We start from the raw sequence: 72,089 nt of genomic DNA on the forward strand, positions 1-72,089 counted from the left end.
TTTGGCATTTCAAATAATTGGCAACCTATAACTACTATCTCTTTTTCCTCAAGCTCATTAAAACTCGAACTTTCTGAAGAAAACTCTTCTTTTTAGTTGCATTCATAAGTCATTAGTCCCACTCACCCCCTAAAAAAATATAAAGAATAGAAAAGAAAACACTCATACGTACATAGCTTAGAAGGTCCTCGCCATTCTCCATATCACGGAAACAAAAGATCTTCTGACCGCTTAAAATTTCCAATAGAATCACACCAAAACTGAAGACATCTGACTTAATCGAGAATTGTCCACGTTGAAAATATTCAGGAGGCATATATCCACTGGCATGTTATTGTCCATCATATTATTTTCAATGATATGATCTATTTGCATGATATAATCAATTTTTTCAACTTGTTCATAGAGTATCTTCGTTTTTTTGTTTAGTATTCGGATTCGTGAATCAAGATAAATTCTTAGTTTGTGAAGGAAATACTTACATGGTACCCATGATTCTACTTGTTGTGTAATGGGATTGATCTAATGCGATTAGTCTTCCTGTGCCAAAATTTGAAATTTTAGGATTCATTTCTGCATCTAACAAAATGTTGCTAGCTTTGAGATCGCGATGAATAATCCGATGTTGTGAATCTTCATGAAGATATAGAAGTCCTCGAGCGAAGCCTTGTATAATGTTGAAACATTTTTTCCAATCCAAATGTGCACGTTTGACATGATCTTCGTAATCATGCAAAGTATGTGTTCAAATATACTTTTATCATATAAGCATCACAAGCCAAAAAATTATATATACTTGAAAAAGTAAAAGAAGTAGTACACTGTACCAAATATGAAATGATCAAGGCTTTTGTTAGGCATAAACTCATAAATGAGAAGTAATTCTTTCTCTTCCAAGCAGAAACCTAAAAGACTGACCAAATTCTTGTGACGAAGCTTAGTCAGTAACAAAACCTCATTCTTGAATTCTTCTTGACCTTGTCTGGAATTACCAGAGAGCCTTTTCACAGCTATTTCTTGCCCATTTAAAAGCACACCCTATGTTTTTGTGAGAATAATTTAAGAAACATGGTCATATTCAACATTTCATATCACACCACAATTTTGCCAATTCATTTTATTTATTGTAACTGCATGAGTATGCATCTAGTTACCTTGTAAACAGGGCCAAATCCACCTTCTCCAAGCTTATTAGCATGTGAGAAATTATCCGTTGCATCTCTAATTGTTCCGAAGTCAAATTGCAAGGATTCGACAAATGGCATTGAATTGTCATCTTGAGAGGAAGTATACACTACAAAAAATTAAGATTTTAGGGACTAAAATTTAGGAATAAAATTATTTTTTAAAGACCAAATATTTTTGTTGCGAAAAGTGGTGTTATTATATTTTTAGAAATGAAAATTGAACATTAGTGATGAATTATTATCATTTTGGGATCAAATTTTTTGTCTCAAAAATTAAACCATTTTTAAACCAAATTATTTTTTCCTCAAAAGTCTATTTATTAGTGATATTTTCAAAATTGTCGCTAAAAGTCTTATTTTTTACTTTTCAAGACGATTTTATGGCGACTATTCTCACGACGATAGAAATTAGTCCCTAAATGTCTTTTGTAACAAAATTTTCATTTTTAGAGATTAAAAAATTTGATCTCTAAAATTCTTATATATTGTAGTGATAGGAAATAAATAACTAAATTGAACTATGTAAAGGAAATACATCACGATATTAAGAAAGAGAGGACACTTCCCACTATATGTTACTCAAATTCTCCTATAATATTTTCTTCATAAAAATAATTTCCAAAATAACATAGTGATAATATTAGCTCTAAAAACAAGTATAAATGGTGAAGATTTAACTTACTTTCTGTAGCCTCCCCTGAAGACTTGACTTTCCTCGTTATCAAATAGTTGCCAATGAAGATGACAAGAATCACCAAAATGGCTGCCAAAGTAATAGTGGTGATGAATGTTACTGATGTTTTTCTCTTCTTCCCTACGAGAACCAAAAACATTTTCTGACTAAGATGGTGAAAAAAACTGAATTTGAAATTGCTCTTATGTGGAGATAAAGCTAGTATTCCTAAAGATTGGCCAGATTTTGACATCACTGCTAATATAGCTACTAGTACATTTTTTTTTTTACCAAAAACCTTTTTTTTTTTCCTTTTTGAAACCAAACATAGAAGAACTTTTTCTACCAAAAACCTTTTTTTTTTCCTTTTTGAAAAAATCAAATGAAGCGTAAATAAAAATCAAATGAGCAATTCTCATGTGGTACCGTACCTGAAGATGGTTGTAAGGGAGCAGGAGGCCCGGTTGTGTTGATAGTTGTGTTTTCTGTGGTAGCAGAAGGTGGCAGGGAGGGAGGAGGGACTACTTCATAAAAAGCTACCAACTGATACCTTGCCTGACAATTTGGGATATAATCCAGTCCCCACTCTTTGCCGTGAGTATAATATTGAAGTCTATCAAGTGCATATACTAAACAGTCCCTGCAAGCGTTTTCAGTTATGTCAGGAGTGCATTGCATAAAGCAATATAACTGCTGAGCACCAGTGATCTTGGCTTCTCCTGTTGCAAATTTTGTTTTTGTTTTTGTTGTTGAAGAACCAAAAGCAGCCTTAGTAATAAGGCCATCCATTGTATTTGCCAATACTTGATCCAACCTATCAGGATTGTAGAAAGATATTGAACTGTTCCAATAAAGGCCAGGATCATATTCTTCTTTGGAGAAGAAAGAATAGTTTGCATATCGTGCAACACATTCCACATAGTATATAATAGCTTTTTTCTGATTTGGGCAGTGTTGTGTGATGGAATGTGAAGCGTCTTGGACACAGGCTTGGCAATTTTGGGCGGCAATGTACGCTGGGCAAAAGCTAAGTGCATACACTGTGTTTTCGTCTCTACCAAAGGTGGAGTTGTAGAAGTTGGTCAGGGGGGTTTGAGAGGAGAGATTAGTGAGGAGGTGGTAGAGATTGTTTTGAAACACACTACTGTTATTTGTGTAATTAAATTGGTAATCACAAAAATGTAGGACGTAGGTTACAGAGGTAGCTGAACTAACAAATTGTGGAAAGAAGAGAATGAATGGAATAGTTGCTGAGAAATGGAGAAGAGAGACCATCATATCTCTCTATTACTCCAATAGTATGAGAATTGTGTTCGAGAGATGATGCAAATCTATCCATGCCATGAAGACTTTAAATAGCCAATCTTACTTGTTTGGTAAAGCTTATGGTTAAATAAGAACTTGTGAATTAAAAAGGTAAATTACCAATAGGTCCTAATAGTTGGACTTAATTCCCATCAAGTCTTATTGAAAATAAGTCTTGGTAAAATTATCGTTATTTGTGACAATTTTTTATATGTCGCTAAAAATTAACAATTAGTGACTTTTTTTTGTCATGATTTTTATAAATTGTCGCTAAAACTTACAATTAGTGACTTTTTTTATGGCAAATTTTTTTCATAAAACCTATTAGACAGTAAGTTCACTTATTAAGACCTACACAAAGGATAAAAATAAAAATAAAAATAAAACTCTGTTGGTTTAATTTTTGAAAAGACTTTTGCGCTTTGAATTGTATTTTAAAATATAAGTTGTTGAAAAGAGTTTTAAAAATTGAAAATTTGTTTGTTATGAGTCTTGAAAATAATTTTTAAATAATTTGTAATTTTTTTTTTTTTTTTGGAGTTGAATAGATGGTTGTGTAAGAGAAAATTTGATTAATTGATATGTATAGTGTAAGAAAATGAGAAAGAAGAGAGGAGGGAGGAGAGAAAAAAAAGTAATTCATTATTATTTTTATTTATGTTTATGTTTTCAATGAATTTGTAATCTATAAAACCGAAACACGTTTGTGACTAACTGAAACACGTTTGTGACTTTTTTGTTTTAAAAAAAAAAACAAAAAATGATATATAAATTTATTTTTATATTTAATGATGTGTAAGTGATATGATTGATTGATAATTAGAAAATATATGAGAAAGTATTATCTTTAATATCATAATTGATTATCATATTATTGAGTTTAAAAATTAAATCAAACTTTTTATCTTAAATAACCTTGCTAAAAAAATGTAAATAATTTTAAAAAGTTCTAAAACTGTAAGAAATAAAATAATAATAATAAATTGTGTGAAACCCACCCCTCCTACCACTTTTGGGCTCGGCAGCTCACTAATTCTTTTTTTCTTTTTTTCTTTTTTTCTTTTTTATATTGAAAACTTAATTAAAATAAATAAAAATAAAATAATTTTTTCATTATCTATAGTATGTTATATAATTGGTAAGAATTTTGTTTATTAAACTTAAGGGTAGAGATGATCACCGGACAAATTTGAAACAAGTTTAAAGTCCAATGTATGAGTCTTATTCTGCATCACTATTTATTTATTTTTTATTTTAAATAAGAAAATAAGGATACGTGACATAAAGAGAAGTGATCAACATTTAGGCAGTAAGTGAATTATTTATTTTTAATAATAGTATTAATATAGATATCATACATGTTTTCTATTTTATTTTTGAAAAATAAAAAATAAAAAATAAACACAGTAAATTAAGTGGGAGAGGCACCCGTCATTATCAAGAAGTCATCATCCAGTCACTCTTTATGCGTTTAAAATGGGTAAGGTTACCATTCTTTGCGCGATTTTTGGGTGGATTATTCTTTGCCGCGTTAAAAAAATAATTGAACTCATTTATGATGTGACGTGTGTTTATTTTGTATATTTTTTTTTAGCAATAATATATATTTCTAATTTTAAAATTTTAATTGAATTCTTACAATGTAGCAGGGAAGAAAAAAAAAATAATTAAAAAAAAAAGGTCAAAATATCACATGAATGGATGGGGCCTATCCCTTAAAGCTCTTTTAAAACTCTTCTTTTAGAATTTTAAAACATTTTTTTTTTCCACTGCCACATCAGTAAAGCTCTACTTTTAGAGTTCTCTATCATTATCCTAATAATAAGCCATAAAGTTTTAAGTTAATAAGTAAAAATTACAAATCAGTAGTATTTTTATAAAATATATATAAATTTTAAAAAATAATTATAATTATAATTATTAAAGTTGATTACTTTATCATTAATTTATAACTTTTTTTGAAAATTTACACTAAAGTGTAATTTTTTTAAGATTTAATTTCCCTTTGACTATCAATTTCATAGTTTTTTTTTTTTTTTTTTTTTTTTTTTGAATTGGTCACTATGAAATTGAGTGTGATGAAGAAAGCAGAGAACAAATGATTTGCACAAGTAAAAGTAAGAATGCACCCCTACGGGTGTAAATCTGGCCCGACTCGACTCATTTAGGTTCGGGTTGGGTTCGGCCCATGTCGGGCTTCGTTGGCTCCCATGAAAATTCCGGCTGTGTCACTGGTCAAAAAAAATTAGGCTCAAGTCCACGAGTAATCGGGTCTTGGGCGGGCTGAGGCCCGACCTAGTGGGCCTGGGCTTAGCCTCGGGCTTGGGCCAGGCCTAACTATTTTTTTTTTGCTTTTTTAATTTTTTTTTACCAAACTTTTATTATTTTTCATTAAAAAAAACACTGGACCTTGGGCGGACCGAGTGGGCCTTAAGGGGGCCGATAAGCTAGGCCACGAGTCGGGTCGGGCTTCAAAATGATAGCCCAGACCTAGGCCTAAGGGGGTCAAGATGGGCTTGGGCCCGGGCCCAAATGGACCTAAACGGACCGGGCCCACCTTGAGCCGCAGGTAGGTTTCGGGCCGCCCACAGGCCACGGGCCATTTTTACACTCCTACCCAAGTCTCAAATTTTGGGATGGAAAGAAAATGAAAATAAATAAAAAGAAGTTAAATTTAATTACTTTTTTTGTTAGAAGATTGACTAATAAGTCTCATATTTTGAGCTTATAATCCATATAGTCCCATATTTTTTTTCTTATAATCCATTTAGTCCTTTTGGATGTGTAATGACTCATTTGCCTGTCATATTAGAATGTCACATTTGGAAAAAATACACTAAAGAGTTTTTTAGTGTCACATCATACCCACCACGTTAGAGTGTCACATTTGGAAAAAGTACACTAAGAGTTTTTTTAAATTGTCACATCATACCCGCCATGTTGGAGTGTCACATGTCACGTTTGGAAAAAGTACACTAAGGAGTTTTAAATTTTTTTAGAGTGACACATCATACTCGCCACGTTGTCACTTTTTTTTTTTTTTTGAAGTGTCATATCATACCTAGTACGTTGTCACTTTAGGAATAGTATACTAAGGAGTTTTTTTTTTTTTAGTAAAAGTTTTAGAGTGTCACATCATACCCACCACGTTATCACATTTAGAAAAAATACACTAAGGAGTTTTTAATTTTTTTAGACTGTCACATCGTTGAGAAAAGTACACTAAAGAGTTTTCAGATAGTGTTTGGTAGAGTTTTCTAAATATGATTTGAGAATAGAGTTATATTTTGAGTTTGTGAGTTTTAGAATTATGATTTGAGTATAGAAAATTTATTTGGTTATGAGTGGTGAAAAGAGTTTTGAATTGAGTTTTGGAGGGAGTTTTAAGTTTTTGAAAGTAGAAAAGCTATTTGATTCAAAAACTTAGAACTCACAACCAAACACACAACCCAAAATTCTATTCAAAACTCATAAAAAAATATAAAAAATTCTGAAAATATTTTTTATTTACAATATAAAAATAACAGGTACGAAAAAAAAAAAACACTGTTCTGATCAACCGGCCGATCAACCAATCAGGCGCCCCCCGACATTCGGGAGAACGATCGGGTTAGCCAAATTTTTTCGCCTGGAAAGATGTTTCCAAAAGTGGGTGTAGAATTATAATTTGAAAGCTTAAAACAAACACTACACTCAAATCAGTGGGTAAAAATATGTTTGGAACACCTAACCAAACATAGCCTTAATTTTTTTGGAGTGTCACATCGTTAGAAGAGTACATTAAGGAGTTTTTAATTTTTTTAGAATAAAATTTTTGAAGTGTTACATCATATCCGCTACGTTGTCACATTTAAGAAAAGTATACTAATGAGTTTTTAATTTTTTTTGGAGTGTCACATTGTTGAAATGTCATATTAATACCTGTCATATTGAAGTATCACATCATACCTGCCACATTAATAAAAAGATATAGCTGTCCACCAAAACACTATCAAAATAAAAAATAGGACCACACGGAAATAAACTCTCCATTAATAGGATTTAACAGATCAATAAAAAAAATTTGGGACTATTTGGAGTATTTATTTGTGAGATGAGATTTATTGATAAATATCTCTTTTTTTGTTTGGGGTACGAAAACAACAACGCTAGGTAGCTCAAAATTTTGTGGCTCAAATGACTCAAATGGCTGAAAACGATGTCGTTTTGACAGATCTTTAGTGTAAAACGACGTCATTTTGATAGATTTGAGCCATTTAAGCCACAAAATTTTGAGCTACCAAACATTTTCCGTACGAAAATGAGAATGAAATAAATAGATATTTATAGAAAATATTTAATGTTTTTATTCAGCTACCAATAAAAAAAAATTATTTTAAACAAATTTATTTATGTTTCATTTTTTCTTCCCCTTAAGTAATGTTGATCTAAACACATTATAGTTTCGTTCCATTATAGTTTCTTTTCATTTTTATCTTTCCACTTCCTCTCTTCTCTGTCATTTAAACTCTTGCATCCATTCCCAATTCAGCTCTCTTCTGTGTCGTGATGTCATTTGAACACTAGCTATTGCCAATACAAGATTATTGACAAACAGATTGATTTTTCCTAGTATCAATGTAAAAAAATAAAAAATAAAAAAATAAATTCTCAGCTCTTTAAGTACTTCATCATATCGTTTTGAGGAAATTTCATTTTACCTCTTAAACTATCACGCAAAAATCAATTCAATCATATCCTTTTAATTATATTAATTTTACACATAAATTATTCGATTTAGATCAATTTGACCCCATCATCAGTTATCGTCTATAATCAAATGAAACTTGCTGACGTGACACCAAATATCATTTCACCCTCCAAACTATCCTTCAAAAATCAACTACATCCCTAAATATAGCAAAAATTAAATTTAAATATTAATAATAAATTTTCATCTCAGAAAGTGAGAAAAATAAATTTTAAACAAAAAATATTTGAGTGTTGGTGATGTTGAATATTCTCTAGAGAGTAGTTGCTAACTTTTTGTTTAAAGTGTCATTTAGATGATGATATGACCGAGTAGATACTAATTTCGATTTTGTGGGCAAAGATCTCGACATTCTCATTTTCATTGTTCAATATAGTTTCCCAAATGCCAAAAAATGTTTCTTGTGTGGTCTAAATTTTTATCCACCCAATTTTGAAACTACTACTAGTCGATCAATCCTATTAAAATTAATCTGGCGAATAAGCTAGCTACAATTACAAAATTGCACACACACAATAACCAACGAATTTTGGGCTCAATTAGTTTCTCTAGGATCGACTCAAGGTAATTTGAGGCGTAATGAGACTTTTTATATCTTTTCAATTATTATTTTGCAAAGTATATTATTTAAAAGGGTAAAATCCAATTTACCTCCCTGTGGTATGGTTTGATAGCACTTTATCCCCATGTGTTTTAAAAATAGTCATATGCCTCTCGTGTAGTTTTAGACTAAAATACAACCGTTAATACCGTTAACTATAGATGTAAAATGACTATAATACCCTCAAATTTTATATTTTTTGTTATTTTATTTCTCTCTCATTTCTCATTCACATAATTTATAATGCCTAGTCATTGATTCAATTAAATCATAATTGTACGAGGGGCAAATATTCGTCGCTTTTCGTACTCCTTGTGTCCAAGTTTCGCTTCTTTCCAAATGACCTGAGAACACAAAGACGATGAGCTACCCAGCGGTGTGCAACCAAAAAACCCCTCCGATGGTCAAGTTAGCACACTTAGAGAGAGAGAGAGAAAAAAGAAGAAGGAGAGGGAGGAGACAAAGGGGTAGGTAGCTCTGATAACCAGAAGTGCCAAACCTGTGCATAGAAGCGCAACACCGTTTATATAGTTTCTGTGAGCTCCTCTCTGTCCGTCCTCCTCCTGACACGTGAATATGTTCCCCTCTTACCTTCTTCCACGTATAAGCGCAAATACCGCCAAAGACCACTTGGCGAAACCGCCTAGCGGTATTGACGCGTACAAGTAGCGGAATCTCCTTCATGCAATTCAAACATGCCACGTGGCACACCTTACCGAACTGTGCCAAGCACGGCGCCATAGTCTTCTCTCAAGGTCGTGCTATTTGCCCGGTTGTAGACATCCCCCGAACGCCCCGGGAGGGTGAGCTCCCGTTCTGTTCATTTTGGGGTCACTACAGCTCAGGACTCTCAAATTTGTCACGGTTCTAAGTCTGAACCAAAGAGTCCAAATCCGGCAAATCGTTTTGAGAAAAACAAATTTTTGAAAGAAGTGCCAAACATGGACTGCTTTGCCAGATACAGAGTCGCCACCTAAATATTTTATTTTGGGAAATTTAGGAAACCCTGACTCGTTGCCAAAGGCCACGTGTCCGTCATCACCAAAGTTGCCTCGGCTCAGGAACTTGGGTACGATTGGGGAAGGTCACTTCGTGAGCACCCCCGCTCGCCCGGTCATAGACCGGCCTCTACTAACCATGATATCTATTTTTGAAAATATTGTATGTTCTTATTCCGGTCATTAGCCTAGGTTACTATGTGATGCGCACAGTATACAAGTATAGACCAGGTCGCCTGGATTGGAACAAAACATCTCATGTTTGCTTGTTTGAAAGGTGGTTTGCTACTCGCAAGTAGGCTAAAAATGCAGATTTTGCCACCCTCGGGTGGGCTTAGAAAAGATGGTTTTGCCACTATCTAGTGGGCTTAAAACAAATAGTTGATGATTTATTCCAATTCAAGTAACCCAACCTTCACCCACAGGCATTCAGGCAGTTATATCATATAAGCACATAGCCTCATGGTAAGCATGCTATTCATGGCAGTCACTCACACGCATGTAAGGATGCTAAAGCATAAAACTCACCGAGTACTCCAAGCCAAAACAAAAACTCATTAGAAATCATGCATGACCCTAAGTATACAGAAATGCCTAATGCAACACACGCAAAAATGCAAACTATAGCAAGCTCGGCTATTCTAAACATGGCATATGAAATGCTACAGCTAACAAGTATTCAACTTTAAAATTGAAATACAATGCAGTTAGTATGATGCGCCGAGCTCGGTGCATGCAATACAGATGAATGATGCAAACATGCTGTCATACTGTATGCTAATTGAAATATGCCCTAATCTAACCATCAAAAGCGGATAAATAAAAGGGAAGAAAGACGTGGGGTTGGAAGACATACAACACACACACGCACACTTATTACAATTATGCCCTCGCACAGAGGGTCCGAATAAATAATACAGTCCCGAATAAAAGAATATTACAGTCCCAATATTACAGTCCAAATAATATACAAATTCCTAATTAATTAACGAATTAACTAAGAAAGCTGTAAAACTGGCATGCAAGCCAGGGACTGCCTTGCTCCTGATGAATGATGCATGTCCGGGTTGTCTTGCGCGGAAATCCACCGGGATGCCCCAATTAGCCTCTGTTTAGCAGTTATTCTTGAAACGCGTGCCAAGTCCCGAAAAGTTACTGATTCTTCATTTTGCTGCAACAGAGAGCAGGAAAGGGGCATAGCAATGTATTTTCACAAATATATGCATGCCTCGATCCTCGTGCCACCAATCACGCATATCGATGCATGATGGCAGAGGAGTCGAAATGTGCAACTCAATATAGAATGAATGCACGTATAAACACAATAAGAACCTAACTCCATCATGGATGATCCGGAGTGTCGGTGACTGGGGAATTGAGACACGTTCCGTCACTCAGAGTACGAAACGCACCTCGTTTCCCGTGCCCGGGCTAACTCCTATCCCGAACACGATGCAATATGCATGATATGCATGAATGCAACTAAGGCATAGCCTAGCATGCACAATGCTATGAAAATGAGATGTCTCGAAATGCGTGCACACAGACACGCAAACCGAGAAAATGACATACGCAATGCAAATGACATGGAAATATATATGGGCTTACACTAACATGAGAGAGCCTCAGCCACATTCACATAAGAAGCTGGTGGGTGAAAATGAAGTGCCTCGAAATGCGTGCACACGGGCACGCAAACCGAGGCAATGGCATACGCAATGCAATATGGCTAAAATGGCATATAAAATGCAACATGGACTTATACTAACATGAGAGAGCCACAGCCACACTCACATAAGAGGCCGATAGATGAAAATGAAGTGCCTCGAAACGCGTGCACACGGGCACGCAAACCGAGGCAATGGCATACGCAATGCAATGGCATGGAAATGACATATAGAATGCAACATGGACTTATACTAACATGAGAGAGCCTCAGCCACACTCACATAAGAGGCCGATGGATGAAAATGAAGTGCCTCGAAATGCGTGCACACGGGCACGCAAACCGAGGCAATGGCATATGCAATGCAATGGCATAGAAATGACATATAGAATGCAACATGGACTTATACTAACATGAGAGAGCCTCAGCCACACTCACATAAGAGGCCGATGGATGAAAATGAAGTGCCTCGAAATGCGTGCATACGGGCACGCAAACCAAGGCAATGGCATATGCAATGCAATGGCATAGAAATGATATGCAAACATGCTAATGAGATTTCAGCACTGAAATGTGGGGGAAAACAGCCCCGAAACGAGGCGAAAGTACACCCGATGCACGGAATGGTCCCGAAACATGAATTTTGGCACCCGAAATGGCCTATAGCTATACCAAACATACAAAATTGGCACATGCAATGAATAGACAGAAGCAAGGAAGCCCCTAAATAAGCACTTTTCCAGTTTATAGCATGGCCAAACAGCAAACCAAAACAGGGCAAAACTAGCATGCAAGAAATGGCCCTAAACATGAGATTAAGAAGCAACTCACATCTGCTGTCCTCAAACAGGTTAGGGCCCTTCAACAAAGTTGAAGAGAGGCCCAAAATATGATGTTTTTCAGAACTGTAAAAACCCTAAAAACAAACACAGGCATGGCTGCACTCTTATGCAAGAGAAGGGGCCAAAAGATGGCCAAAGAAGGAAGTGGTATATGCAAAGCCCAAACAGAAAAATACCCTTCTACAACACTGAAGAGGGACCAAAAATATGCACATTTACAGAACTGTAAAAACCCCAAAACAGTATACAAGTATGTCAAAAATGCTATGCAAAATAGGGTCCAAAAGGGGTTAAAACACAAAGTGTATAAAATATGCCTCAAATCATGAAAGGCCCTTAATGAAACATGAAGAATGGGCCACAATAAGACCTTTTATAGCTCTGTAAAATGACCAAAAACAAAAGCATCATAGGCTTCCAAGTCATGCAAAAATGGGGATTAAAAGGGAGATATAACATGAAGTACATGAAATATGCCTCAAATCATGAAAAGCCCTTAATGAAACATGAAGAATGGGCCAAAATAAGACCTTTTCTAGACCTGTAAATCGACCAAGAATGGAGGCATCATAGGTTGCCAAGTCATGCAAGAAATGGGGACCAAAGATGGATATAACATGAAGTAGCACATGGAGGTCCCAAACAAGGATGAGCCCTTCTTCAATGTTGAAGAGGGGCTCAAAATAAGCCTAATATCAGTTCATGAGAAGCTCCAAAATAGATCATACATAGGCTAGAAAAAGCATGCAAAATATTGACATACAAAGAGGGTATTGAAGCAAGTGCAAGATGGAGGGCTCAAACAGGGTTGAGCCCTTAATGAGACATGAAAATGAGCTCAAAAAAATAACCTTTTCAGTTTTGGTCGGAGCTCAAAACAGTAAGCATGATGGCTAGAGGAATGGTGCAAAAATGAACTAGAAAATAGGGAAAATGGACTCACCCTTGAAGATCAATACTTTTGTTGCTTCTTGGACCAAATTTGTTGCCTCTTAGCTGCTGGAATTCCTCCCCTTGCTGCTGGAATGGAGTGGTGGTGGTAGAGCTTGGTGGTGATGAAGAAAATGAGGTGTAGCTTAGGAATTTTCAAGGAAAATGAGAGAGATGGAGTGAGATAAGTGTATCAAGGCTTGAAGCAATTTTTTTCTCACCCCTAAATGTGATATCACCTGCTGGTTATAAGGACAAAAAAGAGGGAGTAAATGAGGGGCAAAGGTGGGGGAAAATTAGGCAAGTTTTCCCCCACAAAATATCCCCCGGATTGGGATATTTTCTGGGGGAAACAGCTATACAGCTGTAAAGTGGATATTGAGAGGAACATGGTCGGCCCCTTTTTGGAGCTCCAGGTGGCCGGCCGGCCACCTCCCCTAGCCGGCCGGCTAGGGGTCAAAAGGGTCAAGTTGAAATAGTGGCCGGCCACCACTTTTTAGGGTCCTCCCCTATGGTTCAAAATTCAAGAAAAAGGGCCTAGGCTGTTCAACATTAGCCCGGAAGAAGGGGTTCAAAAGGGGAAAGCAACATTACTGGCTGGCCACTAATTTTTAGGATCCTCCCAAGTGTGTACATCACAAATATGTGGTCCAAAGTTCAAGAAAGTGGCCCCAAGGTGTTCAACATTAGCCCGGAAGTGTGAAAAACGGGCATCGGAGGGCGTCGGAGGATATATAACTGGTTGCTGCAACAATTACTGGCCTCCCACCCTTCTACGGCCTTCCCAGTGATAAAACAGAGGTACCTGCCAAAAATGAACGAAAACCGTTGCAAAACGAATGTTCGGGGGCCAAAACGCGCAGTTTAGGGTCCCGAAAATGGGCTGTTAAGCACCGAAAATGGCGTTCAGCCACGAAGTGGGTTTCTCAGACCCCAGTGTACCTCAAAAGGGAGTAAACAGGAGGTATGCCAAAAATCGGGGCAAACGAAGATGGTTAGGCGGTCCCGAACCGAGGCACACGGCCAACGATTCCGAAAAACCGGAAACCGGACTCCGAAATGGGCAAAATGGCCTACGGCCACGAAATGTAGCCTACGGACATTGAGAGATGGTCTACGGGACCTCTCCCTTCCCTCAGGAAAAGAAACCGAGAAAACCGAGTCTGGTTCGCAAACCGAGGCAAGGCACAGAAGAGGGTTCGGAAGTCCGGAGGCAGGGCTCGCAGCCGCGACTCTGAGACTTCTGAACAAGCACAACATGCAATATCACCAAGTGCTCAACTGGCGACGTCTGAGTCTTAAGGTTGGTCAAAAATGAGGTGTCTACACCGGTTTCATCGGACTAACCTGTACGCGGGCTGAATCGAGCTCTGCCGCCCGCAATGAGCTCTTGCTCGGTCAAACCTGGTCTTTTGAGGACAAATTCGTCCAACTTAGTGAAATGTACATCTCTAGGTCGGGCTAGCGCCTAAAACCATTGGCCTTAACCTGACAGCGTTAATATCCCAGTCCGAAGCGTATCCAACGTTTGACCGTGCCAAGACTCCGGTCGAGCATGCAGCCTCGTTTTGCCCTAGTTAAAACCTCGGTCGAAGCCCAAACTAGCTTGACCCATGTCTAGTCACAAATTTTCCTCTCCATTGCCCCTTAATTCCTTCCGCGCTGGCGTGATCGGGATTACATTCATTTGTTGAGCTCATTCCTTGCTTGGTCATTATTTGCTCAGCTTAGTACGGCCACCCACGTTTCCAAACCAATTCACTATCTTCAACAGTGCTAACCTTCATGCTCGGTCCTTTACTTGCCCGATTGGCGTTTGGTCTGCTTAGCCTATCTTTTCAATACTAACACCGGTCTTATCACAGACACATGTCGTACGTTCATTGACTCCATATAGCCAACCCAGCTGTCCTACATCGTCCTTTCATATTCAAATTTCGGCACCCCTTCCTTTCTCACGCATATAACACACCTCTTCGTATCTCTACTTTCACTATTCATTCTCTTCTCCAACAGGAATCCGACGAGCCAGAGTATCCTAGATCTATTTACTGTGTCCGATATCTGGATCAAAGCTTCTGTTTCACAATCTCTCTGTCACTGTTGCCTCGAGGATGCCTTCCACCGATTGAAACGTCGACTTCAGCTTTGATTTGGTAAGTTATGCACATTTTCTTGTGTTGTCCGTCTATTCTTCATGTTTTTCTTGTGTTTGTGAGCTTCCACCTCCACATCCGTGTTTAGAACATGATAATAGTAGCCAAACATCACTGAAAACTTGATTAGGTTAGGGTTTTGCCTCGTTTTTGGTGTTAAAGAGCCTCTTTGCCCCTGGTTCCAAACACTGTTCATCATCTCCTGCGATGAACAGGTGAGGATCTAGGCCAGACCGGGCTACAAACCCCAATTTGATCCAAAATCATGTTTTAGCCGAGCAAGTTTCTTGTTCATAGAACTTAGGGGAAAACTGAGCTACTAGGCCGCACAAGTAACGTGACTGAGTCAACTTTTGGCTCGCTTGTGCGACCGGGCTAAATTTCGCCAAACCTTGCGACCGAGTTGTCAAAACACATTAAGGTTGTGAGACCGGGCCAAGATCTGGCTCGCTTCCACAGCTAAGCTATTAGAATTCATAAGCTATGCAACTAAACTAAAATCTGGCTTACATGCATGACCAAGCTAGAAACTAGTAACTTGGTTGACCGAGCCACCATCTAGCTGTAATGCGCGGCCGTGCTGTCACTTGACACTTTGATTTTTAAATACAGAGTCTTAGGAGACCATACACACCAACCCAAGGGCTTTCAAAGACGAGCAACCACCGTGCACAACTTTGCTAACTCAATTTTGTCGAGCAACCTAAACCAGTTTCACATGGGGTGCTATCGCTTCCTTATAAACACCCCGGGTGCACTGGTCACGGTTCAAGAGGAGTATGGCGTCCCCGCCGATGTATACTTTGAGCTCGATGTAAAGAACACTACTCCTTGGGACAGGTTAGACTCTTCCCCTTCACCGTGCTATCCATAGTTAAGGGAGGGCTACGTTTTCTCGTGCAGCCCTTGATCTGTGAGTTCTTGAGGCAGACCGGGCTAGCATCGAATCAAGTCTTAACAAACACTTACAAGATAATAAATGGAGTAGTCGAGCTAAATCGCCGGCTTGGTTTGAATCTAGGACTGGCCGAGATCCTTCGTCAGTACACGCTTGACCACACATTTGACGGATTTAATTATTACTTGAAAATAAGATCGGGCCGAGAACGCTTAGTAACCAGCACACCAGACAAAGACATGCACAATGATGACTTCTTCTTGGTATCCGAAAATTATGAAACTGCTAATGTACCCGGCTGGTATATTAATAAAAATTTCGGTTCATCATGTAAGCCGCGGTCCTTAACCGATTAACTTATTTATCTTTGTGATTTTGTGCTAACTAGTTTCCTCTTACAGCTATTGAAGAGTTGCTAGCAAATTATTCCAACCCAAACGAGTCTACGATCAGAACCGTGCTGAGGTACCGGTACCGAGATTGTCACGACCTTCTCGGTTACGTACCGAGCTACCGGTATTCGGCCAAGCGTAAAAATAAGGTCACAGATTTCTTTCGAGAGCCTTTCCCGCCACCAAATCCAACACTTCCAGACGTCCCTCTAATTTGGTTGACCGAGAAACAATAGATGGCTAAGAGAAGCCAAATTAAAAATCTTATCACTCCTACCTCTACCGAGCTCCTGCACAATCCTACTCTTGCCCCACTGTCGGTCAAACATCTGGGATTGTGATCACTTTGGCCTCAACTGCCACCACCCAGGTCAATACGAAGTTACGTCGAGCTAGCAAAAGGACTCGTTCCACTGACCCATTTGTCGAGCTCGTGGCTAAGCTGAGCACCGAGCAGCTGGTGTCGGATGTTGAGCCAACATCCCTATGGAAACTAGAGTTGAAGCACTATGGCAAAGCGATCCTGGTTAATGCCTCTATTTCTGGGGACAAGGAGCACCTTTTAGCTTTTGACTTGTCGAAAGCATTGCTTCTACCAGGTGACATAACCAGGAGCGATCATGTTCCTGATACCCATCTCGTGAAGTCCGTGGTCAAGTCTATGACGAAGGTAAGGAACTTAAAAAAAAAATTTCAAACTGTCAGCTTGATTTGATTGCTCGCTTGGTCTAACTCTCTAGTGTTTATTTGTAGGCAATCTAGAAGACCCACCTTGTCATGGACCATGTTCATAGGCTACGATAGAAGGCGACTGACCTCTCCAACATGGAAAAGCACCTTGAGACCGAGCTAGGGCGGTCTAAGTCCTCTACGGAGATTGCCAACACCAATAACGCCAAGCTGCTCGGCTTGCTCGGTAACGCCGAGCAAGAAAGACACGCTCTCCGCGCCGAGCTAGAGGAGTTGAAGAAGGTGACGGACAAAGCTGTGGACGAAGCTGAAGACCACGGTTTCAAAGAGGCTAAGGAGAACAACACAAAACAAGTCAAAGCGATCAAGGACATCTTTTTCAAGTCCGGTTGGAAGGCAGCTTATGAGAATCTCAGTCAAAGACCTGAAATCGAGGTGTTCACCTCTCCTTCCCCCGTCTTTCTACCGGACTACATGGTGTCATATGCTAACAACGTCTTCAACTCTCTACAAGATGATGAAGCTGAGGAAGGGGTCGAGGAGGTGGGAGGCTAGAATGGGGCCGACCAAAAAAAGCGCGGTGATGAAACCATTATGGCCGATTTAGAGAGCACCAAGGCCGGAGCTAGAGACAAATTCACTGATCTCTCCCCCCCCTAGTTTAGCTTTGTAGTTTCTTTGTCTTTTTTATTTTGAACTTTTTGTAAAAGGGCTACTTGCCCCAACTTTGTACTTGTAGTTTCAATGAATGAGAATGTTTACAGTTTTTTGCACTTGCAATTCTGTAATGCATTTTTCTATCTCGCAACCGTGCAATATTATTGAACAAACTTGCAACTTGTTAAGCTGGGCAAAAGGGAGTTGAACAGAGCATCAACTCCTTTAGCTGGGCAAAACCATCTTGGCTAAAAATTGGGAGTTGAACAATTCATCAACTTTTTTAGCCGGGCAAAATCACCTCGGTTAAAAGCTGGGAATTGGACAATTCGTCAACTCTTTTAGCTGGGGAAAAATCATCTTGGCTAAAAGTTGGGATTCATCAATTCTTTTAACTGGGCAAAATCATCTCGACTAAAAGTTAAGAGTTAAACAATTCATCAACTCTTTTAGCCGGACGAAATCATCTTGGCTAAAGGTTGGGAGTTGAACAATTCAATAACTCTTTTCGCTGGGCAAAGTCACCTCGGCTGAAAGTTGGGATTCATAAACTCTTTTAGCCGGACAAAATCATCTCGGGTAAAAGTTGGGAGTTGAACAATTTATCAACTCTTTTAACCGGACAAAATCATCTCCGCTAAAAGTTGGGAGTTGAACAATTCATCAACTCATTCGCCAAGCAAAGTCACCTTTGTTGAGAGCTAATTGCCCCTTGTGCATTGCAATCCATTAATACAATAAATTTTCTAAGTACAATAATTCATTTCCATATACAAATTTCATAAATTCATTTCCACCATATATAGATTTCGCAAATTTTTAATGTGACTCAAAGAATTGCATCGGAGAATGGAGGGGTATGTCTTCCCCTCACAAAAATTACACAGAAAGTTTAAACTAAAAGTAAACTAAAAGTAATGCAACTTCAAGTTGGCTATGTTCCATGAGCGAGGTATAGCTTGGTCATCCAAGTCTTCTAGATAGTATGCTTCCTGCCCAGCTAAGCCGATTATCTTGTAGGGTCCCTCCTAATTTGCCCCTAGTTTCCCTTCGCTTGGCACCAGTATATTACCCATCATTTTCCGCATGACTGAATCTCCAATTGTAAACTGTTTGGATGAACTGTCTTGTTGTATTTCCTGGACAGTTCTTGTTGGTATGCCATGACGTGGATTAGAGCCTTTTCTCTACGTTCTTCAACAAGGTCCAACTCTAGGGCGATGGCTTCGGCGTTCAAGTCTGGCTCAAAATTTTTGGTTCGGATGGTGGGCATGCCAACAAAATTTTTGGTTCGAATGATCTCCAGTGGGATGACAGCTTCCATGCTGTATGCCAAGGCAAAAGGCGTCTCCCCTGTTGAGCGTCTTGGCATAGTTCGGTAGGCCCAGAGGACGTATGGGAACTCCTTGGTCCACCTCCCTTTGGCTTTCTCTAGCATTTTCTTCGACCCGTCCAAAATAGTCTTGCTTGACACTTCGGTCTGGCCGTTAGACTGAGGATAGGCCAACGTTGAGTTGTAGAATTCGATTTTCAGCTCTTCACAGAATCCTCTAAATAGCTTTCCATCAAATTGGATGCCATTGTCAGAGATCAAAGCCTTAGGGATTCCGAACCGCGTTATCACATTCTACCAGACAAACTTCTTTACATCCTTTTCTTTGATGGTTACTAGGGGTTCGGTTTCTACCCATTTGGTGAAGTAGTCTGTCATAGAGATGAAGAACTTACAGTTGCCTAGTGCGGTTGAGAGTGGTCCCACAATGTCCAGTCCCTATAGTGCAAACGGCCAAGGGTTTATAAGAGGAAAAAGTTCTCTAGCCGGCTTATGAATTTGGTAAGCGAACTTTTGGCACTTTTCGCACTTCCTCGCATGCTTCTATGCGTCGACCTACATGCACGGCCACCAGTATCCTTGAGAGATAGCGTGATAGGCAAGAGATCTTCCGCCGATGCGACTTCCACACATCCTTTCGTGGATCTGAAAAAGAAAAGCATCGACTCTGCTTGGATAGACGCACTTCAAGTATGGGCCTGTGAAGGACTTCTTATACAGGGCACTAGATAGAGAGAGCCAAAATCGCTCAGACTTTACTTAGACTTTGTATGCCTCTTTTTTGTCGGTCAGCAGGATTCTGTCTTTCAGGAAAAGAATGATGGGGTCTATCCAGGAAGGACCTAGGTCGGCGCAACAGACTTTCAACTGCTCCGATTGTTTAATACTAGGTCTTAGGAGGAATTCGATCAGGAGAGGGCTGGGGGTTGATTGTCAGCTATGGAAGCTAAATTGGCTAATTCATCTGCCCAATCGTTCCATTCTCGGCCGATTTGTTCAACTCTTATGGCTTGAAATTTCTTGAGTTACTCTCTCACCAGACTCTGGTAGTTGGCCATTTTGTTATCTTTGGCTTCATATCCTCCAAATACTTGGTTTACAACGAGTTGGGAGTTGTTGTAGACCATTAGCTCAAATGCTTACAGTTGGAGCGCACTTTTTAGTACGACTAGCAGTGCTTCGTACTTAGCTTCATTGTTGGACATAGGGAACCCAAGTGTGATGGAATGTTCAATGGTGAGTCTGTCTGGTGAGATCAAAATAACCCCCAATCTGGCACCATGTCTATTTGAAGCGCCATCGACGAAACATTTCCACATCTCGCCAATAAAAAAACTTCTAACATTCTGCAGGGTCTTAAGACTTTTGAAGGATCGAGTGTTCTAAGTTGCTTAGCTGCTCGGCTATTACCGCGTCGAGCTCTGTTGTTGGTTGCAACTTGCATGACTTCATCCCCCTTGGCGATGCGATATTGCATCCAACAGGTTGTCCTGTTATTCCCAAATCCATTAGTGCATTACCAAGTTGTAGTTGACCTTCGGGTGATGGGGCTGTGCTCCAGCGCGCAATTTTTGCGTCGCCTTCTATGTTTGGCTCGTTATGAGGGTTGAAGTGGACCGGAGTGGGAGTTGGCTGTGCAATTTTTGCGACGCCTACCTCCCTTAGCTCGCTTACATCGGTAAGGTCTACCGGGCAAACCAGGTGAGTCCCAGGTAAAAATTCTACGAATGCTTGGGCCAATGCTTGGGCCTTGATGGCGATTTTAGGTTAAAAATTGACGTCGAATTGCTCCAGCTCAATGGCCCACTTCAAGATTTAACCGGTGAAATCCGCCCGTTCAAACAAACATTTAGTGGAAATTTAGTCAGCACGACGATCGTGTGCGCATGAAAGTAATGTACCAACTTCCTGGAAGCCATCATTAGCGCCAAGGCAAGCTTCTCGAGTGGCAAGTATCTCGATTCTACTGGGAGTAAGGTCTTGCTCACATAAAAGATCAACAGATGGTGTATGCCTTCTGGCCTAACAAGTACCGTGCTGACGGTATGTTAAGAAATAACCAGGTAGAGGTAGAGTTCTTTGCCCTGCTTTGGCGTGACAAGGAGTGGGGCAGAGGATAGATATGACTTTAGTTTGACTAACAACCAGTCGCATTCGTTGTCTCATGAAAGCTTTGATTTTAGGGCTTGAAAGAAAGGATGGCAACGATCTGATGATCGATTTATAAATCTGTTAAGCATGGTTGCCATCCTGGCAAGATGTTGCACGTCCTTTACTGAGTTCGGCTATTTCAGCTCTTGTATGGCTTTGATTTGGGAGGGATCCACCTCAATTCCCCGGTTTGTCATTAAGAAACCCAAGAATTTCCCCAATCCCACGCCAAAGGCACACTTCGATACGTTGAGGCGTAGCTGGTGTCGATCAAGGATCGTGAACATTGTCGCTAGATCGGTCAAGTGGTCGGCCTCGTTCTTGTTCTTGATCACCATGTCTTCAATATATGCCTCCACTGTCCGATCGAGAAGCGGGGCGAACATCTTGGTTACCATCCTCTAAAAAGTCACTATGGCGTTCTTTAGCTCGAGCGGCATAACTCTGTAGCAAAATAACCCCCTCGATGTCATGAAAGAAGTAATCTCCCGGTCAGACTCATACAAGGCGATCTGGTGATAGACGCAGTATGTGTCTAAAAAATTGAGTCTGTTGTATCTGGCGGTAAGGTCCACCAGTTGATCAATCCAGGGCAATGGGAAGCTATCCTAGGGGCAAGCTCTATTCATAATCTTGTAATCAACACATACTCACAATTTTCTATTCTTCTTTGGTACGACAACGGTGTTCGAAACCCGCCTAGGTTAGTGTACCTCCTAGATAGCTCCTGCTTCAAGCAAGTTTTTTACCTCTTCCGCCACCACCTCGACGTGATGAAGCGCTGATCTCCGTGTTCTTTGAATGATCGATCGGGCATTAGGGAAAACATTGAGTTGGTAGAAAATGAAGTTTGGATCGATGCCAAACATTTCGTAAGGTGTCCATGCAAACACTTCGATGTTTGCCACCAAGAAATTTACCATCTCCAGTCATTCTTGGGCGGTCAAGGTGGATCCCAACAGAAAGAACTTCTCTGGATCATTGTCGTTGATCCTTACCTCCACCAAGTCTTTGACAGCCTTCTTTTTGGCTTTGGTACCCACATCGTCCAAGACACTTTGATCTTCCGGTCCTTCCTTCATCTATACGAAGCCTTTAGTAGCCCGGTTTCCGTTTACGGCCACGAAACACTGCTTGGCCATGACTTGATCACCCCACACTGCTTTTACCATCTCGGTAGTAGAAGAGAACCTCATGACTTTGGTGGTAAGTCGATGCCACCGCTTGTATGGCATGAAGCCATCCTCTGCTTAGGATCAAGTTGTACATAGAGGGCACCTTCAACACCCAAAATTCTACTTGCTTGACAACGGACACTGTTTTGACCGATAAGATGATCTTTCTTACTAGCCACTCTGGCTGTGAGTTGAAGCCAACCAGTGGTGAGGTCACTGGAGCCAAGTCTCTATCATTTAGCTTGCGCTGCTTGAAGGCGTCATAAGATATTATTTTAACTGAGCTACCCTGGTCGATTAAAATGCGTCTAATGTCAAAGTCCTTCACGCGAAACGCGACCACCAGCGCATCATTGTGTGGCATTTGAATGCACTCAAGATCTCTGCTTGAAAGGCTGAGAGCATCTTTCACCTCGGTTTTTCCTTTTTTGACGACAGGTTCGACCAACAAAACTTCTCTCACATGCTACACTTTCTTGATCATCCCTTGGAGCTCGCATACCCACGCTGGCTTAACGATCCTGTGGATCACATTAATTATGCCTTGGGGAGGTGCTTCTAAAGCGGTAAAGCCGTTTAGCTTGGCTTGAGCGTGGGGCATGGCCTTGACGCCTCCATCAATGTAACGGTCCAGGTGGCTAACTGCCACCAACTCCTCTAAATACTGCTTCAAAAGGACACGATCTTTTGTGCGGTGCCCACGCTCATGATGGTAGGTACAACGATATCTCGAGTTAAAGCCTCGTTGCGCATCGTCTAACGTAGCTGGCCATCGGACGTTTTCCTTGTCATAGATCTCACTAAGTATGTGGTAGATTGGGATTTTGAAAATGGTGGTGATGCCTGTTTGGGTGTTCAACTTTCTCTTTGCATCTTTCGTGACATCACGGGGTTAGTCAGCCCGGTCGTTGTAACGACCCTTACCCCGATTATTGCGGTTAGCGCCGTGGCCTTGTTCTCTTTATCGGTTGTGCGGAATATTTGCCTATTGTCCGACTGCGTGAACCTTCCCAGATACCATTTTGTTTGCTACTATCGGATTCACTTTCGCGGTAGTGGCGGTCGCATCATCCTCAACTCGAATGTGCTCGTCGATACGTTGCATTAGTAGCTCCATGGTTATTGATTGACTCATGGTGAGCGAGTCACTTAGTTTATGTCCGACTAGGAGACCGCACTTATACTAGATTATTGCTAGGTTGGTCGGGTAATCAAGAATTTCATTGAATGTTTCCCAATACCTAGCGTTGTATGGCTTGAGTGAGTTGCCTGGTTCCACCTTAATGCCTAGAAGATGGTTGACTTCTTTGGGCGTTTTGGTATTAGTTTTGAAACGGGTCACAAATACCTCCGCCAGTTGCTACCACTGCTCGATACTTTCCTCTGACAATCTCTCGAACCACTGTAAGCCCAACTCACCTAAACTCGAAGGGAAAATAAAGCACATCAATGCATCGTTGCGGCGGTGGCCAGCTATCACCTGCCAGAAATGGCTCACACGCATGTACAGATCATTTTTTTTCTGTCATAGTGCGTGAACTTAGGCTAGTGGAAGCCAGCGGGGAGCAGCATGTTCTCTATCTCGAGGGAGAAAGGGGTGGCACTCAACCTTGCCAAATCTCTATCTAACGGCACGTGTATAGCTTGTCTTGGCGGCGACATGACGACCTCTTCACTAGCGCGACCTCCATGGGTCAGCCGTTCCAATGCTGGCACCCTTTGCATCTCCCTCTGTGGCGCTCGCTCCTCCAAGAAATCTCTCATGTCCTCCAAACGGGCGGAGTAAGAGTATCTCGATGTCACCGACGGACGTGAGGGACGATAGTTGCTGTCTTGTGTACATGGCTTCTCCGCCGGCGAGTCAGAATCACCTACTCTGTAGCTTCTGGTGATGGAGAGGGAGGGCATCCCTTGCTGGTTCTGGCTACTTGAATAACGAGATTGGGTGCCTTCACTATGGTTTCCCACTCCAGCAACACCCTTTCCTTTGATCTGCAGCTTCAGCGCCTCCATATCAATGGCCATTCTCCAAATAATGGCATCCTGGTCTCTCAACTTATGCTTCAGGCATTGAGTGTGTAACTCTCTTCGCCATCGGTGCTCGTCAGGGCTCTGTGAGTGGTCAATGCTCCTTGGGCGTTTATCTCGCACATCTCTGGGGAGCTCTTTAGAGGAAGTCTTAAGGCCCGCCATGGTTGGAATGGCGGGAAGACAATCTCTTTTCCGGACAGACTCTAGAATGATACCATCAACGACTGACAGCGGGGTTTCATCATTGTGCGCCATGAAAAAGTGATCGGAAAAACTTGGAGGACAAGGTTTTGTCTATCAAAGTTTCCCATAGACGGCGCCAATTGTACAGGGAGCAAATATTCATCGCTTTCCGTACTCCTCGTGTCCAAGCTTCGTTTGTTTCCAAATGACTTGAGAACACAAACACGGTGAGCTACCCAACGGTGTGTAGTCGGAAAACCCCTCTGACGATCAAGTTAGCACACTTAGAGAGAGAGAGAGGGGAGGGTGAGAGAGAGAGGGGGGAGAAGAAGAAGGAGAAGGAGAGAGAAAAGATAAAGGAATAGGTAGCTCTAATAACCAAAAGTTCCAGACAAGTGCATGGAAGCACAACATTGTTTATATAGCTTATGTGCGCTTCTTTTTGTCCATCATTCTCCTAAAGTGTGGACATATTCCCCTCTTACCTTTTTCCACGTGTAAGCATAAGTACCGCCAAACACCAAATGGCGAAACCGCCTAAAGGTATTGACGTGTACGGACGACGAAATCTCTTTCCTATAATCTAAACATGCTACGTAGCACACCTTACCGAATTGTGCCAACCACGATGCCACAGTCTTCTCTCGGGGTTGCGCTATTTGCCTGGTCCCTTCGGACTAACCTGCGCGGGGTCAACCAAGGTCTACAGCCCGTAACGAGCTCTTGCTCGATCAAACCTGGCCTTCTGAGAACAAATTTCATCTAACTTAGCGAAATGCACATCTCTAGGCCGGGCTAGCACCTAAAACTAGTGGCCTTAACCTAACCGGGTTAATATCCTGGTCCGAAGTGTATCCAACATTTGACCGCGCCAAGACTCCGGTCGAGCGTGCAACCTCGTTTTGCCCAAGTTAAAACCTCGACCGAAGCCGAAACTAGCTCGGCCCATGTCTGGTCACAAATCTCCCTCTCAATAATTAATTATAAATTCTTAATTATTAATTGTAATTTTTAAGTTTTTATTCTAATTTTAATTTAAATATATTTTATATCACAATTAATCCTAAATATTTAACTATTTATTGTAATTACAAACTTTTTAGGAAAATTTACCCATAAGTCCTAGTTTTTGAAACGTTGAACTATTTAGTCCTAAAAGTTTTCTTATGCTCCATTTAGTCCCATTTTTACATCAACATGATGTGAATGATGTAAATAATCTGATGTTTCATTCTATAATTTCAAAATTTATTGAAATCTGATGAACATTAGATGTTTTTCATCCTATATTTTCAAACATTATTGAAATTTGATGAACATTAGATGTTTGAAATCCAATGTTTGTAACATGACTCTGATGTTATTAACATTGTATCTGATGTTATTAACATTGTAATGGGACCTTTCAGTCTATAAGAAAACTTTTAGGACTAAACAGTGCATAAGTTATTAATTTGGGATTTATTGGTGCATCCCCCAACTTTTTATACTAATTTTAATTTATTATATTTTAGATCACAATTAATTATAAGTTCTTAATTATTTATTATAATTTCTAACGTTTGAATTTAATTACATTTTATATCAATTGTTAATTATATTATATTATATTTTATTTTAATTTAACATATTAATCTAATTTTAGATTTGAAGAAAATGGGGATAAAATTGTTATTTTTATTTACTAATTTCATTATATTTTTTCAGAATATAAAACCCACTCTAAAAAATGGTGTGTTTAATACACTTTCCGTTAGTTTAGATGGAAAAACTAACGGTAGCACTTTAGTCCAAAATCACATAGGGGATTTCTGATTATATTTGAACGATAGGGAGGTAAAAAGAACTCCAACCCCAAACTACAAGGTGGTAAAATGAATTTAACCCTATTTAAAATTTACTTTCCTTATATTTGAGATAAAGTTTTTAAATATTTCAATTTAATTTTTTTATATTTGGGGTCAAATTGATATTTTAGGGATAGTTTAGGAGGTAAAATGAAATTTGGTATCACATCAACAAATTCTATCTGATTTTATACAACAACTGAGGGTGGGGAAAAATTGATCAAAAATTAAAGGAAAAATTAGTCGAAGGTCACTCACCCATTTTTAATAATGGAAGAGGTCCATAATATTATTTTATGATGTCTAAGATCCCTCAACCCCCGATACCCATATATCACAAAGAAATTTGATCCCCTCAAATCATCTCTCTCTCTCTCTCTCTCTCATATATGTTGAAAACATCAAGAGCTATTGGAGGAAAAGGAGCTACCAACTACTCGACGAAGGAACTCATAACAAAAAGGGTATGAATAATAAAAGGCTTGGCAACAAAACTTGTCGAGCTTGGAAGATCCGCCGGAAAGTCCCAAAACTCTAATTGAAGATTGTTTCACTGATAAAGCTTTTGGCAAAATTTCACGACGCTTATCTCTATATGATAATTTGTTTTGTTTGGGATCATTACACATCCTCAAATGCAAACAAAAGCACTCTCTCTTTCTCTCTCTCTCTCTCTCACTCTCTCTCTCTCTCTCTCTCTCCATCACACACACACACACGCACACACAACTCATACACATACCAACATCTATATATATAGTATGAAGTTAAACTGTTTGACAAAATGCTTCTTAGAACTCCAAAACATATAGCTGTGAGATTTGATTTGACAAAACTTTTCTTAGAACTGTAAAACATATAGCTGTGAGCGTTGAAGCTAACCTGTTTGATAAAATGCTTCTTGGAAAAACAATCACAATTTTCTCTAGTTTGTTCAAAAAAAAAAAAAAAAAAAATATTGTGACTGTTTTTGGTTTCTAAGTAGCTCAATTTTCTCTAATTGTTCAGAACACAGAGAAAATTATGATTTTTTTGGGGGTTTTTAAGTAGCCCAATTTTCTCTGGTTTGCTAAAAACACAAAGAAAATTGTGATTTTTGTTTATTTCTTAGTGGCCAATTTTCTCTAGTTTGTTCAAAACATAAAGAAAATTGTGATTGTTTTTGGTTTCTAAGTAGCCCAATTTTCTCTGGTTTGTTCAAAACACAGAGAAAATTTCTCTGATTTAGAGAGAATTTCTCTGGGAAGTTCAGAGAAATTTTGGAAATTTCTCTAGTTTGGAGAGAATTTCTCTGGAAAGTCCAGAGAAAACTAAAGAAATTTGCAAACCAGAGAAATTTGTAGAGAATTTCTCTAGATTGAAATTTCTCTAGATCAATGTGTGAGGGACCTTAGACATTATGAAAATATTAAATGTCTTTTATGCTATAAAATCTTAATATCAGGGACTGTAAAAAATATCCCCAAAATTAAATAATTTAACTATAAAATTAATATAATTTAAAAAATAAGCTAAATTAATTTTTGAATAATAATTTGAAGAGCAAAAGGAATTTTCATACACAATGATATAATTTGGATTTGGAAAATGTTGCGTAGCTCCTACGATTATTCAGGCTAGTCAAAAGAAAGTTTCCACCCTCCTACGTGGAGCGTCTTTTTGAATGGTGTTTTCAAAAATTGATTCCAACCTCATATTTTAAAACAATTTTCACAACATGTTTGGTAGAGCTCCACTTAGTCAGTTTTTGAATTTTCGGGTCTACCTGATCAACCTCTCGGATGTCCGACCGGTTGACCGGAACAATGCTCTCTTTTTTTTTTAATATTTTTTAAATATATAAATTATTTTTTTTAGATCAAAATGACAAATTATTTGGACATTTATTTAAAATTAGCAAACAAAATTTTAAATAAAAATTAATTTGTCACAGTAATTTTTAAAAAATAAAAAACATTTTAAAAAAAACGATTAAAAAAAATTTACAACCAAATATATAATCAAAAGTAATTTTAAAGCATTAGCTAAATATTTTTTTTAACAAATAATAATTTATATTTTTTTATATTTTAAATAAAAATATTTTCAAAAATTTTTAAATAAAAATTATTTTTTCAATAATTATTTTTTTGAATTGAATTTTAAAAAGAGTTTGGTTATGAGTTCTGAATAACATTTTCAATAGAGTTTGAGTTGTGTGTTTAGTTATGAATTATAATTTTTTAAATTAAGTTTAAAAAACTCTTTTCAAAACTCATAACCAAACAACTTTGCACAAACTCAACACTTGATTCAAAATTCAATTCAAAACTTTTTCAAAACTCATAATCAAACAAATTTTCTTTTTTCAAATCATAATTCCAAAACTCACAAATTCAAAATACAACTCAACACTCAATTCATAATTTTAAAATCAAACCAAATGCTACCAAATTGATTCTATCTCTCCAATTGGAGAAGTTATTGGTTGGTCAAGAATAATATCCGTGATGCTTCGTATGCATTATGATTAATGTATATAATATAATTTTTAATTTTATATTAAATAATTAAAAAATATGAAAAGATATAAGAATTTATGATTGACTTAAATCATCACTACGTAATACCCCAGAACCAATGAATAATTTTTCCTCCTATTGAGGCTAGGAAGTCTCCTATCAATTTTTTGGTGTGTCCCCGGGGAAGAAAAAATGATTATATCTCACCCAAAAACTGAGAAAGATGGATGACATTGATTGTTGAAATACACACCTCTTTGAAAAGATGGACCATATATACTTAATTATATTATTATTTTAGTTATTTTTAATTATAATATTTTCTTAATTATGACTCATAAATTTTTTAATTATACTTTATATTATATTTAGTTATGACATATTTTTTTAATTATAACTCAAAAAGTTTAAAATCATATCATTTTATTTTTTAATTATAAAATATATATAAAAACACACCTTTTGAAGAGTATATACCATATTGTTTTCCTTGGTTTAGAAACTTAGTATGAGACTTTGTTTGATAATGTCCCTAAGATCTTTCAAAAACAAAAAACAAAAAAAAAGTTCTATTTGCTAAACCCTTTAATATATAGTTTTTAAAAAAGAAAATTATTTTCAATCACTTTAAAGACCGAAATGTGGCCGATCTCAATTTATTACATTTTTCTACGAGTCATATAGTTACATTTTTACTAGGGATGTAAAGTGATATATTTGAACAAGGCCACTTATTTCATCAAGAAAATTATCCACACTGGTGTTAGCTCTCCCCCCAATCAAGATCCCCTCCTTACATTTCCTCTTTACATTTCTTACTTGCAAGCCCATTGGACCCACTTTTAGGCCCAATTTTGATAATCTAAACCGTTCATATTTTAAGATTTGTTCAATATATCATACCTGTAAAAACTCAAGTTGATCGGATATCAGAAAGCATGTATTCGGAAAACTCGAACTAAAAACTATTTTTTTAAAGAATTTAGTAAACAGTTTTCCGAACACAGGCTTTCGGATATCCGATCAACTTAATTTTTTACAAGTATGATATACTGAACAAATCTAAAAATATGAACAGTTCGGATTATCAAAATTGGGCTTAAAACTGGTCCCAATGGGCTTGCAAGTAGGAAATGTAAGGAGGAAATATAAGGAGGGGATCTTGATCCCCGCGGCGAGATTTGCGGTAGGTTGTTTGGAAAGTGTTGTCACATTTTTTTTTGTTTTAGTGTCTTTTTTTTTTTTAAATTATGTTAAAATTTAAAAAAAAAATTCAGCTTGTCATGTGTAGACAAATTTTAAAAAATTGAAATATTCAAAAAAAAAATTAAAAACCAAAAAAGTCCACTATTTTTAACTTTTTTTTTTATTTTTGAATTTTAAATTTTTTTTTTTTTTGTTCTCATAGAGTCGAATTTAGAATTCTAAAATGTAATCAAAATTTTAAAAAAAGACTTACAAAAATAAGCCAAGAAAGAAATCATAAAAAATATATATAAAAAAAAAAATCAAATCTCAAACACCACTTATGTGAACCCACGTACTTAGACAATTCAACTTACTTATTCAAAGAAAAATCAACTACTCCAATACTAATGACATGTGTGAACTGACGTACTTGACCCAATTTATTTGTTCACATAAAATCACCCATGTTAATAGCTTTCTAAGATTTTAAGGTCATATTAAATTTAATGAATTTAATTTTAAATGAATGTGAAAATTCAAAATACAAGGGCATATGTGAGAAAATCTGGCGATATGTGAAGTGAAGGGAAATTCTATTTCTATACACCATATTATCTCTGTGCACATCATTTCTTACTCTGCTCACTAGTAGTTTGATTTGTAGGCCTTTATCTCAATTCACACACCCCGCATTCCAAATATACTCATTTAATAAAAAATGTGTGCACGCCCTCATATTAGCCTATACAAATATTCGTGGTCGTCGTGCTGCATTGGCACGGCCTGCCATGATTGATGACCTTGTACTTGATTTGTTGTAAATTGACTAGTGTAGTCCAATACACAATCAGATTGAACTTCACTTGCTTGAGTGAATACTTTTTGCAAAAAAAAAAAGAAGAAAGAAACTCGAAACTTTAGAGCCGAATATTTTAACATATTTGGAAAGTTGTAATTCGAATGATTTAATATATTTCGAAAGTTAAGTTCCGAATGGTTTAATATATTTCGAGAGTTGAGTTTCGAATTATATTTTGGAAGTTGAGTTCCAAAGAAATTAATTTTGTTCGATTGTTGTTTTTCGTATACTGTCTATGTATTCGGCACTGGTTTGCCGAATGGTGATCGCGAACAGAAATTATGTAAAACAATTTCTTAGCGAAAAAAGTCACATTTCCATTGCTACATTGGTTGTTTTGCATATCCTCTTGGTTTTCTAAATTGTTTGGCAAATCTTCCATCAAGTTTTGTTTGACAAACAATGGTAACCTAATGAGTGAACAATGGAAGAATGTTAGCAATGGAGTTTGGTGTGTGAGAAATAATGGAGGAAGAAGATAGGCAATGGAGTGTGTGAGAAAGAATGAAGGAAGAAGGTAGGTAATGAAATGTGAGAAAGAGCGGAGAAAGAAGGTAGCAATTGAGAGTTTGAAAAAGAGTGAAGTGTGTAAGAATGAGTGTCAATAATGTAGGCAATGGATAGTGGATGTGCTCAGAAAGCTTTTACAAAAAAAAAAGATGTGCACAGAGATCTCTATTTTGGATGTTTAAGTGTGTGGATGAATATCTATTTTGGTCATTTTATTTAAAGGTAAATTTGTAATAAACATAAAGTTCATTAAGTGTGTGGACAGAGACAATGAGGTGTGTGGAAATAGAATTTCCTTGAAGTGAATGATGAATTGGTTGGACTTTTCAACTGGGTTTTTGACATAGTGAAAAGTATGAAGATTAGGTATCGTTAAATAATAAAATAAATAGATTTTTTGAAAAATAAATAAATAATATTGATTAAAAGTTGTTTTATCTTAAGACATATATCATAATTTATATGTCATAATAGGTTTGGGTTCAACTCGTTTAAATTTATAATTTTAACAAGGGATTGAAAGTTACATTATTAAAATTGTGACAAATTAAAAATTGATATATAAATTGTGATAAAATTATAAAACTTAAATTGTAAGTTTCAATATATATATATATATATTAATAATTTACATACAAAAATCTAACTATTTATAGTATTTCATATAAACATATTTTATTAATTTTTTCACATCTCGTGCATAGCGCAGGTTTTCACTAGGATATATTAATTCGAATTGATCATCTTATAAAACTCACTAAAACATCATCCATTCAAAAAAAATAAGATGGCTTAAAAATCGATAACTATATCATTAGATTGCATTTGTCATAAAAAAATAAATAATAATTTGACAAGCCCTATAAGATGTTTTAAAAAATAACTGATATTCAATCATTTTATTTTTATTTTTTTGACATAAATGTTCTGCTAAATAAATTTTATAAAATTAACGGTTCAAATTAATAAAATGAGCTCATTAAATCTAACAACACTTCTCCAATTGGATGTCCACTCGAAAAAAATTGATTTCCAAGAAAATAATACTAGTTGATTTGACTTAAATATAAAATGCCAGAAGCCACAATGTGCCCACCTCTTTGCTTCATTCTGAACAACACATCTCTTTTAATCAAGATGAGTTGACTTTGGACATTCAACAAGAAATGTGAAGTTTCAAGTGGTTTAAAAGAAATGGGCAAATATTTTCATTGACTTTTTCTTTTTCTTTTTTTCATTATAAATTTATGAAAGCAAGCAGAGATTCAAAAGAAATGAAGACATCTCAGTCCAAATGATTAAAATTCCTCTTTTAGCAGTATCAATTTTCATGTTGTCATGTACTCATTGTAATGGTGGTAATAATAAGAGCAAAGTTTACTAGTTCTCAGACAACAAAGCTCTCAGTGACAAATTCAAGTCCAATCTCTTCAATTCACTGTCATCAAATGCGGCTGCCAGTGGCTTCTACAAATCCACATTCGGCAGAAACTCTGACAAGGTCTACGGCCTAGCACAATGCCGAGCCGACATCTCACCCGCCAATTGCACCAATTGTATCAATGAGTCCATCAATGCGGCATTGCAAAACATTTCAAACAACAATTCTGTTGAGGTTTGGTTTATGATGATGCAGTTCGTCTTGGGTGGATGGGTCGGGCTGGTCTAAGCTCTTTAAGTTTCGATTCAGGCGGATGATTCCACCAGATGACCTGCAAGCAAGTCCAAAGAGGAATGGGGTAGTCCCCCAGTGAACCCTCCGGCGAGCAAATCAGTAGAGGAAGAAGGAAATATATAGAGAGAGAGAAGGAGATAGAAAAGCTTTACCTTCCTTTTGTCTTCGATTCTTGTTTATATCCTTTGGTAATCATTTCACTGTCCCTTGCGACGTGCTCCCTTCCGCCGAAAGCCTGTGCCGTAGCTTACCTTGTTCAGGGTGAGGGGGCTCTGTTCCGACGGGGAGGTATTGTCGTAATAAATGTTGTGATGGGCTACATTAATGGTGATGTGTTGTGGCAATAACTCTGCAGATCTTTGTCTGTTGATGTGGCCTGTGTTTCACCTGCCATGTGCCCGAATGTCATTGGCCCTCCATGCCCAGATGGCCTCCAGCTGTCCTGGGCTTTGCCAACCGGGTTATGCTATGGGTCCCAAGCGATGGGTTTGGGGTTGTTTGCTGTGGGCTGTAAGCCTTATGGGCCTATCCATGTCAGTAGTCCCCCATTTCCGAGTGCAGCTTTAGTCCAACGAAGGGAATAGTAATAAGGAAGAGAAGTGCGAACCGAGTGGAGAGGCCGACCGTTAGGCGTGCCGACCGCGAGGCGTGCCGACCGCAAGGGTGGCCGAGCGGGGGGAGCTGACCGTGAAGGTGGCCGAGCGGGAGGGGTCGACCGTTAGGCGTGCCGACCGCAAGGGTGGCCGAGCGGGAGGGGTCGACCGTGAGGCGTGCCGACCGCAAGGGTGGCCGAGCGGGGGGAGCTGACCACGAGGGTGGCCGAGCGGGAGGGGTCGACCGTTAGGCGTGCCGACCGCAAGGGTAGCCGAGGGAGAGGGGTCGACCGTGAGGCGTGCCGACCGCAAGGGTGGCCGAGCGGGGGAGCTGACCGTGAGGGTGGCCGAGCGGGAGGGGACGACCGTTAGGCGTGCCGACCGCAAGGGTGGCCGAGCGGGAGGGGTCGACCGTAAGGCGTGCCGACCAGGACGGCGCGGGGCTCAAAAAAAAAAAAAAAAAAAAAAAAAGGAGGGGCGTGCCATGTGATGATGTGAAATGGAAAGGACAGGGTAAGGGGAGGAGACAGTGCATCGTGGCCATACACGTGGCAATATCGTGGGAGAAGTGAAGCGTTGGAGCAGAAATGAAACGATAGGTCACGAGGGGGGTTTTGAAAAGGCGGTTTTGGCGGTTGATTTGAAAGGTTTTTAAACGGGCGAAAATTAATGTGGATCCATGGAATACGGGTAAACCGTGGGTTTTTGGCATAATTTGTTTCACTTACCTTTTTACAAAAACTCAAAATACCCAAGTGTTAATTCCTTCATTGCGCACAACACACCTGTGCAACATTTTCTCAACTTCCTTGCTCCTGCGTCAGAAGTGGTTCGTAAGCAAACCCTAGAAATAGCACAAGAAGAAGTGGTGAATGTGAGGGTGGACCCTCTGGGAGACGATGATGCAGAGGAGCTTGCAGCGCGATATAGGACGGAGACACGAATAGTGGGGGTGGGGGAACCGGTGGGACAATCGCAGGCGTCGGCCCTGATATTGGCTCCAAGGCCAATAAGCCAGGTAGAGCCGGATCAATGGCACACTAAGGCTAACAAATCCACAATTACTGCGGCGGATTTGGAGGCTATCAGGGAAAAGTACCAGATTCCGGCTGAGGTGGAGTTATTGCTGCCAACATCAAAGGAAAGGCCGTCTGATGCCAAGCCAGGGGAGTTTTCCCTTTACGAGGAGGCGCTAAAAGGTGGGCTGAGGTTGCCACTGCCCCAAGTGGTGGTTGACGTACTGAACCGTCTAGAGGTAGCGCTGGGGCAATTGATGCCCAATGCATGGAAGATTCTGCTGGCCTGTGCTAGCACGTGGCCCAAGGCGAATGGAGGGGAAGCCATGGCGGTAGACGAGTTCTTGTCCTATTTTAAGGCTTCGGGGCAGCAAGAGACGTGGGTCACCCTATATGCAGTGATGGGGAGGGGATTGGTGGCGGGGCTGCCGACATCGATCAAGGGGTGGCGGCCACGGTGGTTCTACGTGACTGCCAATGGGGGATTGGGAGTGCGCACCATCTGGAAAGTGCCCATTAGGTCGATGGAGTCAAGACTGGGGGTAGCGGCGGAAGAGAGGGTGAAGAGGGTGAAGGAGTGGAGGGAGACAGAGAAGGCCAAATGGGACGAGCTTGTTCAACCGTCCGCATTGTTTGAGGCAGGTTTGGGACCGCAGCCGAGGGGTGGGGACCTCGACTGAGCAGAATTGGAGGCAAGAAGAGAAGTTCAGGAAGCAGAGGATCAGGCCATACTTGCCAAAGCCACGAAGTTGAAGGAAACGCGAGGAGACCAACCGCCTCAACCGATCGCGCGGGAGAGGATCCGACAGCGCCCAAGGCCGCTAGGGGGGAAGGACTTGAGCAGTTTTGAGCCACGACCGCCCCCAGTAGATCCTGTAAAAGAACAGGCCAGAAAGGCGGGGGAGGCTCTGAAGAAGAAGAAGAAAAAGAAGAGGAGTGCCCCAGAGGGAGCTGCAGATGAATCTGGGGCCAAGAGGGCTAAGGTGGCCCCAACTGAGGTGGAGGCCCCCGTGGCCAAGGATATCCCAGAGGTGGTGGGGGTCACCCCAACACTGGAGGTTGTGGAGACTGCCCTAACGGTGCAAGTAGGAGTTGGGTTGACTGAGGCTGAGCCGAGCGGGAGGGAGCAGACCCAAAGGGGCCCTGCACCTCAGGAAGGAGGGGTCCGTCTGGCCACGGCAATCTATCACGCTCGCGCGGTAGCGGGAAGGTTGGAGGGAGAAGAAGGGCCAGCCAGGGCGGGGGCAGACCCCTTGGTGAAGATTGTGGAGGAGATAGCCCTGCGCTCGGCCTCCGGATTCAATGAGGCTGACCTGCTGAGGGGGTTATGCTCCGCCCAAATGGAGGTAACCACCTTGGTAGGGGCCCTTCTAAGGAAAGCAGGGGCTGCCAAGCTAAGAGCTGAAGAGGCCAAGGCCTAGTTGGCCAAGTTGAAGAAGGAGAGTGCCGACTGGAAGACTGCCCACGCTGAGCTGCAAGCAGTCAAGTTGGAGCTGGAGGACACACGCCGTAAGGTTGTGTCGCTCGAGTTCCAACTGGCTGGCGAACAGAAAAAGTTGGAGGAGTCTGAAAGAGCCTGCGCCGTTGCGGTCGAGCGGCATGAAGAGGCCATGAGCAGCAATGAAGAGCTGGTCAGGCAAAAAGATGAGGCAGATGTCAAATTTGGAGATCTGTTGAAGGAGTTGGAGGATGAGCGCGCTAAAGCAGAGGAGGAGAAGTGGAGGCTCGTAAGGGAGTTGGAAGCAGAGAAGGCGAAGGCGATAATGGAAGAGGAAAGGGCAACGGCGGCTGCTGAAATGGGGGCCCTGCAGAGAGAGCTGGACAAAGAGAGGGCGAAGGCGGCTTCTGAGAGGGCGGCCTACCCCGATCTGTGCGTCGCAGCAGTGGAGCAATACAAAGGGTCTCCCGAATTTCAGATGGCAGTAGATGCCGCAGTCGCCAGGAATCTGGCTGGGTAAGAATCTGGGGGGGTGGGCCCATCAAGGACGACTGCTGGAGGTAGGACGGAGGCAGAAGTTATTGAGAGCTTCCAGCAGTCAGACTTCTACAAGCATGAAATGGCTGAGTTCTGGGACAGCGGTTGGAAGATGTTCAAACACAGAGCTGAAGAGCTGTTCCCAGACTTGGACCTGAGTAGTGTAACGATTGGTGAAGATGATGTGGCCCAAACCCCCCTGGACGAGGGCATTGAAGATGAAGAGCTTGTATCCAGCGAGGAGGAATAACCAAGGAATAACCAAGAAAAGCTTCTTCTCTGTGTTTGTTTGTTTGTTTTTTTTTTTTTTTTTTTTTTTTTTTTGTAATGAACTTGTGTACACATTGTAAATGAATAAAATTTCGTTTATGTTGTCAATTGACTGTGTTGGCTTGTATTGTCTAAAATGAATGAAGTCTTGTTATAAAAATTGGTCATAAAAATTGTGCAATAAAAATTTCGTGCAAAGTTAAGTTAAAAGTTCCTCCCTGCAGAGTGAGATTGGATTTGTATGAAAATTGAAAGGATGATAGTGGTTTATTGAAAAATTAGATTATGAAATTGTAGAACATAATATTCGAATGGGGTTAGTACTTCCAGTTTAATAAGGATGGATGAAGAATCCATGGATGAGGACAGAAAAGTAGGTTGCAAATCGTAACTAAACGGTTAATTGTAAACTTGTAGAGAAGAGATTGGAGAAACAAGCTGGGTGGGGTGGGAGATAATCTGATTAGTAAATGAAACACATGAGAATACCTTTGGAATCTAACTAAGTAAAAACATGGTCTTGAAATTGTGAATAAGTTTCAAAATGTGACTGAGTGTTAAAAACGTGGTCCTGCTTTACGAAATTTCGTGGATAGGATGATCTCAGCATGGAGTGTTCAGTTCTGGCTGAGGCTTTGAAGTGCTCAGTCTGGCTGAGGCCTTGCTGAGGCTTTGAAGTGCTCAGTCTGGCCGAGGCCTTGAGTGCTCAGTCTGGCCGAGGCCTTGAGTGCTCAGTCTGGCTGAGGCTTCTGAAGTGCTCAGTCTGGCTGAGGCTTTGGGTGCTCGGTCTGGCCGAGGATTTGAGTGCTCGGTTTGGCCGAGGCTTTGAGTGCTCAGTCTAGCCGAGGCTTTGAATGCTCTGTCTGGCTGAGGCTTCTGAAGTGCTCAGTCTGGCTGAGGCTTTGGGTGCTCGGTTTGGCCGAGGCTTTGAGTGCCCCGTCTGGCCGAGGCTTTGAGTGCTCAGTTCGGCTGAGGCTTTGAGTGCTCGGTCTGGCTGAGGCCTTGAGTGCTTGGTCTGGCCGAGGCTTTGAGTGTTCGGTCTGGCCGAGGCTTTGAGTGTTCGGTCTGGACGAGGCTTTGAGTGCTCGGTCTGGCTGAGGCCTTGGGTGCTCGGTCCGGCCGAGGCTTTGAGTGCTGCAAGTGAAAGTGTCATGAGAGCGACATACAGACATTTGAATTATAAAAGCTGAGAACGTCGGTCGGAATTTGCATTATATATTAAAGAGGAAAATACAACAATGTTGACAATACAAAAGTATGAACTCATTGATAGTAACGCTTCAAATGTTCCGCATTCCAGGTGTGGGAGAGGTCTCGGCCTTCCATGTCTTGAAGTCGGTAAGTGCCTGGTCGTGGTCGGGCTTTCACAACGTAGGGTCCCTCCCATTTGGCTGCCAGTTTGCCCTCGGTTGGATTCTTTGTGGCAAGAGTCGCTTCTCTCAAGACAAGGTCCCCTACAGAGAACTCTCGTGGTCGGACTCTGCGGTTGTAGTGTGTTCTCATTTTCTGCTGGTACGAAGCCAATTTGACAGCAGCAGTCTCTCTGAGCTCTTCGATGAGGTCCAGGTTTGTTCGATGGAGCTCTTTGGTTGAGGCGAGATCCGGATGTAAAACCCTGGGGGTGGGCAGACCGACTTCTACCGGAATAACCGCCTCAGCGCCATATGTTAAGCGAAAAGGGGTTTCCCCAGTGGGAGTGCGAGCAGTGGTTCGGTAAGCCCAGAGTGCATTTGGTAGTTCCTCAGCCCAAAGGCCTTTAGCAGCTTCGAGCTTAGTTTTGATGATTTTCAGAAGGGAACGGTTGGTGACCTCAACTTGACCATTTGCTTGGGGATGACCGGGGGAAGAGAAGTATGGTTGAATCTGGAGATCTGCACAAAATTTTCTGTACTTCGCGTTATCAAATTGTTTGCCGTTGTCAGAGATGATGGCTTGAGGGATGCCAAATCGACAAACGATCGATTGCCAGATAAACCTGGTGGTGTTCCGCTCGGTGATTGTGGCAAGGGGTTCGGCCTCGACCCACTTGGTGAAGTAATCGATGGCGACAATCGCAAACTTGGTCTGGCCTAGACCGGTGGGAAGTGGACCAACCAAGTCGATCCCCCATTTGGCAAACGGATAAGCGCTGCAGAGTGTGATTAACTCTGTAGGAGGAGCATGAGGGATGTTGGCGAAATGTTGACATTTATCGCATTTGAGCACGAAATCGGTCGCATCCTGATTAAGAGTTGGCCAAAAATACCCAGTACAGAGTATCTTGCAGGCAAGGGACCTGCCGCCTGAATGATTACCACAAATTCCCTCATGGATCTCCTGCATTACATAAGTTGCTTGAGCTGGATTGAGGCACCGTAGATATGGCCCGGAAAAATCGCGCTTGTACAATATACCGTCGACAATGATGTAATTGGATGCTCGGGATCGGACTTTGGCTGCCTGCTGTTGGTCATCTGGGAGTGCTCATGTGGTCAAGAATAGGAGAATGTCGGATGCCCAAGGGATGGGTTCGTTTTGGATGAACTGTACAGCTTGCAGGTCGGGTGAAATGGCCGAGTGGTGTAGATATTCAAGACGGACATCATGGCTGAGATTAGGATGGTCAGCAGAGGCCAGCTGAGCCATCTCATCTGCTTTGGAGTTGTCCGCCCGAGGTATGTGCCTGATATGGAAGGTATTGAAGAGGCGAGCAAGGGGGAGTGCCATATCCCTGTAAGCTTGCATTGTGTCTTCCTTGGCGTCGAAGTCCCCCGTCATTTGACCGACGACGAGCTGGGAGTCGCTGAATACTCGGAGGTGGCTGACCTCAATGTCCTTGGCAAGGTGGAGTTCTGCTATCAATGCCTCATACTCGGCCTCATTGTTGCTTGCTTCAAACAAGAAACGGAGGGCACATTTGAAATAGCCGCCCTCGGGGGAGGTGAGGATGAGGCCGACCCCACTTCTTTCTTTGCGAGACGAACCGTCGACATTGAGAGTCCAAGAATGAGGATCTTCTGGCTCTGTTGGAGTTGGTGGGAGTGGGGGGGTAGTGGTCGGGGCCAGATTGGTGAACTCCAGGATGAAGTCAGCTACAGCTTGCCCCTTGATTGCTGTCCGAGAGCGGTAGGAGATGTCGAACTGCTGAGTTCTACTGACCACTGCATTAGTCTGCCTGAGAGTTCTGGTTGCTGTATGACCTTTTTCAGGGGCTGGTCGGTGAGGACCACTATGGAGTGGGCTTGGAAGTATGGGCGGAGTCGTCTGGAGGCAATGACCAAGGCCAGGGACAGTTTTTCTAATAAGGGATAGTTCTGCTCCGCTCCCCTGAGAGCCCGACTGATGTAATAGACCGACCGTTGGATTGAGCCATCTTCTCTGAGGAGAGCTACACTGACTGCGGTGCTCGACACTGCTAAGTAGAGGAAAAGAGGCTCGCCCGTGATTGCCTGTGAAAGAAGTGGAGGATTGGCCATGCATTGCTTTAACTGTTGGAAGGCCTCTTCGGATTCAGCTGTCCATTCAAAAGTCTGCCGAAGGACTTTGAAGAATGGTAGGCACTTATCTGTCGCACAGGAAATGAAGCGGCTGAGGGCCGCCACTCGGCTGGTGAGTCTTTGAACTTCTTTGACCGTCCTAGGCGACTGCATCTCAACCAAGGCCTTGACCTTCTCAAGGTTAGCTTCAATGCCGCGCTGACTGACCATAAAACCCAAAAACTTTCCAGATCCTACGCCGAAGGCGCACTTCTCTGGGTTGAGCTTCATCTGGTACTTGCGCAAGGTGGCGAAGGCCTCTCGTAAGTCAGTGAGGTGATCGGAGGAGTATTTGCTTTTGACTAGCATGTCGTTGACATAGACTTCCATATTCCGGCCTATTTGGTGATGGAAAACGGTATTAACCAGCCGTTGATAGGTGGCCCCAGCATTCTTCAACCCGAATGGCATTACACAATAGTGGTAGGTACCTCGGTCGGTAATAAATGATGTGTGTTCCCGATCAGATGTGTGCATCAGGATTTGGTTGTACCCAGAGAAGGCATCCATGAAGCTGAGCATTTGATGACCGGCCGTGGCGTCGACCAGCAGATCTATGCGGGGAAGGGGGTAGCTGTCTTTGGGGCAAGCTCGGTTCAGGTCAGAGTAATCGACACAGAGTCGCCATTTGCCATTGTGTTTGCGGACGATGACCACATTGGACAGCCATCTAGGGTAGTCCACATTTTTGATGAATTGGGCCTCGAGGAGCTTGTCAACTTCTGCGGCTATAAGAGTGTTGCGCTCCGGATGGAAAATGCGTTGCTTCTGGCGGTGGGGTCGAAAGTGGGGTTCGATGCTGAGGCGATGGGTTATGAAGGAGGGGTCGATGCCTGGCATGTCTGAATGGGTCCAAGCGAATACATCTCTGTGCTCGGTCAGGAGAGCGGTAAGGTCGGCCTTGGCTTGGGAAGGTAGTTGGCTGCCGATTTTGGCAGTTTTGATTGGGTTGGTGGGATCAATGTTAACTTCAACAAGTTCCTCCACGGGTTCTCCTCTGACCAGCTCGTCCTCGTCTCGGACGTCAAGCCCTTCGATGATCATGGCCTCTTTTAGCTTGACTTCTTTGAGTGAGGCGACACAACACTCCCTGGCCACGATCTGTTCTCCTTTGACAGTTCCGACGCCGAGATCGGTAGGAAATTTGATGGCAAGGTGATAGGTGGATGTGATGGCTTGGAAGGCGTTTAGGGCTGTGCGGCCAAGGATGATGTTGTAAGCAGAGGGGCAGTCGACCACAAGGAAGGTGAGCAACTTAGTGGTCTGCCTCGGGTGTTCGCCAATGGTTATAGGTAGATCGATGGAGCCGATGGAGGTCACACGGTCGCCGGTGAAACCGACCAGAGAGGTTTGGAGGGGAGACAAGCTTTCTTCCCCAATCTTGAGCTGGCGGAAGCAATTGAGAAAGATGATGTCTGAAGAGCTGCCGTTGTCTATGAGGACTCGTCTGACCTTGTAGTTGGAGAGGATGGCGGAAATGACAAGGGGGTCATTATGTGGGTAACGGACTCCTGCACAGTCGGTGTCCGTGAAGGTGATGGGTTCGATCCACTGTTTTGACTGTTTGGGAGGTCGGTCCACCGTCGCCACTGCTTTGTCTGAGCCCTGCCTTATTTTTTCTGAGCTCTGTCTTCTGAGCCGAGCGAGATGGTCCCCCACAAGCAAGGCCGCCTGAAATGACTCTGATTTCTCCGATTGGTGGAGGGGGATTGCCTAGAGGTCGAGGCTGTGGCGGTGGGCGATCATAGCCTTGGTTAGGTGGGGCTTGATTCCGGGGTGGTGTATGCCGACGATTGTTCCTGGGAAGGTCGGTTCTTTGCCGCTGCTGAGGGCGGGTGTCTGTGAATCGGCTGAGGCGGCCCTGACGTATGAAGGTCTCGATCTGATCTTTGAGGTTAATACACTCGTCGGTGGTATGGCCATGGTCTTGGTGGAAACGGCAGTATTTGGACTGATCTTTCCGATTAGAAGGGTTTCGTGAAGGCAGGGGCCACTTGAGGGGGTAGTCCCGCTGGATCTGATTGAGGACGTGTTCCATGGGAGAGTTGAGTGGTGTGTACCGCTCGAACCGACCGGGCGGTCGGGTCAGAGCCGACCGGTCGGCTCGGTGGGGTCGGTCATTATAGTGGGGTGTTTGGCTATTATACTGGGCGGTCCTGGGTTCTGAGTCTTTCCTCTTGTCTCTGGGGGTCGAATTTTTAATGATTGGCTCCTGCCGAGCGGCCAGGGAATCTTCAGCATTCATGTACTTCTGGGCTTTGGATAGTAGGGCAACCATGGTGGTTGGAGGGTTTTTGGAGAGGGAGAAAAGAAAATCGGATGACCGTAGGCCGGCCATGAAAGCCGTGAGGATGACCTTGTCGTCATTCTCCGCTACTTGAAGGGCTTCGGTGTTGAAGCGGGTGACGAAGCTGCGGAGCGACTCCCCCTCAGTCTGACGAATGTTAAGGAGTTGGGTGGCTGGGCGTCTCTGACGTTGGGCTCTGATAAAATGGCTCAGGAAGGAGTCACTGAGGTGTTGAAAGGTGGAGACGGAGTCTGCCAGTAATTGGCTAAACCACAACCGAGCTGATCCCTTCAGTGTCACGGGGAAAGCTCGGCACATGATCTCGTCAGGGAAAGCATGAAGGATCATGAGGGTGCGGTAGGTTTCCAGATGGTCGACTGGATCCGTCGTGCCATCGAAGGAGTCAATGGTGGGCATTTTGAACTTGGTGGGCAATGGTTTGTCCCGGATGGAGGCAACAAAAGGCGAGTTGGCGGTGACTGAGGGCTTGTGCTGAATGTTCTGCATGACCCCTTGTAGTTAGAGCTTCATAGCTCGGAGTTCAGCGTTCCAGAAGGGAATGTTATCGCCATGGTCGGTCAATGGAGGCTGGACGCTGCTGGCTTCCCCCTCAGGGGCTAGTGCCACGACTAACGGGCGTGGGGGTGGAGGTGGTAGGCTCATATGTGGAGGAGGAGGAGGTTGTACACCTTCTGGGTTGAGCGGAGGGGGTTGTGGAGCAGTGCGGACCGGGGTTCTTTCTTGGTTGGTTGGAATATCTGGAGGTGGAGCGGGGAGGTTTCTTTGGAGTAAAGCACTGATTAGGGCCTGGTTTTGCTCGGCCATGCGGTTAATGCTGTTGGTAAGTTCGATGATGTACTGTGGTGGGTTGTTTGGATGTGGAGGGTCTGTTTGATGATCGGCGGTATTATGGTGAGAAGCCATGAATCTAGTCGTGACCATACACTTGGACGGGTGAGAGGAAAAGGTAACGGGGAGAAAAGGGGGGCTCCGGCGATAGTGAACACAACTAGCGCACGAATAAACCACAAGTTCCCACAGACGGCGCCAACTGATGATGCAGTTCGTCCTGGGTGGATGGGTCGGGCTGGTCCAAGCTCTTTAAGTTCCGATTCAGGCGGATAATTCCACCAGATGACCTGCAAGCAAGTCCAAAGGGGAACGGGGTAGTCCCCCAGTGAACCCTCCGGCGAGCAAATCAGTAGAGGAAGAAGGAAATATAGAGAGAGAGAGAGGGAGATAGAAAACCTTAACCTTCCTCTTGTCTTCGATTCTTGCTTATATCCTTTGGTAATCATTTCACTGTCCCTTGCGACGTGCCCCCTTTCGCCGAAAGCCTGTGCTGTAGCTTACCTTGTTCAGGGTGAGGGGGCTCTGTTCCGACGGGGAGGTGTTATCGTAATAAATGCTGTGATGGGCTGCATTAATGGTGATGTGTTGTGGCAATAACTCTGCAGATCTTTGTCTGCTGATGTGGCCTGTGTTTCACCTGCCATGTGCCCGAATGTTATTGGCCCTCCATGCCCAGATGGCCTCCAGCTGTCCTGGGCTTTGCCAACCGGGTTATGCGATGGGTCCCAAGCGATGGGTTTGGGGTTGTTTACTGTGGGCTATAAGCCTTATGGGCCTATCCATGTCAGTTTACATGGTGTTTTCTGTTGGGAAATTTTTAAAATGGGTTTTTAAAATTTATTATTTAGTTTTTGGGTGTTTTTTAAAAAAAAAATTATTTTTCTTTGGAAAGTCGAAAATAAGCTTGGGAACTTTGTCTTACATCGAAAAGAGAGCAAAACATGGAACACTTAATAAAGTACTATATGGAATATTTATTTGAATATGGAATTGTGGGATGGATACTAGTGTGCATGCACTCACACGCCAAAAATGGCACGCGCATATGGCATGGGCTGTGTGGCGTTTGATGGCAAAAGGCGCATGAGGGCGCTTTCTTATTTGCATCAGACAAGTTGAAGCGATGACGTAGATCCAATGTGGCATGGGTGACATGGAATACAGTCTGCTCCATGTGGCAGTGATGTGGCATCTGTTGGTGATGAGTCAACCAAGCGATCGAATCATAGTCGTTGATTCGAGATATACATGATCGTACAAATGAGATGGTACCCGATCGTGATTAGGTAAAATCGGTCAAAGCATCTATTTTGTATGAGAATGATCTACTCCATAGATCGTCGATCCAACGGTCAGATCTGAGTAGATGCAATCAATGGACATGACCATTCAATCAGATGCATCAAGATCCTATAAATAGGCTGCGAAATCTGGCATTTCAATTCATCCAAAATCTAGAAAGTATTCCTGCAATTCTCTCTCTTCCTCTTGATAAATTTCTGTTATTATCAGTGTCTTGATTTTCTTAATTATATCAAGAGTATTCTGATTTACTGTCGTTAATGTAGACACTGGTAGACTTTGCTGTAACCCGCTGCACACCTTTTGGTGGGTGCAAATATTGTCTTTAGGAAAGTGACTAAGTAACGCGACTTGAAGTACCAAATTTCTGTTCTACATAGACAAAATTATCGCCAAGTTTTGAAGACCCGAAGACCACCAACTGAAGAATTCAAGACGACTTGTTCCAATAATCTAAAGACAATATTTAGATATGACAATCTCTATTCAGAAAATGACTCAAGATTTCATGAAACACTAAATTTCTGTTCTACATAGACAAGATCATCGCCAAGTTTTGAAAACCCAAAGACCACTATCCGAAGAATTCAAGATGACTTGTTCTAACATTTTCTTCACTATTCGAATGAAAGTTTCTTCGTTGTCTAGGAAAAAGGCTCGATGGGAGTGACGACTGATCTGGGTTTTGATGACGCTGTTGTGGTGCCAAAAGGGGTGGCATTCATGGCTGGGATTGCGTCGATGACTCCAAATAAGCCGCGGATGATTGAGATGTCGGTGTTGGATGTTGGGCAGAGTGGGAAGAGATATAGGATGGCTCAGTGCAAGAGGGATTTGAGTAGGTCTGATTGTGGCAAGTGTTTGAATGATCAGTTGGTGAGTTTTAGGTACTCTGTTGAAAATAAAAGAGGATGAGAGATTTATGGGATGAGTTGTAACATGTGGGATCATGATTTCCAATTTTATTCCAACATCTAAACCACTGCTAGTTCTGGTAAGTTTAGTAAATTGCTTCCATTCTTTTTGTTTTTGTTTTTGGGTTCAGTTTCTTGCCGTCTCAAACTACATACCCCTGGTCTCTCTTTTATTTTATTTTATGTAAATTATACTTTCACCCCTATAATGTGATATAAATTTATCTTTCATCCTTATTTGTTAGAACATAATATCACTTTCTATAACTGCTTTGAAAGTGTGCCTGCGAGACACTAAATCTAATGCCGTAAAAGACTTTAAGTTAATCACTTTTTATCAACAATTAATTTTAAGAAAGATGATTAAACTCGGTCCAACAAATAATATCAGAATTACGTTGTCATGGATTTGAATTGCTCAAGTCTTTTTTAGACAAATAGAACGTACTACCCAAAGGGGTAGATCTGTGGTTATAAATTTGACACTATTAGAAATATGATCTATTTTTTTTGAGACTGATTATTTACCTCAGTAAAAAAATCACTTTTCACATTAAAAAAATCAAAAAATCACAAAAGTCACTTGACCCAATAGTGTGATTGACTCGACTTGACTTTAAAAGAAATCATGTAAAAAAATCTTGTAAAACTTTACCCAATCGTGTTTGAATCTCACTGTTCACTTTCCACTCTCTCTCGCTCGACTCTCGCGAGATGAAGATTTGAAGATTTTGATCGATTGTTGATGAAGATTTGAAGATTTCGATCTGCTGTTGAGGAAAATTTCGATCGATTCATAATCGAGACTATAATCGGTAAGCTATTTTCTATGTATGAATCCAACTCTTTGTCTCTCTTTTGTAATCTAGCGTGTTTGTTTCATGCCTAGTTGCTGAATTTCTGTGTTGATTTATTCTGAATTTCTGTGTTGATTTCGATCGTTCTTTAATCTGTGTTGTTGATTTATTAGGTGATTCATCTTGTTTTTGCTGATTTAAAGTTATACAGATCGATAGAGACAGGATTTCTGTTAATGATCTTGTTTTTGCTAACTTGTTAGCTTATTTCTGGTGTTTTACCAGATTCCATGAATGAATATTAATCATAGAATATTAATCAAAAATTGATGAATGAATATTCTTAAATAACCATGACAATTAGTGAACTGCAGTTCAAATTTCCTCTCAAAATCTTCCCCAAAACACATCAGCACAATCTCCATAATTCTTTGTGATAACTTTGTCATTTGGCTTCTGTACTCTCTCAGTATCTCACTAGTAAAAAGCAAGTACATACACAAATAATGAACACAAGTTCAGTAGAGGTGAAAGAAAAATTTTTGGGTGGGTAGGTGAAAGAAAATATTGAAAGGTAAACATAAAAAACAAAATCATGTTATTCTGCTTCATTTCAAATGTGAAGTCTGCATTGACATATATGCATAAAGGCAGGAACAATGCTTGAAATCTAGGAACTCTAAGAAAAGAACAAGTTTCAGAATTCATTGTGACTTGAAAGTATGAAACAAACATACATACAGATATGAACCTCGTGACAGAGTTTATATATTTCTTAATATTTGAACTACATTACAAATTTAAAGAACTACATTACAAATTTAAAGAGAGAAGCCCTTTTAGAACTATACAAATTTGAGTTCCTATGTTGACTCCTTTGACTAAGCAATCTCTGGATGATACTTATTTGTTTATTACTTACTTGTTCATTCATTTTCTTTGATTGATCAGTAACACAAGTTCACTGATATTAATATACTAGAATTGAATTTCTTCCCTTTGCTACCCAAATACCATCCAAATGTTCCCATCTTAGACAGATGACTAGAAATTGTGTTTGAAGATGATCTAAAACAAGATGACCTTCAATATTAGAACATAACCACTTTCCAGGTGCCTCCAGAAAAGGTCCCACAATTCCTTTGGTGGAGGAAGGCCCTGCGGAGTTAAGTCTACGGCAAGTAGTTTCTTTTTCCAGTGTAATGCCATCACTTCAAGACCAAACATCTAAACATCCCAACATCCTAATATTTAAAAATAAATAAATAAAAATGATTCAAGATATTTAAAACTCTGTACTTCCCTCTGTTTCTTCAGAACCTCCTTATTTGTATGTAGTAACATTCTCAATGCTCTAGATTGACCTGCCCCTTACTAATGAAAAACCATCACTCAATATTTAAATAAATAATTAATTTAAGTAATAATAATAATTAGAAATGAACATATCCAAGATGAGGATGTTGATTTTAAAATTAAAAACAAGTGATAAGCACAAACATGTTGAACATAAATGAATAATGACGTTGACAAAAACTAACCATATTAAATTAACAGCTAAAAAACATCACCATTTTACATTGTTGGTGGAAATTTAACAGAAATCCAACTATTTCTCCTGTGATAGCACTTTACATAAGGACATTATTGCCACCCTAATTAGTGATTATAATGTAGAAAAATGGATACCGTAAGCGACCTGAATGCAACTGCATGTGGCTTTCCTAAATTGTATCAAACATGTAAGTGTTAGTTAATCATTGGATTATGAAACCAAATGCAGAAAACACTACCTGGAGAAATACCAGCACTAATTTGCTTGGAGGCCGAGTATATCTGTTTTACCAACGACATTCACTTTATAAACCATTTGCCAACCCAGAAAAAATATACCAATAAAGAATATAACAACTAATGATGTTACAAATCCAAGGCCTGCACCTGGAAAGGCAAGATTATAAGAATCAAAAAAATGGAAAGGTTAAAATGATAAATAATGTGCTTTTTGCGTTATAGGTTCTAGTCTTTCTCTATATATATTGATTTGAGTTAGGTTGAATTTTTGTTTGTGTCTAGGCAAAAAACCTTACAACATTTGATATTTCTTGTTTTCAATCAATTCCAAAAAATAGTTTGAAGATGGATCTCCCTCTTTGTGGCTGTTGGATTGCATAGCCTGATATATATGATATCTGTCTTTTCTTGCTCTATTATGTGATTGGTTTTCAACTGTTTTTACCTCTGTTTTCCAGCAAAAGTATTTTTACTATGGAGATTTGTTGGGCTATAAAAACAACAGCAGCAGCATCCGTATCTTCATTTCCAATTAATCAGTTTTGTAGAATTTCCAGTCATTTTGAATTTTGTTTCTGAAATCCATAGGTGAGAACTTGAATTGTACAAATTTGCAATCTTTTTCACTAGTTTGAAGCTAAATTGTTCCAATTTTGTTATGGATTTAGAATTAGTATTGGGAGCTTTCATTGCTCAAATTCAAATTTGTTTACACACTAACATTACACTTTTCATTGATTGGTTCTTTTTGAAAGTAAATGTAGGACCATCTCACTCATCCACCAATGGGAAAGTGTGTATTGTTCACATTAGGTGAACAAATTTGGACTCCTAGAGACAACATAGTTTGAATTCTCTCTCTCTCTCTCTCTCACTCTCTCCCTCTGTGCGCTGAAATTGTGAAAATAAGAGAAGGTTCAATTTATCTCATCCTGTAAAATGTCTGTTCAAATGGATTTTTCTTTTTAATTTTTTTTAAAGATAAGTTTAAATGAATTTTAGAATATCAACATTTTGTGCAATAATGTATGAGCTTGAAAGTGACAATTACAAACCTACTGCACCCTCAGTTAAATATTTGTCAAGAAATTTGGGAGCTAATGGAAAAGAGTTGGGAGTGCAACCTACAACAAATCTGGCTTGAGGTTAATGTGTGTTCTGATATTCTTGCAAAAAGGCCCTTGGTATGGATGTTGGCAGTGAATATCTGGTAGATGAGCCCTCTGTTTTGGCTATGGCTTTAGAAAGTGACATGTGGGGGATTGGTTCCTCTCATAATGTTATTCTGTAGTATTGGCTTGTGCCCGGATTTTACCAAAAAAAAAAAGAAAAAGAAAAAAAGAAATGGGTTTTGCTTGCTGCCCATGTTATACACATTTTTGTAGGATATGCATCGTATTCTCCACTTAAATGCAAATACAATCAAAGAATTATGAAGTCAAAACTTGATTGAAATGAAATTAATGAAAAGTTGGACAAACAGAAAGGAGTGTTTTTTTCTTTTTTCGTTATGATTTTCCGTAGTAATGTTATACGGTTTATCTAGTAAGTCGAGTTAAAATTGAAATAAAAAGATATTGCAATCACAGTTTAAACTATTAAATTACCACAACGAGACCATTATAGTGATTCATTACAGAAATTCTAGATCCAACACAAAGGGAAGTGGTAGTAGTAAAGTGTATTGTCATTGATTTTCAATTTTTTAAAAATATCTACTTGGAACAGGGATGTGCTTTCGTGAGGGAATTTGAACTCAATAATACCTCTATAACAGAGGATTGTAGCTTTCAATTCATGTTATCTTTAACATATTGATACTCAGTTTATTTAGCATTTTTTAAGATATGCCGTAAAATGAAAATGATCGTATTTTTTGTTAATCAATGAAACAAGTTCATTTAGAAGGAAACGTTTTTTTTATTATTGCTATCTGTCTTTTCTGCAGTAATGTAGCCAAATTTAGGGGAAGGTTTTATAGTTATGAATACTATAGAAAGACATTAATGTAAAGCTTTTACAAAGAAGTTTGGCTATTCTCGATGGGAACTTTCTTCTTCTTCTTCCTCTTCTTCTTTTGTCGGATTTTTATGTGAAGGTTAACCAAAAGGAGGGCTTAGATTTATTAATCTGGCACTGTAAGCAGATGGGGAAGCAAAAGGCAGGAATGATGGTTAATTGATTCCTATACAAATCAAGTCCTATACAAGCAGAGACAAAGAAGATATCTACACCCCTGCCTTTATTCAGAAGTTTCTATAAAATCCAAAAAATTGATCTAAATAGGGGCTCACCATCTCTGACATATATTAGACATATAATAGATAGGAAGCCAAAATAGCCATCTTCCAACAAATAATCCACATAACACATAAGGAAGCCAAAATCCAAGCCTTCATTTTCCTCTTGCCTACAATAGCCATCTTCCAACAAAGAAGGTCTCCAACACTAAATCTTTTGAATACCTCATTCTTGCTTAAATCTTTTGAATAATTTTGAAATGTGCACGTGAAAACGGTGAGTGCTCTCAACTTAACCATACATAGGTGTTTTATGTATACATGATCTTTTGTTTCAATACACTTTAATCATTAGATTATGCTTTTAGTTACACTTTTTTTAATAAGACTAGAATTAGTGATTTCACACTAGTACTTTCTTGCTCTAGATGACAGATTTGTTTACTGTGAACTGAATCAGAAATGTTTGAGTGGTTTACTAATTAAATTGTCAATCATCTTTTGTTCTTATAGATTTTTTGGGAGAGCTCTCTTTTGATGAGAGTGTATGGTCCTTATATATTCTTGGTGTGTAGAGGTTACACTACCATCTGGTGTGTTATGATATGTTTTACTGTACTTTCTTAAAATAAAGGTCTGATCCATTAACTTGATCATACTCCAACTCTAATTGATCCTTTTTTAATAGATTGGCATTAGACAAGGTACAGCCAGTCTGCTTCAATTAACATATATGAATGATGTACATCATGTGTTGGAAATTTTTTTCATATTCCACTAGTTTAAATTGGTTAATGATGGATATTTGAAATGTTGTGAATTTCAATCTCTCTCTCTCTCTCACGCATGCTGAAGTTACAACTTCTCACCGATGAAAGATTGTTGACTGTCCGTAAGCCTTTCAAGCTCATCTTTCACTTTCTGTCTGGTGTACTTTTCTTTCACCTTTTTTTTCCACAATTCTGTTAGCTTTCGGTTTCCTTTTCTGCACTAGTTTCTTTGATTTGTTGTGGTATCTAGTAATTGTGTTAGATCTGAGAAAGATTTCATCTGAAATTCAGATTGTTGTGTTTGGGTTTATGATATTCATAAATGAGTTCAAACTGCAGGTTCTTGAAAGCAAGGAAGTTTGATATTGAAAAAGCAAAGCACATGTGGGCTGAAATGCTCCAATGGAGAAAAGATTGGTGTTGACACTATTATGGAGGTAATGACATTGGACATTTTGCCTTGGGTTTGTTGTGTGGGCTCTCCATATTGTTTTCTGCCGCGGATTTGAATTAATCTATGCTTTACTTGTTGATTTTTTTCATCAGGATTTTTAATTTAAATAGTTGAATGAAGGTTTGAAGTATTACCCACATGGTAATCACGGTGTAGATAGGGAGGGAAGACCTGTCTATGTTGAAAGATGGGAAAAGTTGATCCAAACAAACTTAAACAAGTTACCACAATGTTACACCTTTTTTTTGTTCGACGGTAACAAGATAGTCGCTAATACATATTAGCATTTTTCTTTGTGTTTTGCGACGGCAAAATAGCGGTCGCCATAAGTAGTTTAGACGGTCGCAAATAATTTGCGACTGTTGCATTGCCGTCGCAAAAAGTATTTGCCACCCCCACATTCGCGACCTCCATTTGCCGTCGCAAAAGGTTTTTTGCGACTGTATTTTTATTATTTGCGACGGCTTGTAACAATCGCAGAAACTAGTTTTTTTAGAAGTGGAGGTAGTTCAAAAATAACACTCCATTTGTTCAGAATGTCCATCGTCTTGTTTTAGAAATGAGATTTGTGGTCTTTTGCATAGTTGAAGGACTTCTTGAATTTATAAACTATCATTAGGACTTAATATGTTACTGTGAAAGTTAACTTCTTCTTCTTCTACTTCTTATTTATTTATTTATTTATTTACTTATTTACATTTCAAATATGTGAAATTTCACACTATTAGAATTTAAAAATTTTTAATTTTTAATTCAAAAACTATGTGAAATTCAAAAACATTTCTTAGAAAAATTTTACAATTTCAAATCCTATAAGTGTAATTTTTTTTCTTTCTCATTGTAAAAATTGACAAATGCTATTTCCACTCCTAGATACAAGTGAGTAAATTTCATTTGCATTTGTGGCTCTATTACCTCATGTCTAGACAGAGAAAATGTAGTAAAAATAGTAATTATGTATAGCATTGCTCATTTTATCAATTGAGTAGTTTACTTTCTTTCTTTTGTAGATCTTATTGAGTAATTTTTAAAAATATAAATTTTATTAAAAATGGATGTATACATAAAAATTTGACATTTTAAAAATAATAGTTACCATATAAGCGTGTTGACCACTTCCATAGATTTGTATTTGTACATAAATAAGGGTAAAAATGTCTAAATTTTTTATAAAATTTTGAAACAAGGATTAGTCTCCCAAATAACTTATATAATGATACATTATTTAAGAGAGAGAGCGAGAGAGAGAGGAAAAAAAAAGAAAAAAGAAAAAAGAGCAGCCATGGGACTTAATGGAATGCAAGTGCATGTAGAATTCTCACAAATTTTTCCTAAAAAAATATAAAATAAAAATAAAATAAGGAATTATACTTTTAACCCGCCATCAGAAAGTTGTACAATAGACCAACTTGTTTCAAAACGAACATTCAAATAAAGTTACAATTTACTTCACTACCATCGAGCAACAAGCTCAGTAATTGTAACATCATTTGTTGAAACCTGTGTTGATTTAGTTTTAGATTGATCTGACTTTGTCATTGTATTACTCACACGACAAATTGCCTTGGCCTTGCCTTTCTGGCAATAAAAATGCAGGATACGAAGGCAATGACAGACTAAACAAGGAGCTAATGGGCATGCTAACAACTAATAGCCATGGTTGGTCTGTCTGCTGCATTTTTTTGAACGCACAATAAACCAATATGGATGCATCTCATAATCTCACTTTCTGGACCTGTCATCAATGTTGAATCCACATAGCTAGAATTGTGTATTTTTTCTCCAACACTTCCATGCCTGTAAGAGTTCAAAGAGGTGAATATATGGTAATAAAATTTAGATTTATAACTTCACCAACCATGCAATAATTTGAATGGTAGTTGCTTTCATAACCTCAACTCAGAAACTTCTTTCCCCCCCTGTTGAGACTACCTATAAGAAATTTGGTATTTCAAATAATTGGCAATCTATAACTACTATCTCTTTTGGCTCAAGCTCATTGAAACTCAAACTTTCTGAAGAAAGCTCTTCTTTTTAGTTGCATTCATAAGTCATTAGTCCCACCCACCCCCTAAAAAAAATTAAAGAATAGAAAAGAAAACACTTATACTTACATAGCCTAGAAGGTCGTCGTCATTCTCCATATCACGGAAACAAAAGATCTTCTGGCCGCTTAAAATTTTCAATAGAATCACACCAAAACTGAAGATATTTGACTTAACCAAGAATTGTCCACGTTGAAAATAGTCAGGAGGCATATATCCACTGGCATGTTATTGTCCATCATATTATTTTCAATGATATGATCTATTTGCATGATATAATCAGTTTGTTCAACTTGTTCATAGAGTATCTTTTGTTTTTTGTTTAGTATTTGGATTGGTGAATCAAGATAAATTCTTAGTTTGTGAAGGAATTACTTACATGGTACCCATGATTCTACTTGTTGTGTAATGGGAATGATCTAATGCGATTAGTCTTCCTGTGCCAAAATCTGAAATCTTAGGATTCATTTCCGCATCTAACAAAATGTTGCTAGCTTTGAGATTGCGATGAATAATCCGAGGTTGTGAATCTTCATGAAGATATAGAAGCCCTCGAGCAAAGCCTTGTATAATGTTGAAACGTATTTTCCAATCCAAATGTGCACGTTTGGCATGATTTTCATAATCATACAAAGTATGTGTTCAAATATACTTTTATCATATAAGCATCACATGTCAAAAAATTATATATACTTGAAAAAGTAAAAGTAGTGCACTGTACCAAATATGAAATGATCAAGGCTTTTGTTAGGCATAAACTCATAAATGAGAAGTAATTCTTTCTCTTCCAAGCAGAAACCTAAGAGACTACCCAAATTCTGGTGACGAAGCTTAGTCAGTAACAAAACCTCATTCTTGAATTCTTCTTGACCTTGTCTAGAATTACCAGAGAGCTTTTTCACAGCAATTTCTTCCCCATCTAGAAGCACACCCTATGTTTTTGTGAGAATAATTTAAGAAACAATGTCATATGCAACATTCATTTCACACCACAATTTTGACAATTCATTTTATTTATTGTAACTGCATGAGTATGCATCTAGTTATCATGTAAACGGGGCCAAATCCACCTTCTCCAAGCTTATTAGCATGTGAGAAATTATCCGTTGCATCTCCAATTGTTCCGAAGTCAAATTGCAAGGATTCGACAGATGGCATTGAATTGTCATCTTTAGAGGAAGTATAGGAAATAAATAACTAAATTGAACTATGTAATGGAAATACATCATGATATTAAGAAAGAGAGGACACTTCCAACTATATGTTACTCAAATTCTCCTATAATATTTTCTTAATGAAAATAATTTCCAAAATAACATAGTGATAATATTAGCTCCAAAAACAAGTATAAATGGTTGAAGATTTAACCTACTTTCTGTAGCCTCCCCTGAAGACTTGACTTTCCTCGTTATCAAATAGTTGCCAATGAAGATGACAAGAATCACCAAAATGGCTGCCAAAGTAATTGTAGTGATGAATGTTACTGATGTTTTTCTCTTCTTCCCTATGAAAACCAAAAACATTTTCTGACTAGGATGGTGAAAAATACTGAATTTGAAATTGCTCTTATGTGGAGATAAAGCTAGTATTCCTAAAGATTGGCCAGATTTTGACATCACTGCTAATACCGGCTACTAGTACATTAGTTTCAAGATCGTAATCAAACATAGAAGAACTTTTTCTACCAAAAACATTTTTTTTTTGAAAAAATCAAATGAAACGTAAATAAGAGTGTATGAGTGCAATTCTCGTGTGGTACTGTACCTGAAGATGGCTGTAAGGGAGCAGGAGGCCCGGTGGTGTTGATGGTTTTTTTTTCTGTGGAAGCAGAAGGTGGCAGGGAGGGAGGAGGGACTACTTCATAAAAAGGTACCAAGTGATACTGTACGGGGAGCAAATATTCCGGCAAGCCCGTACTCCTTTCTTCCGAATTTCGTTTATGTCCGATCACCTGCGCGCAAAGAATGGTGAGCTACCCGACGGTGTGTGGCCGGAAAAACCCTCCGACGATCAAGTTAGCACACACCTTAGGATAGAGGGAGAGAGAGAGAAGTGTTTTAGTGTAAGAACTTCCTTACAGAGTGTTCATCCGTCGCGTATGGGGGGCGTAGACATGCTTATATACCCTCTGCGCCCCATATCTACTCCCAGTCATCCCCTGACACGTGGCTCCGCTATCCCATCTGTCAGCATAAACCTTGCTGAACATCACCTAATCTCAACTGCCTGCCTTCACAGCTGGAGCTCGGCAGCCGAGCTACTCTATCCGTTGCCGTGTCGTGCTTCATGTCCAAGCACTTCACTGGCTACACCCAAGGAGGACCGGGCTAGGCGACATCTCGGCAAAGCCCAGCCCGAGGCACCTCCTGTGGCCGGCCTTTCTGCCGGTCAAACAGTTATCTCGGCTGACCACACCTTTCCGGGCGTCGGTCACTCAGCTTGTCTTGCTTCGGCCATCGCCCGATCGAGCAGCTCGGTCCAACCGAGCAGCTTCTTTACGGTCTGGGGCAACACACACTCGACCCAAGTTCTGCCTGGCCCAAGTTCTGGCAGCCCATCTCTTGGCGGATAGTCAATCATCTCGGCCCCATGCACCGTTGGGCTCTCAACCTGCTCGGCCGTTACCTCGGCCCGACTCCAGATCATAAATCACCCTCTCAATTGCCCCTTAATTCCGTTCGCGAAAGCGTGACTGGGATTACTCACTTCGACCGAGATAACATTTCTCCGGTCTCCAAGATGCCAAAGGGCGACCGGGCTAGTTAACAACTGTCTGCAAACTTGCCCGGTTATACTCCTCGGCTGACATCTGTTCCTTCGAAAGTAGCTCGGTTGGCTCTTCGACTCTTCAACCCGTCGTTTCAGTCCTGACGTTGCCATAAATGGGGACACGTGGCGGGCTGCCATTGGTCATCGAGCAGCCAACCTGCCATTTTTGCCAGAATTTGAATTTGGGCGGTCTCTCGTGCTTACATATGCAAGACCCCCCTTATATCATTTCTTCCTACTGCTTCTTCTCTACCTGACGATTCAGAGCTCAAGCCATTTCCTCAGACTCGACTTCCATTCCTCGTGCTTGGAAGAACAGCTTCAACCCTTCACAGGTAAGATCTTCGATCCCTCGAGTTGCTATTTTCTTTCATATTACACACATTAGGGCACAAAAACGTAGCTCTTAGGGCATAGGCCATAGAATCCGTCCTAAACCTCCCACTGTTCTTGGTGTTCTTCATCTTCATGAAGAACACTGAAGAACTGGGGCGAACCGGGCTCCTGGTCCTCTTTTGATCCAAAAAACTAATCTAACCGAGCAAATAACAAGTTCATCTCAACCCCAGCAAAAATCGAGATAACAAAAGGAAATGGTCGCTCAGCCGGGCTAATATCTGGCCTGCCTGGGCGACCGAGCTCTTTAGTTAGCTTAGGAGACCGAGGTGGTTTGACACCCTTAACGACCGAGCTAAAAACTAGCTCCTTCCGCGCGACCGCGCTCACAATTACACTTGCCCTCCTTTTCCTGCAGAGTCCAAGGGGACCACTGTCCATTCCTCAGGTTCTCAAGACCGAGCGATTAACAATTGCCATTGTGCCAAACACCTCAGCCGAGCTACCACAGTCCGGCCACAAATGGGGAAATTCCGCTTCCTAGTGGATACTCCGGCCGCGCTAGCTGCTTTCAGAGAGGAGTACGGCATCCCGGCCGACGTCCATCTCGAATTGGCAGAAGAGGAGACAACACCTTGGGGCAGACTAGACCAATGCCCCTTCACCGTGCTCTCAATTGTCGAAGGGGGCCTCCGTTTTCCGCTCAACCCACTTATAACCGAGTTCCTCCGCTGCACCGGGCTGGCACCCACACAAGTGTCCACCAATACTTATAGAATAATCAACGGCATTCACGAATTGAACAATCGGCTAGGCACCAACTTAGGTCTAGCCGAGATATTGAGGCAATACACAATGGGCCACACCGGGGACGGCCTGGCTTATTACTTAAAGATAAGGCCGGGCAAGGACAAAATTATAACCGGCACCCCGGATAAAGATCTTCACGACGACGATTTTTTCTGGGTGTCGGGCAATTACGAAACAGCCGAGGTGCCGGGCTGGTTTATAAACAAGGACTTCGGTTCTTCATGTAAGCCACTCAAACTTGCTCGGTCAGCCTAACTCTTTACTCTGCAACTAACCGGTTTTCCTGTTTCTTTTGCAGCAATCCAAGCCTTGCAAGCCAACTATCAATTTCCCAACGTTGAGGCAATTCGGACCGTGCTTCGGTATTCCTACCGAGATTGCAACGATTTACTCGGCTACACCCCGACCTACAGGTATTCTGCTCCGCGCCGGAGTAGAGTAACTGACTTCCTCAGAGCTCCTTCGCCACCTCCAGACCCAACCCTTCCCGACGTTCCCTTAATCCGGTTAACAGACGAGCAAGAAATGGCCAAAAGAAGTCGAATTAAAAACCTTCTAATTGCAACCTCGGCCGAGATACCGAGTGTCGTCGCTCGCTCCCCGGCTGCCGGTCAATCGAGTGCCGCCGTGGTTGCTTTAGCTTCTCCAGCCGCCGGGCAGTCTGGCCAAGAAACACGCCGGGCTGGCAAAAGACCACGGGCCGATCCCTCTGCCGAGCTCATCACCGAACTGGCAACCGAGCAACCGGTCGACAGGGTCAGCTCCATCCCAGCATGGCGGCCGCAGCTGAAGCACCGGGGAAAAGAGATCCCGGCAAATGCTTCGATCAATGGCGACAAGGAGCACTTGCTTGCCTTCGATCTCTCGAAGGCTTTGCTACTTCCCAGCGATGTGGTTGGAAGCGACCACGTCCCTGACACCCGGCTGGTCAAATCCGCCGTGAAGTCCATGGCCAGGGTAAGAAGTTCAATCCTCTGTTTCAATTTTCGCAAGTGTTTGCACGGTTTCTTCTCTGATCAAATTCTAATTTTGCAGGCCATCCAAAAGCAGCACCTGGTCATGGAGCGCATCCACAGACTCCGGCAGAAGGCCAACGACACAGCCAGCCAGGTCGAGAGCCTTCAAGCCGAGCTAGGCCGGGCTAAGTCATCCCTTGAGATGGCCAACGCCGATAATAACCGACTGCTCGGTCAGCTGGATGCGGCCAAGAAAAAACAAAATGAGCTCCATACCGAGGTGGACACCCTGAAGAAGTCGAAGAAGAAAGCTTGCCGGGCTGCCAACAACGCCGGTTTTAACGAGGCCGAGCAGAGCTACAAGAAGCAAGTCTTTGCAACACAAGACATCTACTTCAAGGCCGGCTGGAAGTCCACCTGCGAACACCTCGGCCAGGGCTCTGACACCGACGTATTTGCCAACCCTCCTCCAGCTTCGCTACCGGTCTACCTCGTGCCTTATGCAAACGACGTCTTCAGCGCTTTGCAAGCTGAGGCCGCGGAAGGACTTGAAGAGGGAGACGGTGAGACAGATTCTGAGGCAGAGGAGGCCGAGGTGCAAGAGCAGCCCGGCAATGATGAGCCCGGTGCCCAAGATGCAAGTCCAACCATCAACCTTGATGCTGATGCTGGCGAGGACGAGTTCACCAATCTCTCCCCCTTAGTTTAGTTTTCTTTTCTCTTTTGTATTTTTGTTTTCAACGCTTTTGATGTAACCGGGCTATGTCCCCACCTTTTGTATTGATTTTCTTATCAATGAAAAAGCCAAATTTTGCCTAGTGTTTGCGCGGTTGCCATCAATTTCATTTTCAGCAAAGCACCTCGGTATAAGTCTGTTTGAACAAAACACCTCGTCGACCGGAATTCATAACTCGGTTGAAGTACTTAAGCAGAGCAAACAAATTCATAAACCGAAATGACCATCTCGGTTGGTAATAACAAAGTTTGAACAAATCTTCAACACTTCCAACCGGATTAGATCATCTCAGTTGGGAATCTGAAGTTGGACAAAACACCAGCTCTTCCAACCGGAGTAGATCATCTCGATTGGGAATCCGAAGTTGGACAAAACACCAACTCTTCGAACCGGAGTACATCATCTCGGTTGGGAATCCGAAGTTGGACAAAACACCAACTCTTCCAACCGGAGTACATCATCTCGGTTGGGAATCCGAAGTTGGACACATCATCTCGGTTGGGAATCCGAAGTTGGACAAAACACCAACTCTTCCAACCGGAGTACATCATCTCGGTTGGGAATCCGAAGCTGGACAAAACACCAACTCTTCCAACCGGAGTACATCATCTCGGTTGGGAATCCGAAGCTGGACAAAACACCAACTCTTCCAACCGGAGTACATCATCTCGGTTGGGAATCCGAAGTTGGACAAAACACCAACTCTTCCAACCGGAATACATCATCTCGGTCTTTAACAACAGTCCAAGTGCTAAAGCGAAATTACTTCTATAAATTGACAGAAAGAATTACATGCTGTAGTGCAAGCCAAAAAATTTCTTTGCACAAGAAAAGAAAGCAAAAACTTAAAAATAATACAATTTCAAGTTGGCCGCATTCCATGGCTGGGGTATTGCTCTTCCCTCTACATCCTCCAAATGGTAAGCCCCCTTGCCCGCCAGACCGGTGATCTTGTAGGGTCCTTCCCAATTTGCCCCTAGTTTGCCTTCTCCTAGCACCAGGGTGTTGCCCATAACCTTCCTCAAAACCCAATCACCAACCTTGAATGGTCTGGGGTGCACCGTCTTGTTGTATTTCTTGGAGAGCTCTTGTTGGTAGGCGGCCACATGGATGAGGGCCTTCTCCCGATGCTCTTCCACTAGGTCCAACTCCAAGGCAATAGCTTCGGCATTCAGTTCGGGTTCGAAACTCTCGCTTCTTAGGGTGGGCATGCCAACTTCCAGGGGTATGACCGCCTCCATGCCATAAGCCAAAGCATATGGAGTTTCCCCGATAGAACGTCGCGGGGTTGTTCGGTATGCCCAAAGGACGCTGGGTAATTCCTCAGCCCATTTTCCCTTTGCCTTTTCCAGCCGTTTCTTCAACCCATCCAGTATAGTCTTGTTTGATGCCTCGGCTTGACCATTGGACTGCGGGTAAGCCGGGGTGGAATTGTAGAATTCTATCTTCAAATCTTCACAAAATCCTCTAAATAGGCGACCGTCAAACTGGGTGCCGTTGTCAGAGATCAAAATTTTGGGGACACCAAACCGTGTGACCACGTTCTGCCAGACAAACCGCTTCACGTCTTTCTCTTTGATGGTTGCCAAGGGCTCAGCTTCAACCCATTTCGTGAAGTAATCTGTGGCCGCAATAAAGAATTTCCGGTTGCCCGGTGCTGTTGGCAGTGGCCCCACTATATCTAGCCCCCACATGGCGAAGGGCCAAGGACTGGTGAGAGGAAGAAGTTCCCTAGCAGGCTGATGGATCTGATGGGCGAATTTCTGGCATTTTTCGCACTTGCGGACGTACTTTTGTGCGTCGGCCTGCATGCACGGCCACCAGTATCCTTGCGAAATAGCTCGGTATGCCAAAGGCCTGCCCCCTATGTGGCTGCCACAAATGCCTTCGTGAATTTCGAATAAGAAGGCCTCCACACTATTCGGGTGCACGCACTTTAGATAAGGACCAGTGAAGGACTTCTTATACAACGCGCCAGATGGAGAGAGCCAAAACCGCTCTGATTTCACCTGGATTTTGTGTGCTTCTTTCTTGTCAGTTGGAAGCGTCCGGTCTCTGAGGAACAAGATCAAGGGGTCCATCCAAGAAGGACCCAGCGCGGCGCAGAGTACATCCGTCTGCCCGGCGTCTTCAATGCTTGGCCGCGGAAGAAAGTCAATCAACAGGGGGTTTGGAGACGTACTATCTACCATGGAAGCGAGGCCGGCCAGTTCATCAGCTCGGCTATTTGCTTCCCGGTCAATCTGTTGGACTCTGATTGCCTCAAACTGCTTGATATGTTCCCTGACTAGAGCTTGGTACTTCGCCATCCTGTCGTCCTTTGCTTCGTAAATCCCAGAGACTTGGTTAACCACAAGCTGGGAATCACTGTACACCAGGAGTTCGGTAGCCTTCATTTGGATTGCGCTTTTGAGCCCGGCGAGAAGTGCCTCGTACTCAGCCTCGTTGTTAGATGCTGGGAAGCCAAGCGTGATAGAATGTTCAATGGTTAGGCCATCCGGGGAGATAAGAACGATACCTAGGCCGGCACCATGACGGTTGGACGCTCCATCAACAAAAAGCTTCCACATTTCCCCGACAAAAAGCTTCCAGCAGTCGGATGGGTCCTGAGAGCTGCGAAGGGCAATGGGATCACAACTGCTCGGCTGTGCGGTTTCATGTTCTGTGTAAACCGGTTCCAATTCAGTCCCCCTTGGTGATTCGGTACCGGACTCAGCAAGTTCTGGAATGCTCAAGTCCGTGGGCGAATCATCAAGTTGCGGTGGTAAGCCGGCCGCAGGTTCTGAGCTGTGTGGATCCATTCCTTCCCCCCTTGATGATTCGACACCGGACTTGGCAAGTTGATCTGTAATGCTCAAGTCCGTAGGCGAATCATCAGGTTCTGAGCGGTGTGGTTCAATTTCTTCCCCCCTTGGTGATGCGGGACCGGACAGAGTGGATGGGTTGGTGATACACAACTCTGTCATCGCATCATCGGGTGGTATAACCGTGCAAACTGAGGGTGCGTCACAGGTGCGCGCAAACTCCGCGTCGCTACTACCACCAACTAGTTGTATTTCGGATGGTCTTGCGTGCATCTCATCATCTGCCACGGTAATATCGACCGGGCAAACCGGATGAGTGTCAGGTGAGAACTCGGCGACAAAATCTGTCAAGGACTGGGCTTTGATAGCGGTGCGCGGCTGGAACTTCACATCAAATTGTCCCAACTCAATCGCCCACTTAAGAATTCGGCCTGAAAAGTCCGCCCGTTCAAACAAGGCCTTGAGGGGAAACTCGGTCAGTACGACAATGGTATGGGCGTGAAAATAATGCGCCAACTTCCTCGAAGCCATCATCAATGCCAACGCTAGCTTTTCCAGCGGCAAATATCTCGTCTCAGCCGGCAGCAAGGTCTTGCTGACATAAAAAATTGGGAAGTGCTTGATTCCTTCAGCGCGGACTAATACCGCACTGACTGCGTGCTGGGAGACGGCAAGGTAAAGGTAGAGTTCCTCTCCCAGCTTTGGTGTAACCAATAGTGGCGGAGTAGATCGATATTCCTTGAGCTCGGCCAAAGCTCGGTCACACTCTGCGTCCCACGAGAACTTTGACTTCAATGCTTGAAAGAAAGGGCGGCAGCGATCTGATGACCGGCTTATAAACCGATTAAGCGCGGCGGCCATCCCGGCCAGATGCTGTACGTCCTTAGCCGAGCTCGGCTGTTTCAACTCCTGCACGGCTCTGATCTGAGTAGGGTCTGCTTCAATGCCTCGGTTCGTGACTAGGAACCCCAAAATTTTTTCGGATCCCACGCCAAAGGCGCACTTTGACGCATTCAAGCGCAGCTTGTGTTTCTTCAGAATGGCAAACATCTCGGCTAAGTCGGACAAATGGTTTGCTTCATGTCGGCTCTTTACCATCATATCATCGATGTAAGCCTCCATTGTCCGGCCAAGCAAAGGAGCGAACATTTTGGTCACCATCCTCTGAAAGGTTGCCCCGGCGTTCTTCAAACCAAAAGGCATGACTCGGTAGCAGAAGAGTCCCTTTGGAGTCGTGAAAGAGGTGATCTCTCGGTCAGGCCCATGCATGGCGATCTGGTGATAACCGCGGTACGCATCCAAGAAACTGAGCCTATTGTGTCCAGCCGTCAAGTCCACTAGCTGGTCAATGCGCGACAAAGGGAAGTTGTCTTTGGGACAAGCTCGGTTGACTGTCTTGTAGTCGACACAAACTCGCCACTTTCCATTCTTCTTAGGCACCACTACTGTGTTGGAAATCCACCGAGGATAGTGCACTTCCTGAATTGCTCGTGCCTCAAGCAGGTTCTTTACCTCCTCTGCAACTACCTCGGCGTGATGCAGCGCCGATCTCCTTGTTCGCTGGATGATTGGCTTTGCTCCAGGGAAGACATTGAGGTGATGGCAGATAAAACTTGGATCGAGGCCAGGCATGTCGTAAGGCGACCATGCAAAGACTTCGATATTCGCCATCAAAAACTCAATCATCTCGGTCCTCTCTATAGCCGTGAGACTTGAACTGAGCAAGAAGAACTTGTCCGGCTGCTCTGTATCAATCCGCACCTCGACCAATTCTTCAACAGCCTTATCTTCGGCCTTGGTGCCCACATCATCCAAGACACCCTGGTCCTCCGGTCCCTCAATCATTTGAACGAATCTTTTGGCAGCCCGGCTTCCGTTGACCGCCACGAAGCACTGCTTGGACATGACCTGATCGCCCCAAATCTCCTCGATTGCCCCCACAGCCAAGGGGAATCTCATCACCTGGTGATAAGTCGATGCTACAGCTTGCATGGCGTGCAGCCATCCCCTTCCAAGGATAAGGTTGTACGTCGAAGGCACTTGTAGCACCCAAAACTCAACTTGTTTGACCACGGATCCCGCTTTGACCGGCAGGATAATCTTTCCCAAAGGCCACTCTGGTTGTGAGTTGAATCCGACCAGTGGCGAAGTTGCCGGAGCCAAATCTGTCTCCCGGAGTTTAAGCTGCTTGAACGCATCATAGTACATGATCTCGACCGAGCTTCCCTGATCGATCAAGATTCGCTTAACATCAAAGTCCTTGACGCGTAGTGTGACTACTAAGGCATCGTTGTGCGGCGTCTGGATACGCTCTAGATCCCGTGAGGTGAAACTAATCACGTCTTTTTCTTCAGTCTTTCCCCTTTTGATGGCAGGCTGTACCGACAAAACTTCCCTCATATGCTCTGCCTTTTTTATCATGCCCCGGAGTTCGCAAACACGCTCCGGTTCCACGATGCCGTGGATGACATTGATAACTCCTTGTGGTGGTGCGTCTCGGTCATCCTGTCCCCTGGGATCGACCGGAGCCTAATTCGGCTTCACGCCGCCATCAATGTAAAGGTCCAGGTGCCCGACTGCGACTAGCTCTTCTAAGTGTTGCCTCAAAGGAAAACAGTCCTCAGTTCGGTGGCCTCTCTCCCGGTGGAATGTGCAACGATACCGCGGATTGTAGCCCTTTTGTCCATCGCCCAACTTAGGAGGAAACCGGACATACTCCTCGTCTCGGATTTCACCAAGTATGCGATAGATTGGAATCTTGAAGACCGTGGTTATGCCAGTCCTTGCCTTCATCCTTCTGTTTGCGTCTGCTACGTCATCTCGGGGGTAATCATCCCGGTCATTCCGACGTCCTCTACCCCGGTTCTTACGATTCGAACCACGGTCCGATTCCTCTGCTCGGTCACTTGAGCGGCTGGACTCTTGCCCAACTGCGTGCACTTTGCCTGCTGTCTTCTTGTCTGTTGCTACCGGAGTGGCCTTCACGGTAGAGGCTGACGCGTCATCCTCTACTCGGATGTGCTCATTAATGCGCTGCATGAGCTGGCCCATGGAGGTCGGCTGGTGCATGGTAAGCGAGTCCCGCAGTCTATGTCCGACCGGGAGACCACGCTTGTATTGCGTGATTGCAAGGTTGACCGGGCAATCCAAGATCTCGTTGAAGGTTTCCCAGTACCTTGAGTTGTATACCTTCAGTGTGTCGCTCGGTTCCATCTTGACACTTAGCAAATGATCGACTTCCTTTGGTGTCTTTGTGTTGGTTTTGAAGCGTGTAACAAACGCCTCGGCCAACTGATGCCACCGTTGTATGCTCCCTTCCGGCAACCTCTCGAACCACTTTAAGCCCAGCTCGCCTAAACTTGACGGGAAGATTAGGCACATAAGTTCGTCATTGCGCCTATGTCCGGCCATAACCTGTCGGAAGTGGCTCACATGCATGTATGGATCGGTTTTTCCGTCGAAAAGTGTGAACTTAGGCTGGTGGAAGCCTGTCAGAAGAGGTGTTGTTTCTATATCCACGGAAAAAGGGGTGGCGCTCAGCCTAGCCAAGTCCATATCATCAAAGAGTGGCACTGCTTGGCGGGGTGGAGGCATTCCGACCTCCTCGCTGGCGTGAACCCCGTAGGATAGCCGCTGGAAGGCAGGTATTCTCTGAGCTTTGCGCCGGCGAGCCTGCTCCTTTAAGACCGCTCGTAAATCCTCTGACTGAGCGGAGTAAGAATACCTCGACGTCGTCGCCGGACGTGAGGGTTTGTAAGTGCTGTCTTGCGCGCTAGACTTTTCTGCATGCGCGTCGGAATCACCAACCTGGTAACTTCTGGTAATAGATATGGACTGAGTACGTCGCGGACTCTGGCGCCTGAACGACGGGATGGGGTGCGCTCACTGTGGTCTCCCACTCCAGCTACACCCTTCCCTTTGACATGCCGCTTCAGATCCTCCATCTCCGCTGCCATTCGCCGGATGACAGCGTCTTGATCCCTCAACTTATTTTCCAGACGTCTGGCGTGTGAGTCTCTCCTCCGCCGGTGACCGTCTGGACTCCGTGAATGTCCATGACTTCTTCCGCGCTTATCCCGCGCGTCCCCTGACTGTCCTCCGGTGGGCGTCCCCAAGTCCGCCATTGGATGGATGGCGGGAGGACCTTCTCTCCTTCGGGTGTACTCCGGGGTAGCTCCGTCTATGGCAGACAACGGAAACTCGTCGTTGTTCGCCATGGACGGCGATCAGATGAATCTGGAAGACAAGGTTTTGTCTGTCAAGCTTCCCACAGACGGCGCCAATTGTACGGGGAGCAAATATTCCGGCAAGTCCGTACTCCTTTCTTCCGAATTCCGTTTATGTCCGATCACCTGCGCGCAAAGAATGGTGAGCTACCCGGCGGTGTGTGGCCGGAAAAACCCTCCGACGATCAAGTTAGCACACACCTTAGGATAGAGGGAGAGAGAGAGAAGTGTTTTAGTGTAAGAACTTCCTTACAGAGTGTTCATCCGTCGCGTATGGGGGGCGCAGACATGCTTATATACCCTCTGCGCCCCATATCTACTCCCAGTCATCCCCTGACACGTGGCTCCGCTATCCCATCTGTCAGCATAAACCTTGCTGAACATCACCTAATCTCAACTGCCTGCCTTCATCCTGGAGCTCGGCAGCCGAGCTACTCTATCCGTTGCCGTGCCGTGCTTCATGTCCAAGCACTTCACTGGCTACACCCAAGGAGGACCGGGCTAGGCGACATCTCGGCAAAGCCCAGCCCGAGGCACCTCCTGTGGCCGGCCTTTCTGCCGGTCAAACAGTTATCTCGGCTGACCACGCCTTTCCGGGCGCCGGTCACTCAGCTTGTCTTGCTTCGGCCATCGCCCGATCGAGCAGCTCGGTCCAACCGAGCAGCTTCTTTACGGTCTGGGGCGACACACACTCGGCCCAAGTTCTGGCAGCCCATCTCTTGGCGGATAGTCAATCATCTCGGCCCCATGCATCGTTGGGCTCTCAACCTGCTCGGCCGTTACCTCGGCCCAACTCCAGATCATAAATCACCCTCTCAGATACCTTGCCTGACAATTTGGGATATAATCCAGTCCCCACTCTTTTCCTTGAGTATTATATTGAAGTCTATCAAATGCATATACTAAACAGTCCCTGCAAGCGTTTTCAGTTATGTCAGGGGTGCATTGCATAAAGCAATATAACTGCTGAGAACCAATGATCTTGGCTTCTCCTGTTGCAAATTTTGTTTTTGTTTTTGTTTTTGTTGTTGAAGAACCAAAAGCAGCCTTAGTAATAAGGCCATCCATTGTATTTGCCAATACTTGATCCAACCTCTCAGGATTGTAGAAAGAATAGTTTGCAATAAACGCCAGGACCATGTTCTGCCTTGGAGAAGAAAGAATAGTTTGCATGTCGTACAACACATTCCACATAGTATATAATAGTTTTTTTTTTCCTGATTTGGGCAGTATTGTGTGATGGAATGTGAAGCATCTTGTGCAAAGGCTTGGCAATCTTGTGCGGCAATGTGCGCTGGGCAAGAGCTAAGTGCATACACTGTTTTCGTCTCTACCAAAGGTGGAGTTGTAGAAGTTGGTCAGGGGGTTTTGAGAGGAGAGATTAGCAAGGAGGTTGTTGAGATTGTTTTGAAACACACTACTGTTATTTGTGTAATTAAATTGGTTATCACAAACATGTAAGAGGTAGGTTCCAGAGGTAGCTGAACTAACAAATTGTGGAAAGAAGAGAATGAATGGAATAGTTCCTGAGAAGTGGAGAAGAGAGACCATATCTCTCTATTCCTCCAATAGTATGAGAATTGTGTTTGAGAGATGATGCAAATCTATCCACGCCATTAAAACTTTAAATAGTCAATCTTACTTGTATGGTAACGATTATGTTTAAATAAGAACTTGTGAATTAAAAAAAAATAAAAATAAAAAACTTCGTTGGTTTAGTTTTTGAAAAGAATTTTGAGTTTTAAATTTATTTTAAAATATAAGTTGTTGAAAAGAGTTTTAAAAATTGAAAATTTGTTTGTTATGAGTTTCGAAAATAATTTTTGAATGATTTGTAATTTTTTCTTTTTATTATAGTTGAATAGATGTGTATAAGAAAAAAATTAATTGATTGATATGTAAATGTAAGAGAAGAAGAAGAAAGAAAAGAGGAGAAATAAGCGAGAAAAAAAGAAAGAAAAAAAAAGTGATTCATTATTATTTTTATTTATGTTTACGTTTTCAAAGAATTTGTAAATTTTTAACTTAAAATTTTCTTCTAAAATTTTATAAATCCAATGTGATTCATCAATAGTTTTGATGATGGGAGTTAAATCACCACGCGGCACGGGCGCAAACTCTTTATCACAAATGTATTTATGTTGTTCTAACAAGGGAATATGAATTAAGACATTGTTTATGCTTAATGAAATAGCCTTTTCCTGTATTTGCATTGGAAGGTATTTATATAAAAAATTATTGCCAAGAAGGAAATCTCCATGCATATACGGAAAACATAAAATTTTTGGTATAATGAATTTGCTATCATTTAACCAAATAGCTATATTTTTAGCCTTGAATTGTATGGAAGTATGGTTGCCATCTATTCCGGTAACTAAAATTAGATGTTTCATTAATGTCCATTTTTCTTTTGGTATGGCATTCCATTTACATGAGCTGACTGTAGCTCCTGTATCTATGAGAACACTGAGGCTATAGGGTTTATAACCTGCAAAATTAAATGTTCCCAATACATATGTATATCTTCTTTTTCCTTGGCTAGGAGAAAAAATAATATCATCATTTTTTGTTTGAAAATGATACACATATGCGGACTTGATATGTTCAAGTTTTCTTGTTCCTGGAAAAATAGGAATCTGAACATTGTTTGAAGTAATAGATTCTTGATTAGAATTATTACTTGATTCTCCAATGCTTAACTTTGAAAATGATTTGTTAGAAAAATCTTTTTCAAATACAGAAGTTGATCTTTTAATTTTTGGAACTGTATTTTCAATATATAAATTTTTTCCTGATGCCTGCATTTGTAATTGTGCAGGTTTTTTTATTTTAGAAAATTCTCCTTGTCCCACTAGGTCTTGGATTAACCATTGTCGAGGGACTTCTAAATCGCTCCAATTTATTAGACGAGGTTGTATTACCGTGTCAAGTGGTCTTGGTTCAAAGATCTCAACGATTTTATTATCGTTTGATCTTGTTTTTGTTTCAGGAAATTTGGTTAATTCGTGAATTGTTTTCCAACGAATAGCCAAATCATGAGAATTTGATTTCATTCCTAATCCTTGTGTTTTAATTCTTATTCTGACTGTATCTTCAAGATTATGATCATTTATGGAAATAAAGAAATTTGGTCTAACATTAAACCAAACTACTCCATTAGCCAAATTAGACTGAATTCCTCCAATGATTGCTTTCATTGGGTCGGAAAATCTTTTGTCAAAAATTACTGCCAAAATAGGAGTATCTATCCCTTGGCGAAATAAGGCTGTTATGGTTACATGAATTAATCCAATATGAATATATTGAATTTCAGGATATTCCTTTTTCCATCTTGCAACCTTTTTCTTATCAAAAAAAGGAAGATCAATATTTCCTTCTTCTGACCATTTCGCTTGAGTGTTACCACTGTATTGTTCAAACACTCTTGCTGAAAAGAAGTTAAATTTTGAAAGTTTATAAATTTCTGGAACAACAACTTCTTGCATTTTTTCAAATTTTGCTAATTCTTCGTCGGTAAAAGTTTTTTCTTCTCCGATTACATCTCCGAGTCGAATTGCCTGTAATTCTTCTTGAGATATACTATTTGCTTCTTGAGATATTTCTTGACTATTATTAGTCATCATGAAGATTAGTTCTTCATCTGAACTTTCTTCGTCACTAGAAATTTCATATAAGATTTCTTCTTCATCAGAAATTTCTTCCCCATATATTATTTCAAAATCTTGTTCTTCAAGGACTTTGATCATTTTCTTTGCACTTTTTCCCCTTTTTGGGCATTCGGGTGCATAGTGACCTTCTTCGTTACAAATGTAAACTTGTTGGTTTCTTTTTTCGAATATACTTTTTCTTTTTTGAAAAAGTTTTGTTCTTTTTCCAAGGTTTCTATTTCCATAAATAGTGTGTATCAGTGTATATAATTGTAAAAACTGTAGCAAAGAGCAAATAATTGTAGTCCTTTTGTATTTATTTTTGTCTCTTTGTATTTACTTTTAGATAGATTTTTCAAAAAGCCTACGACTAGGCTTGCCTAACTAGTTAGAAAAATTGGCAACTTTTAAGACAAAAAGTCTTATAAAGTTAGATATGTTAGATATAAGTTAGATATGCAATAAGTTCTATTTTGTTTGTATTCTTTTCTTGTAAGTCTATATATTGGCCTTTATGCCAACATAATGGAGCATGTAAATTCCCTTCAACTTCTCTCCATCTTTTTGCTCTCTTCTTTGTCTCTAAGTTCTCTATCATAATTTTATAACTTCACCATAATTCCATAAGTAAAAAGATCCTTTCCTTTTTAGTTTTGTAATTGGTATCAGAGCTTGGTGAAGAGCTTTGAAAAGTAAGATCAAGCTATGTAAGTATTTCTATCTATGTATAAATTTTTGATATATATATAAGTTTGTATGGTGTGTTTTATGATATAAAAAAAAAATTTTAAGTTAAAAATTTCGTCTAAGTTTTTTGTGTATCTTTTGTATTTTATATCTTCATAATTATTTGTTTCATTTTTAGTTATTGTAAAACCTATATGCTTAGTGTATGTCAAAGCCCATATACTCATTAAGATCTTTTGACTATTGGCCATAATTAAGTCTTTAAGATCATAAAAGAGAGGTTTTAGGCACCAGATAATACACTAGGAGGGTCTTAGGTACCAACAACAATCTAAAATGGCAATTAATTCTGATGATATAATATGCTTTGGAAATACAAAAAATAATGTTAATAATAAATATGATCATAGTCTGCATATTACTAAAGAATCTGCAAATATAAATAGTGTGTGTTCTAGTTTAAATAATATTACTGATATTATGTGTTCTTGGTTTTCTAAATTAGATAAAAATCAAAAAACAAATCAAAAATATCTAGAGACTAAAGTTGAGTCTATAGAATCTAAAATAGACAATTTGGGTTCTATAATAAATATTGATTTAAATAAAGAAGCAAAAAACCAAATAAACAATTTGGTGACAAAATTAGAAACTATATCTTTCATAAACAATGATAGAATGAATAGTCCAGGAGATAGTGACATCCCTAGGCTATTTTATGGTACAGAAGATATTATGGTACTTCAAACCAATACCTATAATAAAACTGAATATGAAAATATTGTTGAAATATTGGATTATTGGAGAAAATTATATAAAGACTCAAACTTAGGTATTGATGAAAGAAATAGGCTACTGGATCAGATAAGAGAAACTTATCTAGAAAATGAAGCCCTTTTACAACACTTTAATTATGATATTAATATGTCAACTAATGATGATGACAGCCAATCATCCTCATCTGAAGAATCAATAGATCAAGATATTTCATCAGAAATAAATAAAGGGAAAAGAAAGGCAGAAGAGCCAATTGATCCCGAATTATTTGGCACATGGGGAGATGGAGAAAATTTTGACTTTATTCAAACAAATGAAG

The 72,089-nt window shown here is 41.3% G+C and overlaps 1 protein-coding gene, 2 long non-coding RNA genes and 1 pseudogene across 6 annotated transcripts in view; 1 reads left to right on the forward strand and 3 right to left on the reverse strand.

Annotated features, from left to right (window-relative positions):
• Nucleotides 1–736, reverse strand: part of LOC145799914 (cysteine-rich receptor-like protein kinase 44 pseudogene) — a 2,658-nt pseudogene extending 1,922 nt beyond the window's left edge. The window contains exons 1-2 of the transcript XR_014341346.1: nucleotides 483–736; nucleotides 173–323 (exon numbers count right to left, since the gene is read on the reverse strand). The product of XR_014341346.1 is annotated as a cysteine-rich receptor-like protein kinase 44 pseudogene (transcript). The remainder of the gene's footprint in view (nucleotides 1–172; nucleotides 324–482) is intronic.
• On the reverse strand, nucleotides 599–3,166 carry LOC145798856 (cysteine-rich receptor-like protein kinase 25). 3 transcript variants are annotated; one of them, XM_082888076.1, is made up of 4 exons: nucleotides 2,292–3,166; nucleotides 1,870–1,950; nucleotides 1,155–1,294; nucleotides 599–1,038 (listed from the first exon to the last, which is right to left on the reverse strand). In XM_082888076.1, exons 1-4 carry the CDS (start codon nucleotides 3,136–3,138, stop codon nucleotides 787–789), a joined length of 1,320 nt encoding a protein of 439 aa, XP_082744202.1. In that variant the 5' UTR covers nucleotides 3,139–3,166; the 3' UTR covers nucleotides 599–786. The 3 variants fall into 3 exon arrangements, with proteins under 3 accessions (XP_082744202.1, XP_082744201.1, XP_082744200.1); XM_082888075.1 differs by having other exon boundaries at nucleotides 1,155–1,276; nucleotides 1,870–2,001; XM_082888074.1 differs by having other exon boundaries at nucleotides 1,870–2,001.
• A 43,352-nt stretch (nucleotides 3,167–46,518) lies between these two features.
• On the forward strand, nucleotides 46,519–52,638 carry LOC145798857 (uncharacterized). The gene is made up of 3 exons (XR_014340638.1): nucleotides 46,519–46,737; nucleotides 51,863–51,960; nucleotides 52,070–52,638. It is a non-coding gene; the product is annotated as an uncharacterized LOC145798857 (long non-coding RNA).
• Nucleotides 52,639–53,319: 681 nt separating this feature from the next.
• LOC145798858 (uncharacterized) lies at nucleotides 53,320–54,996 on the reverse strand. Its single transcript, XR_014340639.1, has 2 exons — nucleotides 54,402–54,996; nucleotides 53,320–54,242 (listed from the first exon to the last, which is right to left on the reverse strand). It is a non-coding gene; the product is annotated as an uncharacterized LOC145798858 (long non-coding RNA).
• Between the last annotated feature and the right edge of the window lie 17,093 nt (nucleotides 54,997–72,089).

Source organism: Camellia sinensis, chromosome 9 (genome assembly GCF_055761805.1).
Source record: "Camellia sinensis isolate YWXY chromosome 9, ASM5576180v1, whole genome shotgun sequence".
NCBI lineage: Eukaryota > Viridiplantae > Streptophyta > Magnoliopsida > Ericales > Theaceae > Camellia > Camellia sinensis.

What these genes read in the sequence shown, in the direction of transcription:
- LOC145798856 (XM_082888074.1), bottom strand. Translation starts at nt 3,138, where the DNA reads ATGATGGTCTCTCTTCTCCATTTCTCAGCAACTATTCCATTCATTCTC. An exon ending in TCCCTTACAACCATCTTCAG is followed by an intron (nt 2,002 to 2,291) that starts GTACGGTACCAC and finishes TGGTTCTCGTAG; the next exon opens with GGAAGAAGAGAAAAACATCA. An exon ending in TTCAGGGGAGGCTACAGAAA is followed by an intron (nt 1,295 to 1,869) that starts GTAAGTTAAATC and finishes AATTTTTTGTAG; the next exon opens with TGTATACTTCCTCTCAAGAT.